Genomic DNA, 72,089 nt, shown 5'->3' with positions numbered 1-72,089 from the left:
GGTTCCTTTATATCTAATACCAAAGTTGTCTTCTTGCCCAAAATAGTGTAAATCAGAGATAAATAACAACTTGTCAGACATTTTCATACCATTCATTAGCTTACTTTGAAAACCAGAATCTGCTTCTCTGACTATTTAGACTACTTAGATTAAATGACTAAATTATAAGCAGCATTTGCTTGTTTCGGAAACCAAATACACAGACAAACATGATATTAAAAAACTATCAACATTTTCCATAATCCATCATGCTTTATCAAGATTCAAAAATCTATAAATCCATTTGCTTTAATTATTTTCTCGTCAGGATTTATTTATCGCGCACAATGCAAGATCAGAAAGTTGTCATCTAATCATGCAAATTGAAGATGCAGAGGCACTTAACCTTTCATGCATAGAGACATACCTCCTAGATCGAGTAACTCTTTGATTAGTGATAGAGATATCACCTTTTTCCTCTTTCACGCTGTTTTTTTTTATTCTGGATCGTTGAGCTCCTATAATTTGCCAGCATCATGTTAATTACAACAATACAATCAGCCAAATTCACAAAAGCTGTGTTTTAACTAACCTCTTGTCTTAACCATGGGTGATTGAACTTCAATATTCTCTTGATCTGGCTCAATCAATTCACTCAAGACACTAGAAGATGCTTCTGGCTGAGGTTTAGTTTTTGATTTACCATTTATAGACAAAGTATTTGTCTCTTTGTTACACGTATCAATTACTTCACCATCTGCTTCATCTTCAGAAAACACAAGATTATCAACAAACGTTGTTAACATAAAATTCACTAGAAGCTCATCGAAAACAAGAAACTGTCTGATAAAATAAAATTCCTCAGCATCATATTCTTTTATCAAGAGAAAGTTTTTTATCCAGTCAAATCATGTTGCTATGCTTTACATGTTTATCCTCTTTGCTAACTTAACAGTGGATTGGCATTTGCCAATATGATGGTTGGCTTTATTCCACCATTATTAAAGAATTATCATGCAGAACACAAGATTATCAACAAACGTGTTGTTAACATAAAATTCACTAGAAGCTCATCGAAAACAAGAAACTGTATGATAAAATAAAATTCCTCAGCATCATATTCTTTTATCAAGAGAAAGTTTTTTATCCAGTCAAATCATGTTGCTATGCTTTACATGTTTATCCTCTTTGCTAACTTAACAGTGGATTGGCATTTGCCAATATGATGGTTGGCTTTATTCCACCATTATTAAAGAATTATCATGCAGAACACGGCCCATTAGAATTATCATGTCGTAAAGTTTAGACACTAATGTAATTAGCTTTGCCCTAGTCATTTTCAATTAATCGGAAGTTAAGGGTCCAATTACACTGGGTTGATTAACCTTATTTCTTCATCCCTATTACCAGTTGATTCTATGTACTCTGGTCAAATGCTAACTATTTTCTAGCAACACCAATGCCATATGCTAGATGATAAAAATTTGCCAAAACACAGCAAATCTTCCCTCAAATATCTATTTCCAGTTGGAAAAATCATAAATTCATTATATTCGTGCACAACTACCGACAAAAGTAGTATCGGTAAAGGGGCAAGCCGACGAGAAAAGCTACTAACAATTGTAGAACTGAAAAGTAAAGATTTTAGACATAAAAAATACACTAATGGGCAAGAATTGCTATCACTGGCAATGAACTAATATAACAAATTTATTAGGAAGAGAGTAGAGTGTATAAAACCTAAACATTTTTAAGATTGCGAAGTTAACCTGAAGTATTAGATTTTGAGTAATCTTCGGAATTTTTATCCATGTTAAGGTTCTCCCTGCTGTCAATCTTCTGTTGATGGATTTGGGCATTTCGAGCAGTAACTTCCTGTTCCTTCTTTTCAGTGTGGAACTTAGTCAGCTTCTCCTCAAACTCCTCAATGTAAGTTTTAAGTTCCAGTTTTGCAAACTTCTTTCCCTGATTTCAATTTAAAATTTGAGTAAAACAAGAAAAGAAAAGCCCTCGTCCTTTTCATATAAAGTATGCACAAGTAATAAAAAATATCATTACCTTGTTCAATATGTTTCTAAAATTATCCATAACAGAATCCTCTGACAAGGCATGTTCATAGGTCTTAAATAAATCTATGAGTTTTTTCATTCCCTTTTCAGTAAATGATAGCTGAGATAGACAATAAGATATATGCTCCCACTGTCTGATATCTGCAGAGAAATAAACACACATTTGATCATTATGAACAGTTGTTAGGATGTATCATCTAGGGTGAACATTAGCTCAGAAAATTTTAGACATTAACTAGTGGAACTGTTTATATTAAGACTAAGAGTACTTAAGATAAGGGAAAAAGTTATACCTGCGACACCACTAAACCTATTACATAGCTTTTCCACCAGCGCTTCCATTTGTCGGTCCTGGAGTACTTAAAAAACTAAATGAGGGTGCAATCAGAATAAATATAGGAAACAATGTAAACATTGTGAGACAACATTTACCTTCTTGATGGAAGCAATTAAAAATTGCATGATGTTGCAGAAAGATTCATTGCTCAGGTTCTGCTTGGATAATTTGCTAAGTATGTCAGGAAGCAAATTATATATTGGATTGTTTCCTGTTGCAATGCCATGAGACTATATTAAATACCTTTCTACCTTGAAAAATGTAATATCGAGAATAATAGAAGACATTTTTATGCAAAAGAGATAATTATAAGGAAAAACCTTTCTTGGAAAGTTCAAGAAAAAACAACTTTGTTAGATTTGAAATTCTTTCATCTTCGTCTTCTAATCTAACTGCCATTTCATTAATGTGCCCTTTCACCTGATAGAGAAATGATTGCGTCAGTGTCTAAAGCACTGCAAAATTGAAAGGGACAAAAAGAATATTAACAACTTAAGAGACCTATACCTTCATCATATCATTTAGTATGAGATGCGAAAGCACCAGAACCGCATTCTTCCTTACAGATACACAAGGATCTTGTAGGCGGGCATACATTTTTTCTGTCCATGGTTCTAAAAGATTGGGAAACCTTACTGCTAAGTCTCCTAGTGCAATAGTGCAATTAGAACGGACAATTTCTGACTGTGCATTGTCCACAACTGTGAAGAGAAGCTGAAGATTTGCATCACTGAAAAAAACTTACTTAGAGCTTATATGGCATAGATAAAGTAGGGACAGAATTCAGGACAAGAGGTAGAGAACGGGCAAGAATAACTCACCAAAATTCTGCATCAGTGATCATCAAACGACACAAAGCAAGCATTGCAGAAGCCTGTAATTCTGGATACTGAAGAAATGGAAGCAGTTATATCTGTTAACAGTCCATAACCCACATGTCCCTAGATAGTAACCAAGCTTTGATACCATCTTGAATTTGTGATTGTGTAAAAGATGAGAGAAAAACTTGATCGATAATTATTATTTACTTGATATAAAAAGACTCAATGTTAATCCCTATTTATAGAAATAAGTAGACTCGATCATAAATCAAGAACAAATCATGATAAGAATAATTAATATCAAAGATGATACTTAGAGATACTCTAAGATACTCTGAATTAATATAAAAGATATTATAAAATAGTATATAAGAGAAGTGCTATATAGCATGACTTATTTGGCAACGAATTTCATTGAAACATTAATTTACTGCTGTAATTAAATACATGGGAGGAAGAGAATTAAAAGCTGTAAATTATATAACTATTCGTATCACTTCATGCTTGTTGCCCTTCGTAAGAACAAGCATTTTCCATTATATAATATTCTAACATCATCAAACAACAAATTAATGAATTAAAGCTGTGAAATCACATAGAGATAAAAATTAAAAAAGGTTCTTTCCTTTAACGCTTTAAAAGTGTATGTGACATTAATTATATGTAAAAAAATATATTCAATTTTCACATTTCAAAAAGTAGCTGGTGTTTTCCATATACAGTCATTCATTATGCACATGATAAAAAAATAAACCAAATCACGAACAGATCAATACAAAATGCAAGATATTCATTTTTGTGAAGGAGGATATCAAAGCAAAATCACCTTTTGTAGTAGTCCAAAATTTCTAGAAAGCTTTGACAAAAAGGTTGCACAAATACCAACCAAATTCTTTTCATTTGAAACACCAGAAACAATTTCCTTTTCTGCTTTTTCAAACATTGCATCAAGTGCCGCATCCTCAGAGGCTGCAAATCCTAACTCAGCATTTATGTCATTATCCTGCAACACATTAATTAACCAAATTCTAAAGAATTGACAGTAAAAGATCAAAATATGTTAATGAAAACTGTTAGTTGAAGCTATCAAGTATGATAGAACAGTAGTAAAAAACACTGATTGCACCTTCTGTGTACCAGCTGACGCTGTGCCATTACTGTCGGCACTCTGACTCTCAATGTTTTTCTTCTCTTTTGCAAGTTTCTGCTTCTGAATTTTACGGCCACATGATTCAATATAGACCAATTGATTCATGGAAATATGACTTATGACAAATAAACATCTACACAGCTTTGCCTCATGAACTGTGATTGGAATGCTGCTACTAGTGTCAATGTCACTACCACCATGGTCCTTAAAAACAGAACTGAGAGATTTATTTATCAAGTCAGCTGCTATTGTTTCTGGAGTAGGGTGAACAGCATATATGGCAGTTATTGCTTTGTCAGCAGCAGCATACCAAATATTTGCTGGAAACGAAAAGCCAGTAATTAAACTTTCAAGAATGCCAAATATTCGAACACTATTATTTGCCAACAACTTTGTCTTGTCGCCTTCAGAAAGCCTCTCAATAGCAAGACAAGCTGTCCTTGCCAGCAAAGGATCAACTTTAGACCAACGACCAAACCCAATATCAATGATGTCTTGTAAATGTGAGCCAAGTACACCAGTTGATGTCTTTTCGACCATGCAAAGGACAGATAAAGCACCACGGCTTAGCTCTGCAGTGGTCCCACCAACATTGAAGCAAAATAAATCCCATAATGCAGATATCTGCAATAGTGGAAGCATTTTGAAAAAATCAAATCAATGATGGGAACGAAATTCGATATGATGACAGCAAGAATGTGTTTTGATGGAGGAAATGAAAGGAAGCCGCTGTAATAATTCAAACAAGAGTTCGTAGCTTATTGCCAGCATTAACAATCTGAATCCTACTTTCCAATTTAAAACATGTTTGTCTTTTTTTATGCTTATCTAAGAGCAGTGTTTATCATCAAATGATATCTAAGTATGCAAGTATCAGCCAATCTCCTCACAAATCATATTTAAACTTGTAAACCGGGATATAAAACAAAAGAAAACATACAGCCTTGTTTACATTGAATATTTCAATCTTATCTTATAGAATAATTTATTTAACTCAGGAAAGAGCCACTGAACTCTTTTACAGCACGGGTTAACATTTGATATAACTAGGTAGGATATAGTGTTGCTAGTCATGATTGTATAAAATACAGGCCCGTGTTTGTAAATGACGACCTCAATGCATTTATCATTTCAGGCCAACAAAAAGTCAAAGTTCTAGTTCTTCCTAGGGGTATAAAATATCACAATGGAGGCAAATCTAGAGGCATTCAATTTCAAATTACATATTTATATAACATTAACATACAGCATAACAATGCATGAAAACATACTGTGCTGGAAGATATATCTCCCTTGGAGACCAGGGTGCCAACTATAAACTCAAGAGCTGCCAGATCTCCTATATTGGAACCGGTTGCAAGGCTAGAGAGATTCTGGGCAGTTTCCATTGGGTTTTTCCTTATGTATATTGTACTGAAAGCATTCTCCACTGCTTCAAAGATGGATTTATCCTGAGAAAATGCCTACAACCAATAGCAAATGCCAGAAAGTAAATTAATTTCAGAAAAACCAATATTCAACAATTCACATACATAGAGTACACAACACATTTAAGAACACAACAACAGCCAATGACAGAGTCAATTGCACGGATTATACAGAACCATTCCATTTTGTCATGAATAAAACATTGAAACAACAACTAAATAAACTTTGAATAACCTTGTTAGACAATAAAGAGAACTATGGCTTACCAGGGGCAACATCTTTCGGAGACATTCTTCTGAGCCGTCAATTTGAAATTGCTTACACCTCATCAACAAGAGAATTGTATTTTCAACATCAGTAGCAGAAGATGACGCCATCAACTGGACAAGCGTTGGCATTGTGGCCTCTATACATTTAGAGAATCTCAATCCAGCCTCAAGCGATGCCACCAAGGCCCTAGTCTGCTCCAAGTTCCCAACATCAGGCACACTACTATCACTACCATTCTGCATAGGGATTGCATCTTCTTCCTGTGACATAAACGTATCAGTAACACTCTCTTGCTGCTCCTTCTCAACAGCTTCAAAATTCAAATCATCTACATCACTATCCACATTAGAGTTTTCATTATCAGAACCTTTGGAAGGCTCAAGTTCTTTCAACTTTTTCTTATACTGATCCAATGTTGCCTCAAATGAAGCTACTCGGAGCTGTGGGCCAAAAGGATTATGCTGCAACATCATGATTAACAGATTCAAAGCAGATTTTCTGACTATTGCACTCTTGTCCTCCAATCTCCCAGCAGCAACTTCTGCAACCTCGTTCCATAAACCAATTGAAACTGAGTGTTCCTCACATAACTCCCCCCACACCTGAAGCACACGACTCCTGGTGTAAGCTGAAACATCCCTACATCTCTCAAGCAAAATTTCCAACATAGCTTGCTTAGTACGCAACCGAATGTTCTTCGTACTCACTTCACCGTCAATATCCTTAAACGCTTTTGATACTAACTTCCCCAACACGGCAACAAGAGCGTTTCTAATCTTATAAGACTCACCACCAAAGTGAGGAACAAGAATGCCAATGTTAGTTGATATCAATTTGGGAATACGGTCTGCTAACTCCACAAGAAAACGGCCCACATTTTCAGCACCAACAGTGTCTTTGACATAATCTTTTGGATTAGTCCTTCCAATTTCTCTAACAATGGAAGATGAAAGGCTTCCATCTGAATACTTGTTTTGGGCACCAGCGACCGCATCCGCCAAGTGGACGACAACAAAATCATATTTGTGAATAAGGTGGATGATGGATACACTAGACTGTGTCGTGTAATGGTACTTAGTTGAGCAGGCTCCAATTATGCGACAGAGGGCATCTTTTGAGTTGGAATCTTTTAAAAGCACCACATTTTCAAACATGGAGAATGCATTTCTACAAAAAGTGGATGGAAAAATCAGAAAGCCCTGAGTAGTGATACCGAACTGAAGAAAGGTGAAAGGATAGGATACCATTACTCACTTTGTGATGAAAGACAAGTAACCTTCGTCAGGGTCAGATGAACCAAAAAGTAATTCAAGGTTTATCTCCAATGAGCTGGCAATGAGACTGAGAATCCGAGCTCTCAGTGGCTCCCAATTCCACGAATGTCCGGGTAGTTTCTTCCTGGCACTAGCTGCCACCAACTGAAATCGTAATACAGCATGCTTCAAACTAAACAATTTTGCTACTCTATAAAATATACTTGAGTGAAAAAAATTCCCAAATTTGACTTCATACTAATTCCTATAATTCTCAAATGTTAGATCTATGTATACGTATACAACTATGGGAGATATTTCAATATAAACTTACACAATAGAATATAGTTTGAGTTCTAGGTTAACATAAACTAAACTTTGAAATTCTGACGCTACTTACCTTGGGGGCATTGTAGGAATCTTCAGCGAGAACAATGTTGAGAAGGAAGTAAGTGTAAATTTTAAAAGCGTTGCGATGGGAAGCAACACGGTCAATAACTAGAACGTGGTCGTCTTCCCCGTTGGAAACCCTTGAAAGTGAATCAACGTTGGGGAGAAGAACGGAAAGATTGGAACGGAGACTTTCAACAAGGTTGAGTTTACATGAGTTAGGTAAAGAAGCGTAACCGCGAATGAGAGAGTAAACACGGTCGAAAACATCTTGGTCTTCAACGCAGAGGATTTCTCTGTCTGAGAGGTCGAATGAAACACCTGTTGAAGAAACAGAAGAAGAGAGTATTAGGTTAGTTGAATTTTTGGATTTCGCTGAGTTTGATTGATTTTTATGTTTTACCTTTGACGAATTCTTCGAGTTGGGAAGAAGAGAGAGAAGCGATGTTGATAGGGTTTTGGACGGAGAGAGAATTATCTTCGGGTGAATCTTGTTCGAGGTCTTGAAGAGTGCGAGGAAAGACGAAGTGAGGAGCCATGAAGAAATGAAGAAGAAAGAGAGAGAGGTTTTCTCTTGTGTTCAGTTGGGTTGCGTTGGATCTCGGCTCTGTTACCGTTTGGTGAACTCCGAAATTCAAACCAAACTGGAAATGATAAAAGCGGGATCGGAAGAATCAAATCTGACCCCTCAATTATTTATTAATTATTTCTTTTCAACTCTATTTTAATTATTCCTTATCCAAAATTATTTAAAATAAGATATGGGTTTTTTTACCGAGATAACCCAGTTTTTTTTTAAAAATCCCAAAATATTCCAGGTTTCAGAAAAATTTCCAAAGTACCCCATTTTTAGGAGGAGGCGCCAATTGAATTGACGACTCCTCTTAAAAATTATATGGAGGCGCCAATTGGATTGGCTAGGGCGGGTGCCCTAGCCAATCTAATTGGCGCCTATGTGTAAGTTTTAAGAGGAGACGTTAATTCAATTGGCGACTCCCTTAAAAAAGTCTCAAATGACAAAACCTCTAACATGAAAGTTGTAGATCTTTTCACGAAAATGAATTTGGACATAAATTTTGCATCATTTGGATTTTTTATGAGAAAGTTATGGGCAGTTGAAGTTGGACTTCTGAGTTTTTCAATTGTTATCTGACCTATAATGTTTTGTATTATCGCATGTGTTTCTTTTAGAATTATGAAATTTTGTCCAACATAACAATTGAAGTAGACATATCAAATTTTGCAACGCACTTGGTCCCACCTCAAAATAATTAAAAATGAGTGATTTAGGTCCTTGCGAACTTGACCCAAAATTAGGGTTTCTGTCAAAACATGTGTATGTGAATTTTGCCAAAAGGGACCAACTTCAAGTCCTTCTGTTTGAATGATAAAAGCCTCAAATGACAAAACCTTCAACATAAAAGTTGTAGGTATTTTCAAGATAATGAATTTGGACTAAAATTTTGCATCATTTGAGTTTTTTTTTAGAAAGGTATGGGCACCTGAACTTGGACTCTTTGACATTTCAATTGTTATGTGGCCTATAATGTTTTGTATTATCACATATGTTTATTTTAGAATTATGAAATTTTGTCTAACATAACAATTTAAGTAGACATCTCAAACTTTCCAATGCACTTTGTCCCACCTCAAAATCATAAAAAATGAGTGAGTTAGGTTCTTGGGTAGTTGACCCAAAATTAGGGTTTCAGTCAAAACATGTGTATGTGAATTTTGCCAAAATGGAGTTTAGACAAAGAAACCTAATGTTTGGTGTAACACCCTTCTAAAATACCCCAAATATTTAATTAAAACAACATATAAAACTCAGAGTAATTATGCAGTTAAGGGTGTCACACACAAACACTGCACACCAATATAACGGTCATGCTCTTTATTGATTCAAAACATAAACATTTGCATAAAACGCAGCGGATAGAAATCTCATCAATCATGTAAAACATTACATGTAAAATGGTTCATAACCAACAATAAAACATTTAAAACAAGTTAAAACATCCCATCCCGATGTTACATCTATCAGAGCACGACCCACTAAGGAGATTACACTAGACTCCAAGCATTAGCTTCTACTCAACTCATTGCTCGTTACCTGAAAAATAGTGTAAGGGTGAGTTCCTCAATCGATATAATAAGCATTATAATTTATCATGTCATGTTAAGTAAATAACACATTTCATCACCCAAATCAGATTACACATTCAGCAACGGCAATATCAACTCAATCATACTCATACTCAATGTCAACACAACCACACGTATAATATTGGAATACATCCATTCATATTATACGCCATACATACATTATGCAATGAGACTCCACACATGCGGTACCGACTATTCTTGAACATATAGTTCAAGCTCACCGATCAAATCCAGATACGGCTACTAAGCTCACTAGTCCCACTCATTTGAGATCTAATGACTCACTCACTAATTCCTCACCATGGGAATTAGCTACAGCCCCGAAGGCTATGCTATGCATACTAATCATCTAGCATGCAAACATCAACAACAAATCCACAATGATTCACTCACTAATTCCTCACCATGGGAATTAGCTACAGCCCCGAAGGCTATGCTATGCACGCTAATCATCTAGCAATGCAACATCAACAACAATCCACAATGGACATATGCTCACACTCTAAGCCATACAACAGTCCATTCACAAATACATGCATAATATACATATTCACAGCATTATGCATATCATCATACATCATCAACACATCAGATCATGTCAAATAATTAAACACAGTATTAGTACACTCTACTAATACCTATACTGCTCAAAACAGCGGGAATTAATCCCTGTTACATCATAGGCCAACATAGACCAACCCTCAAATAGGCACACAACATTTAAAACACCAATTTTCCACTCTGCAATAGTGTTAACCGGTTAACGCCCTGGGTTAACCGGTTAACGCAGCACAACACGCTTCCTGTCCCAAAACTTAACAGTGTTAACCGGTTAACGCCCTGGGTTAACCGGTTAACGCAGCACAAACAGCAATTTTCACAATTCAAAACAGTGTTAACCGGTTAACACCCTGGGTTAACCGGTTAACGCAAGACAGAAGCTGTTCCTGCGCTAACTCAAGGCAGAATGCAGAATTCTCCGCATTTTCCGCCATTGGAGGACTTCCGGACCTCCGATTCCAATTCCGTAAAAAGCTACACTTTCGGAAATTTACAACTAACCCAAACACAGATTCAATTACAGTCTAGCACAACTTATTCATCAAAATTTCTCAGCATTTCAAAATCCCAATTAGGGTCAAATCACGGTTTATCACTACCCATTACATGCTAACCCATAATACCCATTAAACGACGATAAACCCCCCTTACCTGAGTTAATCGATGAATCTTTAAGCTCCAAGCTCTTCTCTTCTCCAACCTTCTTCCTCTTGCTCTGCCTCTTTGCCCTTTTTCCTCTTTCACAATCGCTTCTCTGAGTTTCACGTGAAAACCTTATTTTCCAAAATGAACTCTTTTTACTTATTCCAACTTATATATTTTCCAAATTATATTATTATTCCAATAATAATAATAATTCAATAATTCCAAAATAATAATAATAATAATAATCCAATTATCTAATTAAATTAATAAATATATTATTAACTTAATTTAAATAATTATCATATTATTATCGGGGTGTTACAACTCTCCCCCACTAAAAGAGTTTTCGTCCTCGAAAACATACCTCAAGCGAACAACTCTGGGTAAGACTCCTTCATCTTACTCTCCAGTTCCCAAGTCACATTGCCACCTGCTAGTCCTCCCCAAGCTACCTTCACCAAGGCAATCTCTTTACCCCGCAACTGCTTCAACTCTCGATCCTCGATCCTCATAGGCGATGTTTCAACAGTCAGGTTATCTCTCACCTGTACATCATCTACTTGGACTACATGCGACGGATCATGAACGTACCTCCTCAACTGAGACACATGAAAAACCTCATGCAAATTCGCAAGCGACGGCGGTAAAGCGATACGATAGGCTACCTCCCCTATCCTCTCCAAAATCTGATAAGGACCAATAAATCGAGGTGTCAACTTCTTCGACTTCAAAGCTCGACCAACTCCAGTTATCGGAGTAACACGAAGAAACACATGATCTCCCTCTTGGAACTCAAGTGACTTCCTCCTCTTATCATGATAACTCTTCTGACGACTCTGAGCAATTCTCATCTTCTCCTGAATCATCTTAATCTTTTCCGTAGTTTGTTGAACAATCTCCGGTCCAACCACAGCACTCTCACCGGACTCATACCAACATAAAGGTGTCCGACATCTCCTACCATACAAAGCTTCAAACGGTGCCATACCAATGCTCGAATGAAAACTATTGTTGTAGGTAAACTCAATCAAAGGTAAATAACAATCCCAAGCACCTCCCTTTTCCAAAACACAAGCTCTCAAAAGATCCTCTAATGACTGAATCGTCCTCTCAGTCTGACCATCAGTCTGCGGGTGATATGCAGAACTCAATCTCAGCTTAGTTCCCAAAGCCCTCTGCAAACCTTCCCAGAACTTCGATGTAAATCTAGGATCTCTGTCCGAAACAATACTAGACGGAATACCATGCAAACTTACAATCTTCTCAATGTACAACTCGGCTAATCTCTCTAACGGATAATCCATTCTGATCGGAATGAAATGAGCCGACTTTGTCAATCTGTCAACAATCACCCAAATAGCTTCACAATTCTTACTTGTCCTCGGTAAACCAGAAACAAAATCCATACTGATACTATCCCACTTCCACTCTGGAATAGCCAACGGTTGCATTAGCCCAGACGGCTTCTGATGCTCAATCTTTGACTTCTGACAAGTCAAACAGGAATAAACAAAACTCGCAATTTCTTTCTTCATTCCCGACCACCAAAATAACTTTTTCAAATCATGATACATCTTCGTAGCTCCAGGATGAATACTCAGGCCACTACGATGTCCTTCGTCCAGAATACTCTTCTTAAGTTCGGTAACATTCGGAATACACACCCGACTACCAAATTTCAAAATACCATTCTCATCAACTCGGAATTCACCACCTTGACCTTGATTCACTAGAGTCAACTTATCAACCAAAAGTACATCGGATTTCTGACCCTCTCTGATCTCATCCAGAATACCACTTGTTAACTTCAACATTCCCAATTTAACACTATTGTGAGTACTCTCACACACCAAACTCAAATCTCTAAACTGCTCAATTAAATCCAATTCTTTAACCATTAACATAGACATATGTAACGATTTCCGGCTCAGCGCATCAGCTACTACATTTGCTTTACCCGGATGGTAATTCAAACCAAAGTCATAATCCTTCAGAAACTCTAACCATCTCCTCTGTCTCATATTCAGCTCTTTCTGATCAAACAGATACTTTAAACTTTTATGGTCGCTGAAAACCTCAAATCTTGACCCATACAAGTAATGCCTCCATAATTTCAGAACAAATACCACAGCTGCCAACTCTAAATCATGTGTCGGATAGTTCCTCTCATGAACCCTCAGTTGTCTCGAAGCATAAGCTATAACCTGCTTATTCTGCATCAACACACCACCCAAACCCAACAATGAAGCATCACAATAAACCTCAAATGGTTCCGACGAACTCGGTAATATCAGAATAGGAGCAGTAGTCAACCTTCTCTTTAACTCTTGGAAACCTTCTTCACATTTTAAATCCCAAACAAACGCTTGCCCCTTTCTAGTCAACATCGTCAACGGTAACGCCAACTTAGAAAATCCCTCAACGAACTTCCTATAATAACCAGCCAAACCAAGAAAACTTCGAATCTCAGCAACAGACTTCGGAGCTTCCCACTTAGACACCGCTTCTATCTTAGAAGGATCAACAGCAACACCACCTCTTGAAATCACATGACCAAGAAAACTAACCTCCTCTAACCAAAATTCACACTTAGACAGTTTAGCAAATAACTTCTTTTCTCGGAGAACTTCTAAAACCACTCTCAAATGCTCAGCATGCTCTTCTCCAGATTTCGAATACACCAAAATGTCATCAATAAACACCACAACAAACTTATCTAGGTACGGATGGAAAATCCTATTCATATACTCCATAAATACTCCAGGCGCATTAGTCACACCAAAAGGCATTACAGAATACTCATAATGTCCATACCTTGTTCTGAAAGCAGTCTTCTGAATATCCTCAGTTTTCACACGTATCTGATGATACCCAGATCTCAAATCTATCTTGCTGAACACACTCGCACCAACCAATTGATCCATCAAATCATCAATCCTCGGCAAAGGATACCGATTCTTGATCGTCACTTTATTCAGTTGCCTGTAGTCCACACACAACCTCATAGTACCTTCTTTCTTCTTAACCAATAACACTGGTGCACCCCACGGTGACACACTCGGACGAATAAACTTCTTATCCAACAGATCTTCCAGCTGACTCTTCAATTCAGCTAACTCAACAGCAGACATACGATATGGAGCCATCGATATCGGTCTAATACCAGGTACCAAATCAATCGAGAACTCAACTTCACGCTCTGGTGGTAATTCATTCACTTCTTCTGGAAACACATCAGGAAAATCACACACCACGGCTAGATCACAAATTGCCAGTTTATCTTTAGCCTCTAAAGTCGCTAACAGCATAAACAACTCTGCCCCATCTGCTACTTCCTCATTCACCTGCCTGGCTGATAGAAACAAACTCTTTCCTTCTTCGATCTCAGGAAATATCACAGTCTTATCAAAACAGTTGATGGAAACCCGGTTAAACACCAACCAGTTCATACCCAAGATAACATCAATCTGCACTAGTGGAAGACACACAAGGTCTATCCCAAAATCTCTACCAAAAATACTCAAAGGACAATCCAAACAAACTGAAGTAGTAGTCACTGAACCCTTCGCAGGAGTATCAATTACCATACTTCCAAGCATCTCAGATATCTCTAACTTAAGTTTCACAGCACAATCCAAAGATATAAAGGAATGAGTAGCACCGGTGTCAATAATAGCTACAAGAGGAAAGCCATTAATATAACACGTACCTCAGATCAAACGATCATCTGCAGAAGTCTCAGAACCCGATAAAGCAAAGACCTTGCCTCCTGACTGATTCTCCTTCTTCGGCTTAGGACACTGTGGACTGATATGACCCACCTCTCCACAGTTGAAACAAGTTACGATCTTCAACCGGCACTCTGCAGCCAAATGACCACCTTTGCCACACTTGAAACACTTCATCTCGGCACTGGTACACTCATGGACACGATGTCCAGCCCGACCACATCTATAACACTTAGCAGGGGCACTGGAGTCTCCCCCACTAGGCCTCTTCATCCCACTCTGCTTCTGAAAACCTTTGCCAGCTGCATACGGTTTTCCACGATCATTCTGATTCTTGCCTTTCCTATCAACTCTCTGTTGATAGCTCTCTGCTCTGGCTTTGGAATCCTGTTCAAAAATCCTGCAACAGTCAACCAAGTCAGAAAACACTCTGATCCGCTGATATCCAATAGCCTGCTTGATCTCAGGACGCAATCCGTTCTCAAACTTCACACATTTCGAAAATTCTCCAGCAGCCTCATTATAGGGAGTATAATACTTTGACAGCTCTGTGAACTTCGCAGCATACTCAGTAACAGACCTGTTACCCTGCTTCAATTCCAAGAACTCTATCTCTTTCTTTCCTCTGACATCCTCTGGAAAGTACTTCCTCAGGAATCTCTCTCTGAACACAGCCCAAGTGATTTCAGCATTCCCAGCAGTTTCCAACTCAGTGCGGGTAGCAACCCACCAATCATCAGCTTCTTCTGACAGCATATGCGTACCGAACCTGACCTTCTGGTTATCGGCACACTCAGTCACTCGGAAGATCCTCTCGATCTCCTTCAACCACTTCTGAGCACCATCTGGATCGTATGCTCCCTTGAACATTGGAGGATTGTTCTTCTGGAACTCACTCAGTTGACGAGCAGCTCCCATTCCCACAACATTCGGATTTCCTCCAAGTACTCCAGCTAGCATACCCAGAGCCTCAGCAATCGCAGCATCATCTCTACCTCTTCCAGCCATCTCTATTCTGAAAACCCAAACAACTAAAACAATGAGTACTGATAGGGTTACACAACACCTATACCGTACAGGGGAAACAGAATAATTACGACTCGACTCGACCGACTATGCTCTGATACCACTAATGTAACACCCTTCTAAAATACCCCAAATATTTAATTAAAACAACATATAAAACTCAGAGTAATTATGCAGTTAAGGGTGTCACACACAAACACTGCACACCAATATAACGGTCATGCTCTTTATTGATTCAAAACATAAGCATTTGCATAAAACGCAGCGGATAGAAATCTCATCAATCATGTAAAACATTACATGTAAAATGGTTCATAACCAACAATAAAACATTTAAAACAAGTTAAAACATCCCATCCCGATGTTACATCTATCAGAGCACGACCCACTAAGGAGATTACACTAGACTCCAAGCATTAGCTTCTACTCAACTCATTGCTCGTTACCTGAAAAATAGTGTAAGGGTGAGTTCCTCAATCGATATAATAAGCATTATAATTTATCATGTCATGTTAAGTAAATAACACATTTCATCACCCAAATCAGATTACACATTCAGCAACGGCAATATCAACTCAATCATACTCATACTCAATGTCAACACAACCACACGTATAATATTGGAATACATCCATTCATATTATACGCCATACATACATTATGCAATGAGACTCCACACATGCGGTACCGACTATTCTTGAACATATAGTTCAAGCTCACCGATCAAATCCAGATACGGCTACTAAGCTCACTAGTCCCACTCATTTGAGATCTAATGACTCACTCACTAATTCCTCACCATGGGAATTAGCTACAGCCCCGAAGGCTATGCTATGCATACTAATCATCTAGCATGCAAACATCAACAACAAATCCACAATGATTCACTCACTAATTCCTCACCATGGGAATTAGCTACAGCCCCGAAGGCTATGCTATGCACGCTAATCATCTAGCAATGCAACATCAACAACAATCCACAATGGACATATGCTCACACTCTAAGCCATACAACAGTCCATTCACAAATACATGCATAATATACATATTCACAGCATTATGCATATCATCATACATCATCAACACATCAGATCATGTCAAATAATTAAACACAGTATTAGTACACTCTACTAATACCTATACTGCTCAAAACAGCGGGAATTAATCCCTGTTACATCATAGGCCAACATAGACCAACCCTCAAATAGGCACACAACATTTAAAACACCAATTTTCCACTCTGCAATAGTGTTAACCGGTTAACGCCCTGGGTTAACCGGTTAACGCAGCACAACACGCTTCCTGTCCCAAAACTTAACAGTGTTAACCGGTTAACGCCCTGGGTTAACCGGTTAACGCAACACAAACAGCAATTTTCACAATTCAAAACAGTGTTAACCGGTTAACACCCTGGGTTAACCGGTTAACGCAAGACAGAAGCTGTTCCTGCGCTAACTCAAGGCAGAATGCAGAATTCTCCGCATTTTCCGCCATTGGAGGACTTCCGGACCTCCGATTCCAATTCCGTAAAAAGCTACACTTTCGGAAATTTACAACTAACCCAAACACAGATTCAATTACAGTCTAGCACAACTTATTCATCAAAATTTCTCAGCATTTCAAAATCCCAATTAGGGTCAAATCACGGTTTATCACTACCCATTACATGCTAACCCATAATACCCATTAAACAACGATAAACCCCCCTTACCTGAGTTAATCGACGAATCTTTAAGCTCCAAGCTCTTCTCTTCTCCAACCTTCTTCCTCTTGCTCTGCCTCTTTGCCCTTTTTCCTCTTTCACAATCGCTTCTCTGAGTTTCACGTGAAAACCTTATTTTCCAAAATGAACTCTTTTTACTTATTCCAACTTATATATTTTCCAAATTATATTATTATTCCAATAATAATAATAATTCAATAATTCCAAAATAATAATAATAATAATAATCCAATTATCTAATTAAATTAATAAATATATTATTAACTTAATTTAAATAATTATCATATTATTATCGGGGTGTTACATTTGGAGTTTACACAAAGATAAATTTGATATAATACGACTTGATATTAATAAAATTTGGAGTTTACACAAAGAAACCTAATGGTGATGACCGGGATCACCTAACCGACCTCCGGTCCCACATCCCCTAGCTACCCTAACCCTTGGCCTTAACCCACGTTGACGATTCTGCACTGGTGTTTGTTCATCTGAGGGGCCAGGAGCGTCATTACCTCCTACAGGAGAAGATCCATTGAGGTATTCAGCCAAGTCAGCATAGTCTTCAGTATTCAATGATGGTGTACCGGCGTAGCTGAGCTCATGACCCATGCCAGAGAAGTTGGGATGTGGTTGACTCATGGATGGGAGACCGGGACGGTTGAAGGGAGACATGGGTGTGAATGATGCGTCTAGGAAAGGTTGGAAAGGTTGTTGGGGTGTTTGGAAGAGATAGGGTTGTAGGATGTTTTGGTTTTGTGATGTTTGGGCTTCTTGGCTACGGTAGGAGGAGGGGCGGTTAGTGTTTTGGCTAAGGCGACTTTGGTAGGGTGATGGTGTGGGTGCTAAGCGATGTTCGTTCTGAGGTTGATGGTCAATTTGTTGGTGGTGGTATGGGGTATGTTCTTGGTATTGGGGTTGGGTGAATGGCATGTTTTGGTTGTATGTTTGTGTGTTTGTGGAACGGAAAGTTTGACGGATAGGGGGTTGAGAGTAACCGGGCTGAGAATGTTGTTGGGGGTTAGATGTTGATCCTTCTTGTGTGTAACTTGTCTGGCGTGGGTAGTAGAGGTACATATCATCGGCGATGAATTGAAAACCAACCGATCTGTACCAAGCCATATAAGTACGACTTGGTTTTACCTCATTTGGCATGACTGCGTCAGTTAAGACATGGTCATGACGGTGCTTCCACGTGCGACACTCCGATCTTGCGAAGGTTTGCCAAGGGTTGAAGTTCCATTGGTCGTTCACTTTACGCATATGCCATTCTCCTAGGCTAGCTGGGGGATCTGGGATATTCTGGACCATATCGAACTGCAGCTTCACACAATCGGTGTTGTGCATCTCCACAGTTGTGAATCGTATTATCGGTGTGCATGCTGTCCATACGGCTGTGTTTTCAGCGTTGACCTCATGGTCATGATCCAGATTAAGGTATGGACGCCAAATGAACTGAAATGTTAAAGAAGATAGGATTATAATGAATGTAGAAAAAGTTAAAATAATATGACGAAATAATGAAGTTATTTTGCTTACGTTTGTCGGTCAAAGGTGATCCAACAGGTTGCGATACTGAGTAATATAGTGTCTCGGACATCTGCTGTAACTCATACCACGTGCCGACCATCTACACCAAAAAGTTAAAAAAAATTAGTTTGAGGTAATAAACTTTAAGGAAGTAAGTAAAGATATAGCAATTTAAACAACTTACTTTTTTGCATATGAAAAAGTGAAAGGGTTGTTATTGACCAGTGCTAGAGACGGTAGTCTTGACCAACCCCATGCTTGTAGCAAAACAGGACATCCAGAAAATGTAGATGTGTCTTTGTGGGAGTTTTTGCACAACGAACTATAGAGATAGGCTAGACAAGCGGATCCCCAACTGTAACTACCTATTCTATCTACATGTCTAAGTAGAGGTAAGTACATAATATGCATGCTAGAACCACTACCTTCAGGAAATAAAAAGGATCCTATTAACAGCATAATGTAACACCTAGTTTTTATTATTCGAGCATCTTCGGTAGAATGCTCATCTAAATATAAACTATTATAATATGACTTTAGGCGTGAGAGTAGTATACCTTGACCTCTAGCATTATCATCTAACAAATCAGTGTCTAAAAGCTCCATGCAAATTGAATTTGCATAGTTGGTCTTACCATTAACAGCTTTGCCTTCAATTCGTAGTCCTAAAAGCATGTAGACGTCTTCTAACGTCACGGTACACTCACCGGTTGGAAACCAAAATGTGTGTGTCTCTGGCCTCCATCTTTCGCATAAGGCTAGAATGAACTTGTTATCTATAGACTAAGACATAATCTTGCTAATATGACCAAAACCGGTGAGTTCAACATAAGGTTGAATCATCGGGTCCATTGGGACAAATTCGTGGACTCGAGTTCGAAACCTTGATACATCCTATAATAGAAATAATACAACACTTGACTAAGTTGGTATTTCAAAATAAAATGGGGTTGGTGAAGATGAAAGATAAAAAGTTAACAAAAGAAAAAACTTACATATGTTGCGATGTTTGCAACTGTTCCCCTGTGTGCTTCGCCCATTGTGAGTAAAGACATATTGTTAGGGAGTTGGTGTAGATGAAATTGGAAGATGTTGTCGAAGATGAAATTGTAATAATAATATTGTAGAGGAAGTAGTGAGAATGTTGGTGTGGAAGAAGTGTTGAAGGAGTGGATGTATTTATAGGCAAATGGATGAGAGCATAAAAATTTGTGTTTGCATGGTGTCTCCACCTCATTTGGAAACAATGTACAATCCTAAAGAGGGGTTGCCATTCAAATTGGCGCCTCCATAGGGACATGCATGCAAGGCTAGGTCTGGATGCTTGGTTTCGAGGTCTGATTGCATGGTGTCTCCACTTGAATTGGCGACCATGTACAAGCATTAAGTGGAGGCGCCAAACCATTTGGTGACACCATCTGCATGTCTGACACATGGCTGTCTTGTCTTCTGCATGCTGAATAAGTCACTTGTGGATGGCTTGCATGGTTGACACATCATCTCTGACTATCTTACATGGCCGACACGTGGCTGTCTTGTCTCCTGCATGCTGATGACTAACTTCTTAATAGCTTGCATGGTTGACACATCATCTCAGACTGTCTTACATGTCAGACACATCATCTCAGAACTATCTTACATGTCCGACACGTGGCTGTCTTGTCTCCTGCATGCTGAAGAGTCACTTCTTGATAGCTTGTATGGTTGACACATCAACTCACACTGTCTTGTATGACTGACACATCATCTCAGAACTAGCTTGCATGCTTGACACATCATCTCAGAGTAGCTTGAATGTCCGACACATCATCTCAGAACTAGCTAGCATGTGAGACACTGATACCATCTATTTAAGTGTCTTACTATCAACATCCAAGACACTTCACTCACATTCATCTGCAGTAGGAAAATAGTTTTCATCTCCACAATGTCATCTTCATCCTTATACAGTGTCAACGTTCACTGCAACGGTGAAACTTTTGAGTCTGAGCTTCATGGTTTTTGTTTTTGAAACACTGATACCATTAGAGTCACGATCAAGAGAAATGCAACCTTTTTGAATTTGAAAAAAAGAATACAATCCTTTATAGGATCAGGTATTGTGTCAAAGATCACATATCAAAATCCAATATTTTTTGAGAATGGTCAATTCAAGTTTTTCCCCCTTAAGGTACGAGACAATGAAGATGTTGAAAACATGTTTGTTAGTCATGAACATTCAGGCAACAATTGTATCGAGTTGTACATTACTTTACAACCATGTATACCATCTCAACAGTCTCAACTAATCGATTAGGATGAAGCTGGTGAAGATGATGCAGATGATGCACAATGGTCAGATGAACTCAACCCAGAAGCAAAAGTAGAAGTCGACGTTGTTGATGAAGAAGAAGAGGAGACCGAGATACAGGTTGATCACATGCTGAACAACGACGATGAAGATGATGATCAACCACCACCAATACCTCCTAGTCATGTCTACAATCCGCCTCAACATATGACAAATATGGATCTTCACGACGATGAAACATCCGATAGTGTCTTCTATAATCCGTATCCGAGACCAGTAGGCGAATTAAAGGTGGGAGACATGTTTCGTACCAAAGAAGAATGTGTTTTGGCAATCAAAAAATTCCACATGAACAACTTTGTTGACTTTATAGTGAAACGCACTGATTCTAGAAGGTATGTTATCGAATGTCGTAACATGCTTTGTAAGTTTCGTTTGGCTGCGTCTTACAAGAAGAAAAATGACTCTTGGGAGATCGCTTCAATAGACCCACCGCACAGTTGCGTTGCAACTAACGTTGAACAAGATCATCGTAAACTGAGCACAGCTTTGATATGTCAAGATATTCTGCCATTGGTAAATAAAGACCCATCAGTGAAGGTGAGTATAATTATATCCCATATCCGAACAACATATAATTATACTCCATCTTACAAGAAAGCATGGATTGCAAGGACAAAGGCTGTTGAACAGGTTTTCGGCAACTGGGAGGATTCATTCAAGGAATTGCCACGGTTTTTATGGGCACTAAAAACATATGTCCCAGGAACTGTGGCAATTATGGAGACAGTGCCAGCAATGATGCCATACGGAACTTGTGCTACAGGTAATACAACATTTCACCGTCTCTTTTGGGCATTTGACCCGTGCATCAAAGGTTTCGCTTTCTGCAAACCTATCTTGCAAATTGATGGCACTTGGTTATACGGAAAATACAAGGGTACTTTGCTCATGGCGGTTGCACAAGACGGTAACAACAATGTCTTTCCCATTGCCTTTGCTCTTGTTGAAGGTGAAATGGCTGGTGGATGGGGTTTCTTTCTTCGACATCTCAGAACGCATGTGGCTCCACAAGCCAATCTATGTTTAATTTCTGATAGACATGCTGCCATTGAGAGTGCCTACAACAACCATGACAAAGGATGGCATGATCCTCCTTCTACACATGTCTACTATATCAGACACATTGCACAAAACTTCATGCGTGCTATAAAAGATAAGAATCTTCGCAAGAAGGTGGTGAATGTTGGGTATGCTTTAACTCAACCGTCATTTCAATATTATCGTGATGAAATTAGACTGTCTAATGAAGACGCAGGGAGATGGATAAATAACATACCAGTAGAGCAGTGGACAAGAGCATTTGACGGTGGTTGTCGATGGGGCCACATGACAACAAACATTGTGGAATGCATGAACGGGGTTTTCAAAGGAATTCGAAATCTGCCGATAACCGCCTTGGTAAGATCAACCTATTATAGGTTGGCTTCTATGTTCGCAACCAGAGGTGAAAGATGGAGTGCAGTGTTAATGTCTGGACAAGTATTCAGTGAGTGTTGCATGAAGGTCATGAAAGAGGAGAGCATCAAAGCTACGACACACGCTGTAACAGTCTTTGACCATCATAGACAAAATTTCAGCGTCCAGGAAACAATGGGCAACAACGAGGGGAGACCAAATTTAGCCTACGCTATTAGACTACACAGAAGTTGGTGCGATTGTGGAAAATTTCAGGCCTTCCGCATACCTTGCTCCCATGTCATTGCAGCATGCGCTTATACTCGTCAAGACGCTTACAACCATTTATCTGATGTGTACAAGGCCAACACCATCATGAATGTATATAGTCAAAGCTTCTCAGTACTACCAATGGAGGATTACTGGCCTCCATATGAAGGAGATACTGTTTGGCACAATGAAGAGATGCGTAGAAAGAAGAAAGGAAGGCTAAATAACACATGTATCAGAACAGAGATGGATTCCACAGATAAAATGATAAGATTATGTAGTATCTGTCGTCAACCAGGACACAACAAAAACAACTGTCCCAATCAAGGAGCATCATCTAGATCTTAAGCTTTTTGTAACATTGTATTTCTATAACAATCAATCATTATATATCATTAAGTTCTTGTTACAACGAGTTTCATAACAAACATCAGTACAAAACATCTGAAAACATAAATAATTCTAACTGATTACAACAATCAAATTAATGTCGTCTCGACCGAACATCATTTCCCTAGCATCCTTATCAGTCTTCATTCGCACCCAACCAAAGATACTGTCAAGTCTCTCAATACTTATGATGTTTTCCCCTTCTGGTATTTTCCCGTCTAACCATCAAACCAACTCCCTCTTCAGTTGATCGAACATGGTGATGTTCCAAAACAGCATCAGCATTTGAGGTTTGTCTCTCGCATAAATCACTTTACCGTATCGACGACGAACACCAAACATGATAGCCAAATGATTATATGAGCTGTGGAACAATTGGTCACACAACGTATCTATTTAAAAGACAAAAAAGGCATTTTATGAGGGAGTCGCCAATTGAATTGGCGACTCCTCTAAAAACCTACACATATGCGCCAATTGGATTGGCTAGGGCGCCTGCCCTAGCCAATCCAATCGGCGCCTCCATTCAAGTTTTAATAAGAGTCGCCATATGAACAACTTTCATGTTCATCAAAAATCCATTTGAAACTTGGAAGCTCATCATTCATTTCAAAACATTATAGGTCATTTTGACAGAAACCCTAATTTTGGGTCAAGTTCGCAAGGACCTAACTCACTCATTTTTAATTATTTTGAGGTGGGATCAAGTGCATTGCAAAATTTGATATGTCTACTTCAATTGTTATGTTGGACAAAATTTCATAATTCTAAAAGAAACACATGCGATAATACAAAACATTATAGGTCAAATAACAATTGAAAAACTCAGAAGTCCAACTTCAACTGCCCATAACTTTCTCATAAAAAATCCAAATGATGCAAAACTTATGTCCAAATTCATTATCTTGAAAAGATCTACAACTTTCATGTTGGAGGTTTTGTCATTTGAAGCTTTTTTAAGGGAGTAGCCAATTGAATTGGCGCCTCCTCTTAAACCTTACACATAGGCGCCAATTGGATTGGCTAGGGCACCTGCCCTAGCCAATCCAATTGGCGCCTCCATTCAAGTTTTAAGAGGAGTCGCCAATTCAATTAGCGCCTCCTCCTAAAAGTGGGGTAGTTTGGGAATTTTTCTGAAACCTGGGGTATTTTGGGATTTTTTTTGAAAAACTGGGTTATCTCGGTAAAAAAAAACCTAAGATATGAGGTTAAAGTTAAACCAGCGAGTGCCTAAAATCCAAGTGTACATGTTTTCTTATTCTCAAGTTTTTTAGAGTTATAATAAGTTCAATCAATTAAATAATGTCAGTAGCATCAATACTTAGAAAGAATTATAATATGATGTCGTACCTCGGAAAATACGATCATTCACGAAGTGCAATTGCACGCTCGTGCAATAACTAACAGGGTCGTCACTGAACTTTATTTATTCACATAAAAGGAAAATGGGAAATATCGATAAAACCCCTAAAAGAACGACTAAGATATGATCGTCGCAACCAAATCGGGTTCGAGAGCCGATTACTAAAGGGGAGGTATTAGCATCCCTCACGTCCGTTGTACTCAATGGGAACCATTTAGTTAGTTTGTGAATAAATATTAGCTTTCGAATGTTACCTTCTCGCATTATTAAAAAGGTAAGAAGAATAAGACCAAAAGGTTTATTTTTTATTAGGGTGTCTGATGAGACTTTGAATTTCGCTCCTACGTATCTCCAGGTGTGATGGAAAACTCAAGGTTACGTAGTTCTGGGTAGAAATGTTTGTTTGTTGGTCTATTTTATCGAAAGTTATTTTGTCACAAATCGACGGAAAACATTATTTACCCAAAACAATTTAAAGGAGGGGCATTTTCATCACATTGAATGGATTTCTACATATCAACATTCACGGGAAAATTGTCACTTATCTTAACTCACACATTTAGGGACGAAGCGTTGTTTTACATCGCCTTGAGACGAAACATATTTCGTTTGTGAAAAGGGTTTGAAAGTTGATGCCAAAAGGCAGGAGTTTTGAATGAGTTGGATTGTTTTTAGGTGGATGACGAAAAGATCGAACAATATGACGTGGGCCAATCATTCAATCATTCAAGGACCAGGCAAGTGTAAACCACCCATTCACTTTTCATCCAAGTTACTTGAGAAAATTAATATTGAACTTAGGTATTTTATTTGGATGATGAAAAGATCGAGCAATGTAACATGGGCCAATCATTCGAGAAGCAGGCAAGTGTAAACCACATATTCCCTTTTCAACTTATTTTTATAAGAAAAAGGTTTTTACACACTTCGGATAAGCAGAAAAGAAAAGCTCGATGTTGATCAACTGTTTGTTCGTGTTAGTGGAAAAATGATATTATGAAATGGCTTGACTTAGTTTTGAAAATTGTTTGACTTGAGAAAATTACTCGACGTTGGATCAAACATTATTTTTTTGTTCTTTTGAAAAGTTGATTTTACACTAATCTTGAATTAACAATTAACTAACGCAATAAGAACAAAATAAAGGAAAGTAAAAAATTTATATGTCATGGGAATGGGGGTACATTTTATCGAATGGGGATATAATAAAGTGATTAAAGTACAAGCCCAATAAACAAGTAAATGTAAAAAACAAGGAGCTCAATGTAAGAAGGTCCAAGAGAAAGTCAATGGATTAGAAATAAACTGAAATCTAGAGTACTGAATTTAGTTCAAAACTAACTTAAAGTGGATTCATGTAAGAATCACTCTATAAGAATTCGAGCAAAAATGATATTACAAAGTCGAATTTGCAATGCAATCAGAGATCGAGCAACTCGATAAACTAAATACAATACTTATAACGGAAAAAATAAACTAAAACTTAAAGTATCGAATTTAACTCTAAGCTAATTTAAGGTGGATTCATGTAGAAATCACTCTATAAAAAACCGATCAACCGAATATATGCGTCCAAACGATTTTCAAAAGCTAAATTGGATTTAAACTCTGAAATCGCAACACAATAAAAGGCAGGAACAACCATACATATTATTTACAAGCAAAAAACTAAACAAAAGTGAATTAGTTTATAGCAATGTTGTCAAGATCGCGATCCAGATCATGGAATCGCACGATTTTGCGATCTTAATCACCTCCACCGATCTGGATCGCAAGCAAGATTGTTTTTATGCTGAAATCACGGTGAAATTAATTGGTTTCGAAATTTGAAGGTAGAATCCCGTAAATATGGGCTTAGTTATCCGGGTCAAGTGCGACCCGATTTACGATTCGTGTGTTATAAATACGTAAATACCTGTTTTTTTTTCAATAGCTTTGAATCCTAATGGTTAGTCTTATGTAAAATCGGCGACATAGTCTTCATCTTTCTCAAATTTTGTTGTCGAAGAAGAAGATGTAAGTTGTTATGTTTTCGTTTTCTTGTTTGTCTCTTATTTTTCTGCATTTCATCTTCCACTTGAGTTATTATCTTTATTTTAGTATTGTTTATTGTTTGGCTTAGCAATGTGTAAGGATTGATATGATTGATATGATGTGACTAAGATAGGATAAGTCAGATTTTCTTATTAGCTCTCAGGATGTACTTTAATATAATATATATAATACAATGTACTCCAATATAATATAATATAATAGTTGATGAGTTCTTAAACAATGAAACATATATAATACAATGTACATTAATAAAATATAATAGTTTCACGCCTCAATTCCGATGTAATATTCTTAGAGATGTTGCACTAACATAACTATTACAGTATATAGCCATCACTATTCACTGCATCTTTGTAATATCTTTGTACTTAATAATAATATAATACATATATTCTAATATAATATAGTATAATAGTTGTTGAATTCTTAAAATAATAATGGGGAAGGTTGTACTCGATCAAATCTTTTGTTTATTTTCTTAATAATGCAACTTTATTTCTTTAGCTCACATGTTATTTTTTAAATTGATTTTATTACAACACTTATTCATACATATAATATAATATAAAAAAATATTAAAAAAAATTTATGTTACAAGTAGTAGTTAGTGACATTACATTGCAACATTTTATTTGTTAAATTATATTACAAACACATAAATATAGGTTAGAAAAAAGTTATTTATCTTTTTAAATTTGTTTATTTATTTATTCTTTTTATAAAAATTGTTTGTCTTTTTTAATTTATTTATATATATTTGTAAGATATATTTTTACACTCCTTTTTGTTTGTTTTATACTACTATGTGTTTTAATTTTCAAAAAATATTTGTATTTTTTAATTTTTTATATAAAAGTTATTTGTCTTAGTTTTTTAATGGGACAGATGGTTGGTGGTACTGGTAGTAGTACGTGGCTTCCTCCTCCAACAAACCCAAGTGTTAGAAATGTGAGAAATAAGAAAGTTGTCAAAAATGCTCCTGGTCAAAGACAAGGTGTGGCATGGGAACATGGCACTCCCATAAATGATGGATCAAGAAAGATCAAGTGCAACTATTGTCATAATGAGTATAGCGGCGGTGCTTTTCGATTTAAGCATCATTTAGCAGGGATAAATAGTAATGTTGAACCTTGTGTGTCTGTTCCAGATGAAGTTTGCAAACAAATATGGACCATTGTTCATAGATTGCAAAGCAAACTCATCAAAAAGAGAACTCTAAGTGAAGATGTAGTAGAGGTTGATGTGGAAGATGGTAAAAGAAAAAAAGTTGAATCTTCTGGTCTTGCAAATATTTTCAAGAGGGGGATAACTTCTCAATCAACTATTAACGATGCTTTTAAAAAAAGAGAAGGAGGACACTAACTTACAAGTTGCAACTTATTTTTACAATGATGCTATCTCTTTTAACATTGTAAAAGATGAAGAATTTATAAAGATGTGTGAAATGATTGCCCAATATGGTAAAGGATATAAACCACCATCTTACCATGATATTCGAGGTAAATATTTAAAGAAAAAAAAGTTGAGTCTATAAATAGCATATTGGTGGAGCATAAAGCTGCGTGGAAAAAGTTTAGATGTACAATAATGACGGATGGATGGACTGACCAAAAGAGGAGGACTATCATAAACTTTTTAGTCAATAGTCCTATGGGTAATTTCTTTTTAAAATCAATTGATGCATCTAGCATTTCAAAGACAACTGATAAAGTTTTCAAAATGATGGATGATATTGTTAAGGAAGTGGGGGAAGAAAATGTTGTCCAAATTGTAACAGACAATGCTGCAAACTACAAGTTGGTTGGACAAATGTTGATGGATAAAAGGAATAAGCTTTATTGGACACCATGTGCAGCTCATTGCATTGATCTAATGTTAGAGGATTTTGAGAGCAAGATACATATGCATAAGGAGATTATTAATTCGGGTAAAAAGATCACAACTTACATTTATGCTAGGACTGGTCTTATAACTTTGTTGCATCATTACACTGAAGGAGGTGAGTTGATAAGGCCTGACATCACTCACTTTGCAACATCATATTTGTGTTTGGGTTGCTTGAATGATAAGAGGGGAGGATTGTATAGGATGTTCACTTCCAAGCAATGGAAGGATAGCCAATTTTCCAAGACAAAAGATGGAAAATTTGTTGAAAATATAGTCACAAACAAGGACTTTTGGAAGAATTTGATTATTTTCCTTAGGGGTGCTTCTCCATTACTTAAAGTCTTGCGTATGGTGGATTCTGATGAAAAGGCATCCATGGGCTATATCTATGAAGCAATGGATCAGGCAAAAGAGGAAATACAAACTAGCTACAATAATAATAGAAAAAGGTATAATTTTATAAAATATCGTAGCTACCAACCTTTATGGAAAATTATAGATAACAGATGGGACAAACAATTGCATAGGCCTTTGCATGCTGCAGGCTATTATCTTAATCCAATGTTGCATTACAGACCTAATTTCAAAGTAGATAATGAAGTGAAACAAGGAATGTATGCATGTTTAGAAAGAATGACGGAAGGAGACATGGATATGGTGAACAAAGTTGATGGTCAACTTGAGGATTTTAAGAGTAAAAAAGGGTTCTTTGGGAGTGAAATAGCTCAACGTGGACTAAAAAACAAGACACCAACTCAATGGTGGGAATCTTACGGTGATGCACACCCAAAGTTGCAAAACTTTGCTATTCGTGTTTTAAGTTTGACATGCAGTTCTTCTGGCTGTGAGAGAAATTGGAGTGCTTTTGAAATGGTATGTTTTTTAAATTTATCATATACATTTTTCATAGTTACTATATGTTATGCATTTTAATTTAATATTTCCCCTTTTTAGGTTCATACAAAGAAAAGAAATCGGTTGAAACAAAAGACTATGAATGATCTTGTGTATGTGATGGTAAATACAAGATTGACCAAGAATAAGGCTGAAAGGAAAAAACGAGATCTAACAATTGATGATTTCCAAGATGATGACGATTGGTGGTATGTTGTTAAGGAAGAAAATGCAGGTGGTAATCATGTAAATGTGGCTGAATAAGATGAAGATTTGATGCAAAGTACTGGTGCTAAATCAACTGGACATGTAGATGAATTTGATGTCCTTGAAACTATAAAAAGTGACAATGAAGAAGGAAATGCAAATGAAGGTGGTGAAGGAGATGATGAGGGTGATAATTATGGTGGAGGGGATGATGAGATTAATGAAGATGAAGGAGTTGACATTATAGGGAAAAATCCAAACTCTCAGCGCCTTTGTGATTTGTACTAGCCTCTATGATTTTGAGTATTTTATTTTATGGAGTTTGTTATTTTAAGTTAAGATTTGAGATTTTTAATTTTATGGTTAAGATTTTTAAATTTGATGGTTTGTTATTTAATATGCAAACTTATATACTATTTAATATAAATAATATAAAATATTTTAAGTATTTTTTTAGTAAAATCTTACGATTTTGGTTACGATCTTATATTTTACGATTTTGTTATTCCTTCTCGATCTTATAAAATTAATTGAGTAAGATCTTTTGATTTTAATTACAATTTTATATTTTACGATTTTAATGTCTCCTCCCGATCTTATGTAATATCTCGATCATGACAACATTGGTTTATAGTTTAGATCACTAATTGTTATGAATATGTAGTATAAACAAATATTTATCGTAACAAGACTCAACTCATTATTACTTTCATATGGATAACAACAATAAAGAGGTCCAATACCATCCATAGCATACAACACCGCGTAAGGATAAAACAATACAAGATAAAAAAAAGTTACTATAGTTTTTTAAATTAAAATTTAAAGTTATCAAGACATATGGAAAAATAGTTAAAGGCACTAGACTAATGTTAAAACAAACAAACAAAATAGAAACAAAAATGAATAAAGAAAAGTAGCAAAACTTTGGAGTACAAACCAATAAAGGTTAACAGAGAGTTCAAAGGATGCGTTACTTGGCATGAGCAATCATGTTTTTTCTCTGATACTCTTCATTCATTTCCTGAGAGTTAGATGTATGAGAGGAAGGTCCTTTATTTTCAAGCTCTTATGTTTCATTCTCTTGAGATATTGAGAGAGATGAAATGGGTGGCATGGTTTAATGATTTTGGTATGAGTTTATTTTCACTTCACATGGACACTAAGAGAGAGGATTTATGATGTTTGAGGCGAGTGAGATGGATGGTAATGGTGAGGTAAGGTAGATGATATGAAGGTGGTTTATGTATGAAAACATAAGGTTTTCACGATTGATGTTGTTGTATGCACTATAGCAAAAAAAACATGAATGAAGAGTAGAAGATTGTTGTTTTAATGGTGTGGTTATGTAGAAAAAATGAAAAGTTGATCAAAGTGAAAGGTATATGTATCATGGTTGTAATTATGAAAAGTGTGTTTATTGTTGCAGAAGATGGTAATTGTTTTGGTTTTATGAAGAGAGAGAGAGAGAGGAAGGTTGGAAAGAGGGTGGGAGAAAATTGGTGGTGAAGATTGTGTAGAAGGAGGTGACAAATGTGGTTTGAAAAGGAAGTACAGGGCGGCGATGTGTGGTTGGCGATGGAAAGAAGAAAAGGTCGAAGCAACTTTATTGAAGAAGAAGGTGACTAATGACTTCTCAACAAGTGTACCCATAGTGTCGCAGTAATACAAAGAGTATTGAATCCATATTGACTACTATTTAACAAAACAATAGTTGTGCAAGTATAAAAGTAACAATTGGGGGATTTCAAGTTTGTAGTTGAAAATAAAAGAAGTGTTATGAAAATTTATATAAAATGGTTAGGTTTTTACAAGAATCCCATATTTCTCTCATATTGATGTCTAATACATTACATAAATAAGCGTCGTTATATTTCCACAGTGAGTTAACATGACCACTATACCCAATCCCTTAGTGTATGTCTCACTGGTTTCTTCTAGAGGTCTCGTATCCCTATTGAACCGGCGTAAGTGAAAGCTGGAGATAATACAGTACATTAACTTTAAGGCCACTACTCGAGGTCTCATATCCAGATTCAACCGGCATAAGTACGATAATTATCGTAGATCAAACGCATAGGCTAAGGGTCAGTATTCCTTATGCGTCCATAGTCACATTAAAAGAGTATCTCAAATAAGGCTCTTTAAGTGAAAGAAGCAATTAAATAGATATAACTAAGGTAATTCAGGCAACATCAAATTAAACATTTGTCCTAACAGGTTTGAAACAGGTTCATCAGACAAAACGTAACCTAAAAGTGTCTATCTACTCATACTGATAAAATTCCAATACCAATTGATAATAATAATATTGGATAAGAATTACTTATAGATTTGGCCTCCGATGACTTCGAATGCACTCCAAAATTCACTTTCGGTGTTCTAAATCATACTCTCCAGTCGCCAATCGCATAACCCCTAAAAAAGTCTAAAGTCTGCTTTTTTATAGCCATCAAATTGTACCATAACGTGTTAGAAATTGCCTAGAAAGGGGCTCATCGCGCACACAATGTACTACATCATGCGTGCGATGCTACGTTGGCAGCTCTTCCATTTGCGCGATGGCATACGATGCCACTTTTCCTCTATTCTATCACGGGCGCAATGTAGTGCATGATTATTCAAGTAGCTTGCTCGCTTTTGCTCCTTTTTCATCCAAATTTCTTTAAGTCCCCAATTCTTCATACTTGGTCATTTTGCTTCATTCTTTGGCCGTTATTCATCAAATTTGATCATCTTTAACTTGTTATTATTTGTTTTTTTGACAGAAAACATGCAATGACATAGTTTTATCACAACCTCAAACTTGAATTGTTGCTTGTCCTCAAGCAATTTGCTTGCACTGTAAATTCCAAATAGAAAAACAAGTTATAACAATAACAAGTAAACATCATCATATGAAATTTGTTTTACTTGACCATCATTCTAGATTCCAACTGCAATCCAGCAAATTCAGAAGACATCCTTAATCTTTGAAAAGTACTCAAACAGTCTCTCATCTCACCATGACTCACTCAATTGATGGGGTACTCTCTCAATCAACATGCAAAACAACTTATACTGAGTTTGATCAAGTTCTAATAGAATCCGAGGAGCAGGCAAGTGTAAACCATCCATTCCCTTTTCAACCGATTTTTATAAGAAAAAGGGTTTTACACACTTCGGATAAGCAGAAAGATGTTGATCAAAGGTTTGTTCGCGCAAGTGGAAAAACAATTTATGAAATGGTTTGGCTTGGTTTTAAAAATTGTTTGACTAGAGAAAATTACTCGACGTTGGATCGAGTACTATTTTTTTGTTATTTTGAAAAGTTAATTTTACGCTAATCTTGAATTAATAATTAACTAATGCAATAAGGACAAAATAAAGGAAAACGGTAAAAAATTTACACGTCATGGGAATGGCGGTACATTTTTTCGAATGGGGATATAACAAAGCGATTAACATACAAGCCCATTAAACAAGTAAACGTAAAAAACAAGGATCTCATTGTAAGAAGACCCAAGAGAAACTCAAGGAATCAGAAATAAACTGAAATCTAGAGTACTGAACTTAGCTCTAAACTAACTTACAATGGATTCATGTAGGAATCACTCTATAAGAAGTCAAGCAAAAATGATATTACAATGTCGAATTTGCAACACAATGAGAGATCCAACAACTCGATAAACTAAATACAATACTTATAATAGAAAAAATAAACTGAAACTTAAAGTATCGAATTTAAATATAAGCTAATTTAAGGTGAATTCATGTAGGAATCACTCTATAAGAAACCGGGCAACCGAATCTATGCGTCCAAACGATTTTCGAAAGCTAAATTGGATTTAAACTTTGAAATCGCAACACAATAAAAGGCAGCAGAAACCACACATATTATTTACAACCAAAAAACTAAATAGAAGTTAATTAGGTTATAACTTAGATCACTAATTGTTATGAATATGTAGTATAAACAAATATTTATCGTGACAAGACCCAACTCATTACTACTTTCATATGGATAACAACAGTAATGAAACAAAAAGGTCCAATACCATCCGTAGTATACAACACCGCATAAGGATAAAACAATACAAGATAAAAAAAGTTACTAGAGTTTTCAAATTAAAATTTAAAGCTATCAAGACATATGGAAAAATAGTTAAAGGCACTAGACTATTGTTAAAACAAACAAATAAAATAGAAACAAAAACGAATAAAGAAAAGTAGCAAAATTTTGGAGTGCAAAGTAATAAAGGTTAATACAGAGTTCGAAGGATGTGTTACTTGGCATGAGCAATCATGTTTTTTCTTTGATACTCTTCATTCATTTCCCGAGAGTTAGATATATGAGAGAAAGGTCCTTAATTTTCAAGCTCTCATTGTTTCATTTTCTTGAGATGTTGAGAGAGATGAAATGGGTGGCATGTGTTGATTCTAAGTGTTGGCAGCAATTTTGGTAAAACAAAGAGTGTTCACAAAATGTCATGTGTGATGTCTTAACATGAGATATCCTATGTACCTGCTGGAGTTAAAGAGCATGTGCAAGCAGGATTGTTTCAGAATAACACATACAATGACAAGGCTTCTGATATTGGTTGTACCTGCTGGAGCTTATATGGAAGACATGTTCATGCAGGATTGTTTCAGATGACATACACAATGTCATGGTATCTGATATGGCTGTACCTGCTATAAAAGGAAATTGGATTATACAGGATTTTTCTAGGATGTCAGACCCGATGTCATGACATCCTGTACACAGAACATTCAGTATGAATGTCTGGTGTTTTGTGATTGCACAAGTATTGGCAATCATTGGTTGATTGAAGATATGGCTAGCTGGCGCATTCAATCAGGGATTTCAACCAGATTTGATTATTTTCCAAGGAGATCTATACAACTGTTATAAAAAGATTTGATTGGAAAATATATTTAGGGTTTTCAAGATATCCAAGCCCAACAGATTGCTTCTATAAAAAGGGGCTTAGAAAACCTGTTTGAACACACAACCAAGACTGAGCGAAATTTAGAGAGAGAGCTAGGGTTTGTGTGTGTAGGTTATTCAAGTCATCCATTGATGATTGAATTGGACTGATTTGTCTTCTTGATCAAAGCTGTGAAGCAAGATCAAGAGTGTGTCTTCTTGATTGAAACTGTGAAGTAAAATCAAGAGTTTTGTAATTGAAAAGTATTTTCTTTTCACAAGGATTGTTGTTTAAAATCACGGGTGTGTGATTGTAAGGGAAGTGAGTGGGTTCTCATATCTAAGAGTGCTTAGGTAGAAGTTGCACGGGTAGAGATTAGGTGAGAAATACTGTAACTTGTTGAAGTGTACGGATAGTCTTTGAACTAATTCTATTATAGTGAATTTCCTTCCTGGCTTGGTAGCCCCCAGACGTAGGTGAGTTGCACCGAACTGGGTTAACAATTGCTTGTGTGTTTTGCTTTACAATTCTGTTTATATTTCCATTGTGTATTAACAGATATTAATGTCGTAACATCACCTTCGACATCTTATATCTGATACCAGAATTTCAATTGGTATCAGAGCAGGCATCCTGCTCTGGCTCTGGGTGAGATCTAGGGAGAATACTTTCTGGTACAATGGAGAGGGATGGAGGATCTGTTCATAGGCCACCAATTTTGGATGGTTCTAACTATGACTATTGGAAACCAAGAATGGTAGCTTTTTTAAAATCCCTTGATAACAAAGCTTGGAAAGCTGTCTTGACAGGCTGGGTGCATCCTGTAGTTACTAAAGAAGGAGAAGTCTCTGCTGAGAAAAAGCCTGAAGAACAATGGTCCAAGGAGGAGGATGACCTAGCCCTTGGGAATTCTAAAGCTTTGAATGCCATCTTCAATGGAGTGGACAAGAATATTTTCAGGCTGATAAATAACTGTGAAGTAGCCAAAGAGGCTTGGGACATTCTCAAGACCACTCATGAAGGCACATCTAGGGTAAAGATGTCTAGACTTCAGCTGCTCACCTCCAAGTTTGAAAACTTAAGAATGAAAGAAGATGAAAATATTCATGAATTTTACATGAGCATTCTTGAAATTGCCAATGCCTCTGGAGCTTTGGGCGAGAAGATGTCAGATGAAAAGCTGGTAAGAAAAATACTAAGATCACTCCCCAAGAGATTTGCTATGAAAGTCACAGCCATAGAAGAATCTCAAGACATCTCAAATATGAGAGTGGATGAGCTAATTGGATCCCTCCAAACATTTGAGATGGGAATATGTGATGGAGCTGAAAAGAAGGCCAAGAGCATATCATTTATGTCAAACACCGAAGAGGAAGATGAGGAAGGTGGTCACGACATTGATGGAGACCTGGCAAATGAGATAGCAATGCTGGGAAGACAGTTCTACAAACTAATGAAAAGGGTAGATGTCTGAGCTAAGGGCAAAGTCAAAAACATCACATCTGACATCAATAAATCCAACAGCTTTGGTAAGAACACAAAGTCTGAAGAAAAGCCCAAAGAAGTTCAGTGTTATGAGTGTAATGGATATGGTCATATTAAAACTGAATGTGGGACCTACCTCAAGAAACAAAAGAGGAGCCTTGTAGCCTCTTGGTCTGATGGAAGTGAAACTGAAGAAGCTACAAATCATGTGAATGCTTTGACAGGAAGATGGGGGTCTGAGGAAGAGTCAATCGATGATGAAAGAACATTTGAAGAGCTGGATACTACCTACAAAGAGTGGTGCCACAAAAGGACAGGAGTGTGCAGACAAGTTGAAAGACAGAAGTAAGTGATAGCTCAGCTAAAAAATGAGAAGAAAGAGTATATGGAAACCATCTCAAAATTGGAAACTGAGGCTGTATTCTTGAATTCCAAACTAGATGAGATGACTAAGTATGTAAAAATGCTTAACAATGGGTCTGTCACCCTAGACAAGATTCTCCAGACTGGGCAAATAACTGGAAACAAATCTGGCATTGGATTCAAGGCTGAGTGCAAATGCAAATCAAAATCCAAACCTAAGAGCAGCCATGTTAAAAGCAAACCTGAGATGTCACATCAGATGTCACAACAGCAGAAAGGGAACCATCAAAGATGGAAATGCCAATACTGTGGAAAATTTGGCCACCTGAAGCCCTTCTGTTATAAGCTATATGGCTATCCTGGTCCTGTTCAGCCTCAACACCAATCTAGGTCCAAACATCACAAGACTGTCAGCAGAAAGCAATGGGCTCTTAAGACAAAGGGCACAAGTCTAATAGCCCACACTTCCCTCAGAGTCTCAGCCAAAGAAGATTGGTATTTTGACAGTGGTTGCTCCAGACATATGACTGGGAACAAAAACCTGTTGACTGAACTTCATCCTCATGCCATGAGTTATGTTACCTTTGGTGATGGTGCAAAAGGTGAAATCAAGGGAATGGGTAGGCTAGATTTCCCTGGGGTTCCCGACCTTGATGATGTTCTACTTGTTAAGGGATTAACAGCTAATCTTATAAGCATCAGTCAACTATGTGATCAAGGTCTGAATGTAAACTTCACAAAAACTGAATGTTTGATTACTAATAAAGAAAATAAAGTAATCATGAAGGGAGTTAGGTCCAAAGACAACTGCTACATGTGGAGCTCTCAAGAAACTGGATACTCTTCAATGTGTACCTTAGCTAAAGAAGAAGAAGTGAAGATATGGCATCAAAGATTGGGCCATCTGCACCTGAAAGGTATGAAGAGAATCATATCAGTAGAAGCAGTTAGAGGGATTCCCAACTTAAAGATTGATGAGGGAAAAATCTGTGGAGAATGTCAGATTGGAAAACAAACAAGGATGTCACACCAGAAGCTCAGACATGACACAACTACCAAAGTCCTAGAACTACTTCATATGGACTTGATGGGACCCATGCAGGTAGAAAGCCTTGGTGGGAAGAAATATGCATATGTGGTGGTGGATGATTTCTCCAGATACACCTGGATCAATTTTATAAGAGAAAAATCTGATGTGTTTGAAGTCTTTAAGGAGCTGTGTCTGAAACTTCAAAGGGAAAAAGAAAGTCATGTTATCAAAATTAGAAGTGATCATGGAAAGGAGTTTGAAAACAGCAAATTTGCTGAATTCTGTTCTTCAGAAGGAATTCATCATGAGTTCTCATCTCCCATCACTCCCCAGCAAAATGGTGTGGTGGAAAGAAAAAATAGGACTCTGCAAGAATCAGCCAGAGCTATGATTCATGCTAAGAAGCTACCCTATCATTTTTGGGCTGAGGCCATGAGCACAGCCTGCTATGTCCACAACAGAGTGACATTAAAGAAAGGGACTCCCACAACTCTGTATGAAGTCTGGAAAGGAAGAAAACCTATAGTAAAATACTTCCATGTATTTGGTAGCAAATGCTATATATTGGCTGATCGTGAGCAAAGAAGGAAGATGGATCCCAAAAGTGATGAAGGAATATTTTTGGGCTACTCAACAAACAGCAGAGCCTACAGGGTCTTCAATTCAAGAACCAATGTGTTGATGGAATCCATTAATGTAGTGGTTGATGATCAACAGATTGATGTCACGGACGATTTCGAGACATCTCTGAATGATTCTCCAGCTGACTCCTCAGACAAGAATAAGGAAGAAGAACCACCTCAAGCTGAACCTGAAGATGACAAAATCAACAAGGGACCCTCTATCAGAATTCAGAAGGATCATCCCAAAGACCTTATCATATGAGACCCAGATAAAGGAGTCACTACTAGATCAAGAGAAGTAATCTCACATGGCTGCTTTGTGTCAAAGATTGAACCTAGAAATATCAAGGAAGCCTTGACTGATGAGTTCTGGATCAATGCCATTCAAGAAGAGTTAGGTCAATTCAAAAGGAATGAAGTATGGGAATTGGTTCCTAGACCTGAAGGAGTAAATGTCATAGGTAAAAAGTGGGTATATAAGAATAAATCTGATGAACAAGGGGTTGTTACTAAAAACAAAGCTAGATTGGTAGCTCAAGGATATACTCAAGTTGAAGGAGTTGACTTTGATGAAACATTTGCTCCTGTAGCTCGCCTTAAGTCCATTAGATTACTGCTTGGAGTGGCATGTATTCTGAAATTCAAACTGTTTCAGATGTATGTAAAAAGTGCCTTTCTAAATGGCTACCTAAATGAAGAAGTATATGTTGAACAGCCTAAAGGCTTCACAGATCCAAACCTTCCAAAACATGTGTACAGATTGAAGAAATCCCTCTATGGGTTAAAACAAGCTCCCAGGGCTTGGTATGAGAGGCTCACAGTGTTCCTCACTGAAAATGGATACAGGAAAGGAGGTATTGACAAAACTCTGTTTGTGAAGAATGAAGGAGGGAAGCTCATGGTGGCACAAATATATGTAGATGACATAGTATTTGGTTGAATGTCAGAGCAGATGGTTGAACACTTTGTTAGACAAATGCAATCTGAGTTTGAGATGAGCCTTGTTGGAGAACTGACTTGCTTTCTTGGGCTACAAGTCAAACAGATGGAAGACTCTATCTTTTTATCTCAAAGCAAGTATGCCAAGAACATTATGAAGAAGTTTGGCATGGAGAATGCAAGTCATAAAATAACTCCTGTTCCTACACATGTAAAAATCTCCAAAGATGAAAATGGTGTCAGTGTAGATCAAAGTCTATACAGAAGCATGATAGGCAGTCTACTATATCTCACAGCAAGCAGACCTGACATTGCATTTGCTGTTGGTGTGTGTGCTAGATGAATGATCATGGTGCCCAAATTCTTCAATAATACGGGGAACAAATCACTAGCAAACGGTGAAAGGACCCACTGGCGACTTCAAAGGATAAAATTGCAAGCATACGACAATTATCCAAAAGAATTTGGGCACCATGATCATTCATCAGAAGTTCATATGAGTTGTGACATCACTTGGAATCAAGATTTCAAGTGGTAGAGGCTTGAAAGTCATCAAAGCATGGCTCAGTCAACCAAAACCCTAGCAAAGTCAACTGTGGTCAACTGTGCATTTAATCAGTGATTTGATGGTGGGAAATGGTTTGAGAGGTCTCATTCATGTCCATACAAGCCTCATATAACATGTCAAACATCATTATTGAGGAATTGGAGGTCAGACAAAAAGTTTCCCAAAATAGCAAGGACCTGTAATTTTCAACTGCCAAAAATGGAAAGTTCTTCTCCTCAAAATTATATCCTCAAGCAAGCTTCAAATCAAAATTTGTCCAACATGAAAGTTGAAGATCTTGCTCTTGCCTTTCCAAAAAGTCCAAGAACATCCATTTCTCATTTATGGTTGGCAAGTTATGATCAAATCATTTTCAAGAAAAGTTGAACTTCAAGGAGGCATAACTCTTGAACCATTTGGCCAAATTGGGTGATTCTTTGTTGAGCGAATCCCATTTGACATGAGCTATCATAATGCATCATTACATTTCATCAAAAATCATCACATAAAAAGGTCATTTTTCAAGTGAACCATTTAAATTTTGGTGGGAAAAATAGTGAATTTGAAAAATACACATGATTTTCACTCCAAACCACTTCCAATAGCTTCAAAACAGAAATTGGGACTTGCTTCAACTGGTTTTACACTGTTCCATTGATCACACTTACATAAGGGCATTTTGGCATTTTTACATAACATGTGCATTTTCACTAATCCAATCCATTGTTGCTAATCTTGATTAAGGAAGTGGATTAACAGGGACTATAAATCATTAATCATAACAGAATTTCGAAATCCACAATCACAATCTCAGATCCAAATCACAAATCACCAAAATTCTCTCAATTTCTCTTCAAACTTTTTTCACTCTTCCATCGAATTTCATCATTCTTTCTGCTTTCTTTGGTGCTAATCATCATTTGCAGATGTTGTTGAAGAACTGTTAAAGGCAAAAGGTGAAAGAAGCTTGAAGAATTGGAACTGTTGGAACCTTGCTCATCCATGGCATTTTTGAATTTCTTCATCATCGAGCATTGTTGAGCTGCATACTTGACTTCATTCATCTCCTGCATCATCATAGAAGATCTGTTTTCATAATCCAAGCCTCGAAACAAGCAGAATCAAGATCTGCATCCTTAAGAGGTAAGAATTCGAGTTCTCCAATTCTTGCAATTAGCATATGGCTTTGGTAGATCTTAACATGTAGAGTATTATGCAACTTGAATCGTGCGTTTTCATTGATTATTAAGGAAGAAATCTGGATTTAAAGTTTGGTTGCTAAAACTTCTTTGATTCGATTCTCTTGCCATGCGTAACATTAGAATAAATCGTTGCTGGATTGTTAATCTATGATGAGAGACGGTTGGTTTGATATGAATTTCGTGCATTTTCATGAACATTTGTTCTTGAGTGATTTCTGGATGATGAACTGGTTGAAGGCGCTCACGAACACGTTTCCAGATCGTGTTTGATTCACCTTGCCTGGCTTTTGCATGTTTTAGCTGTTTGTTCCCCATGAAACCAACCACAGCATGACACCTCACTTAGTGAAACGCGGCGTTTCACTAAGTCGCGCCTTATTTTGAAAAGCTACACAGCTCGATTCCACCTGATGACTTTTTCGCCTTGGCTTTGTTGTATTATTTTCCATATATGCCTAACATGTTAACATGCTTCTATTTCACTTTTTTATTTTTCTTCCACAATAAAAAAATGATAACTCACTCAAAAATAATCCAAATCATGTGCAATTTTTTGTGGAATGTTCATCATCATGTCCTTGATTTTTGATGATTTTTAATAATTTTGTGCACGGGTAGAAAAAATAAATGCCTGGGGTTTACTTTCATGTACCATTTCTTGCACCTTGCCTCCTATTTCTTTCATGAAATGATGATGCCTCATTAGAAATTCTTGAAATTTTACATGAATGATCTAGACTCATCCCTGGTTATTTTGGTATATGGTTTGTGATTTTTGAGATCCTGGATTGTGAGATATATTGTAATCTTTGGAGGTGTGACAATGTATGTCACACCATGTCTTGTTCATGTTCTTGATTTTATTTTCCATGCTTATGCTATGCCAATTGCTCTGGATTTTTGCATTCTAATACTTAGGGATGTCTAGTTTGCTTGTGATTTTTCCTGGAATGTTTGAATGCATTTTCTATTTGTTTGAGAATTTTCCCTCTGTTTGGTCAATTGTTGATATTTTGTGAGTCATGACATCATATGATTTGTGAAATCCTCATGCATTATTGGATGGACTTGAAATTTGGCATGTGTAATGTAGACATCTTGAAGTTTGCCATGGATTTGATTGCATTCATTTATCATGTTTGGTTGCTGTTTTATGATTGCTTGAAGTTGATGCATGATTTGTGGCCTTGTTTGAGCTTGCTTTTGCATACCATGACATTGTTGATTTTAATTGACTTACTTCCACTTGTCCAAATGACATGAAATTTGGTGTGTTGCTTATTCAATGTGTTCTGTTTAAGCATGATTTTTCCTGGAATTTATTGAGCCATTTTGGTATTGATATGCTTGTGTTCATTCTGTTTACATCATTGGGTTCTTAACTTGCCTAGTTTGACATGATTTGCTTATGAAATGCAATTGGTGAATGCTTTTGATATAGGACCAACTGGAGTTTGTTCTTATTTGATAAATCTTGGTTTTGATCAAGTTTCATGTTCTGTTTTAAATATTTTCTCCTCCTTTGACCCTAGGCTTTGGCCTAAGGGTTTACTTCTCACATTTGAGTTTGATTTTCAGGTTTAAGAAGCAATTGCTTTAAGGAGATTAATTCAAGTTGATTGAGTTTGGTTTAGTTGATTGTGATGAAATAACTTGGTTTGTTTTGTAGGATGCTAACTCATTTGGTTTGAGTTTGTGCTTTGCACATGTGATTGATTGTGTTGACTGTTGGTTCATATCTTGTCTGTTTTGACTTTGTGATTGGTATACTGATTATATTTGATTGATTTCAGGTACCATAGTTGCTTTAGTTCCTTTGTGAACTTGCTATTGCTTTGCTTTGCTTAAGCATTGAGGTAGGATCCCTTGTCTCCATGTAGTCTGGAAGACCTGGCCTGTTACTTGGCCAGGCACCTGTCTGAAGTCCTCCTTAAGAGGCAATGTTTGTGATTGTTTAACTTTGTCCCCAAGCAGGAAAAGACCTCATGTGAGGCAATTGGTAGACAAAAGAGATATGTAGCCTATTTCCTACTATTCTGTGAGTCACTCACCTTGCTCACACCACATGTGTTGATGCATAGTGAGTAAAAACCCAAGATCTATCGAGTCCTTAACTTGTGGAGAGAGTTCCTACTTTATGAACTCCTACACCTTCTGATATTCAATGCTCTCCCTGACCAGGGATAAGAGTAAGGATGCACACCCCTCATATCCTTTCATCTGCTTCACCTTGGCTCTCAATGTCAAGGTTAAGAGCACCATTTACCCCATTCCAGTTGACTTTTAAGTCTAACCCTTTGATTGAGCCTAATTGTTTGGTTATAGTGAGTGCTAAATGACTTTGTTTGATTGATTGCTTGGTTCATTTGTACATGTTTGCTTGATTGCCTTTATGCATTTATCATCATTAATTGTTCATTATTGCATGATCATCATTTCATACTCTTGTGATCCATGTTTGGTTTACCCATTGAGGACAACTGTAAGTCCACTCATTGGCCATTGTTCCTATTATTTGGAAGGGATAAAGTGTAAGACCATTTCACTTGGCCACTTATGTCCATTGCTTAAATGCTTGTTTGTTTGTTGTATGTGAGGATGCAATTATAAGTCCATGTTGTTGGCATTTGTATTCCTATGATCATCCTTTGGAGGTTGGTATAAGTCCAGATAGATTGGCATCTGACATCCATGTTTTATTTTATTTTAGGAGATTGGAATAAGTCCATTTATTGGCATCCGGTATCCGCCTTTGTTTGTGAGATTGGTATAAGTCCATTATTGGCTTCCGGTATCATTGTTTTGTTTTAGGAGATTGGTGTAAACCCATTTATTGGTATCCGGTATCCGCTTTTGTTTGTGAGATTGGTATAAGTCCATTGATGGCATCCGGTATCACCTCGCTTTTTATTTGCTTACTTGCTTTGTTGCCTCATTCCTAAGGACACACTTGAATCATCTTCTATATGATCTCAAGAGGTGAACCTTTCTAAGAAGTTTTACACTCCACCATCCATACCCTCTTTGTCCTAAACCTTTTCACATTGTTAATTCAAAAACTTTTGACTTGTTGTGCAAACATTCTTCATGTCTTTTCAAATTAGAAACCTGGACCCTAAGTCCTTGACTTTTCAAACCTCATTTCATGACACTTCTTTGAATCAATCTTAATCATACCTTGACCATATTTTGTGAATACTCATAATCAATTAACTTCACACATTCAATTATTTTGTGGCTTTGCCCATTGTTAATATGTTTTCATGCATTAGCCTTAGGTTTTAATTACCATAGTGGTTGATGTAAATCTTACCTTATCCTTAGTGAGTTGATTGTAAGTCTTCCATACTTATTCACTACGCCAAAAAAGACCTATGAGAGCGCTTTTTTTGGCCTTTAAAAGCGCTTAAAAGCGCTGCCGTAGGTGGCGCTGCTATAGGTTTTAGCAGCGCTTTTTGTTTACTAAAAAGCGCTGCTAAAGGTTGTCAATAGAGAGCGCTTTTTAGTAAAAAGCGCTGCTAAAGGTGGTATATAGACAACCTTTAAGAGCGCTTTTTACTAAAAAGTGCTCTCTATTGACAACCTTTAGCAGCGCTTTTGAGTAAAAAGCGCTCTTAAAGGTTGTCTATATACCACTTATAGCAGCGCTATTTACTAAAAAGCGCTCTCTATTGACAACCTATAGCAGCGCTTTTTAGTAAAAAGCGCTCTCTATTGACAACCTATAGCAGCGCTTTTTACTAAAAAGCGCTCTCTATTGACAACCTTTAGCAGCGCTTTTTAGTAAAAAGCGCTCTCTATTGACAACCTTTAGCAGCGCTTTTTACTAAGAAGCGCTGTCTTTTCCTCTAGTAAAATAACAAAACGCTGCCTTCAGTTTAAGCCTACCATTTCAACCTGTAATATTTTTTGGGAATAATCCCATAAACCTGTAAATCAAGCCTCTCTAATTCAAGCATTTGGAGTCATAATTCAAGCATTTGTAATTTTTTAAACCAACACAAGCAAACCAACACAAGAATGAACACATTTGGAGTCATAATTCAAGCAAACCAACACAAGGATAGATAGGCACTGAACACATTTGGAGTCATAATTCAAGCATTTGTAATTTTTTAAAGCAAACCAACACAAGAATGAACACATTAATCTATCCATGAAATTAAAGATATCACTAAAATTATAAAGAACTATACACAAGTCAAAACTAATATGTTATACGGCCTATTTGGAGTCATAACTAATCTGTTAAAAATATAAAGAACTATACACTTGCCAACCAGAAACCATTCTTCATCAAAGTATTCATGTTATTTTGAAACCATTATATACTAATTAATCTTTTCTCAATAAAATATTGACACAATTCCTCCTTGATTTGTTCCAACTGCAGTCTCGTGTAATGAGCACACTTGTATTCATCAAAGTACTACATAACAAAACATAATATGCATGATTTAGTTAAAAGTAATAAATAATATGAAATATTCGATAAATATTAAAACAAATCCTAAGTTATAAATCCATACCGTGATTGGAATCTCTATTTGATTCATATTAATGATTTCCCTCATAAACCTCATTACAAAGTATCCGCAATCGATACCGTTGCGCTGTAGAGGACACTACATAGAAAAATAAATAAGAATGTATAGTTATCTTTTCTTATCAAGTAGCATCACTATTATAAGCAAAATTGTGAAAATTAAAGTACCTGCACTTTTATCCACGTAATGTTGCTGGATTTAGTACGTGGTACTCGAGCTTGTCTTTGAGATCGGAACACTTTTATTGATCTAACAAAATAAAAACATATATTTAGAACAATCTCACATAAATATACACGAATATTTAGAACAGTCTCACTTACGTATCAACTAATTGCTTCATATCCGGATAATTTGTCCATTCACCATCTATCGAATTCAGAAAATATACCACTTCTTTTAAAGGATCAATAGCAAGCAACAACCAGTGACACCTATAAATTAAAACAAAAGTTTATATGGAAATTTTTTACATAAAAGAAACAATTAAAGATTAGAATAAACTTAGAATTAAAATCTAACCCTGAATTATACGGCCAAAGATACAAGTTGTTTGTACTGCTGGCCATGAATCTCTTGACTAAGTACTCTCTACATGAATCCGGTTCCCTACAAATTAATGCTTTGTTGACCAGGGAGGAAGACACGAAACGGAATCTGTTTGACAATTGATCATTCCCGCGCATGAAATTGTCATACAAGAACCTTCAATAAAAACATAATAAACATTAGACTATTTTTATTGAAATGTGTAAATAAATTGTTCAAGTAATTAAATAATATATAGATCGGATTACCGGATGTATGTGTGTATAACACCGACGCCTAATTCTTGATGCCGAAAAATATGTTCCAGATCTTCTTTTCCGATTGTTTCAGTGCATGAATAACCAAAGATATCTTCCTCCATATCCAGTAAGCGAATAGCACCAGCTGTTGCCATATCTGATGAGTCAACAAGTGTTTCAAGAGATATCTGGTATCGAGGCACAAAAGCACCTTTTTTTGGCAAATATTTCACTGGAAGATCCCTTTTGTTTTTCTGTCGACTACCAATTTTCTGGCTCAGTTGTTGTGACCCTTGAGCAAATACCTATAAATCATATAACATAGGTAAATTATAAAATCATGCATTTTTTGATTCGGATCATATAATTAACACTTTCAATATACCTCTTTTTGTGATGCAACAGACTCGTTGTGCCGCAAAATCCCTTTATCCTTAGATGCGGGTTTTGTAGGCGTCTAAAATTACCATGTAAAAAAAATTAACTTAACGGTTCAGAATTGACATTTGAATACTAAAAGATTCATAGTGGTTTTTGAATTCAACATACCTCATCATCAATGAAAATGAGATCCAAGGGCCATGCAACAAATGATCCTATTGCATCTCGCAGCAATGTTGTCTCTGAAACAATGTCAGGTATCGGTAGCAACGCATCCTTATCTAATACAACATCAACCGATACTTTAAGGTGTCCATCCGGGAGCGGTCTATAGTGAAGTAAATCTCCCGAAGTGTTGTGCACTTTTCCCTTGCCAACTAGGCGATAAGTCGGTGACGATAAGTATAGCTGACAAGATGAAATGCCCTAAACCAATAATAAATATGTTACTTTTAATGTGTATATATTTCACTAGTATGTTGAAGCCGTCCTCGCATGGTGGATTGTTGATTTGGGTTGAGTTTTCTCCCATTGGTAATGAAAAGCCTTAGTGCTTGTGTTTTAAAATGAACTCACTAATTTTTGGAAATCTTTTAGCCGAACTACGGCGTTTTGATCCTTACCTTTGATGGAAGGTACGTAGGCAACGGGTTCATCCGTTCAAACACAAAAATAATAAAATTGTACATTCTTTTCTCATCATCCCATTCATGTTTGCACAATATGTCAAAACAAATAAACATTTTTATACAACAAGTGTGAAAAGGGCTCCCTAGGAGTACCTAGGACGTGATGGGTGCCTAACACCTTCCCATTGCGTAATTTACCCCTTACCCAGATTCTCTGATCTTTTTCATTAGTTTTCTACGTGTAAAACTTCTTAGGTTTTTGTTCGCTTTTTAACCAGTTCTTAGGATAAATAAAAGTGCGGTGGCGACTCGATTCATTGTATACATTGCTTATGGTTTAATCAATAAATCATATAGCGACGAATACACCGCTACAGAAAAGTGGCGACTCTGCTGGGGATAACATTAGACCTTCCCTGGTGGTATTGCCTACTTTTCACCCTTGTTGTATGATATTTGTTTATGTGTTATTTGACATATTTTTGTACAATTTGGGATAACTGTATTGATTGTAATGTTTGAATTGCTTGATATACAATTGCTGTTTGCTTTGGTGATCTCTGTGAGATGAGTTCTATACCCGAACTCGGGTGCACTCTAGGATAGGAGAATGGCATAGTCTTGTTGACTGGTGTGGAGTATTCCTTAGCCAGTTGACTTGCGAGTCCATTCACTTGGTGGAGGTCATGTTGGATTAATAATGTCATACAAGTCATTTGTGGTTAGGCATTATTCGTTCAATCATGTGCCTTAGAAGCCAAGGACCTTAGTTTACCAAACCCATCTTGGTCTATTTTTAGGACGTAGTGCGGAAGTCGTTCAGGTGTAAGATCTGATGCGATTGTCACGCGATACTACACTCATAAGAGTCTCTCTTGAGAATATTTTTGGAATACGAGTATTCGTTTCTCCGATAATATCCGAGAGATGGGACGATGATTACGGGAACCTCTGGTAGAACATGTCTAGCAGGTTTAAACCCTAGTACACTCCCTTTGGGTGGTTCTTAACCAGGACTCCATGCTCGTGACTCTCAGCAAACCCGTGATTCGTGGTTGAGTCGTTCAAATATCGTTAAATCAATGGAACTTGGGCGTTGATAAGGTGTAAACCATAATCCGCCAAAATGGATGATTGATATTAAGGATGTTAGAGCCGGTTCATGTACCGTTAATATCAATGGAACTTGGGTGTCGATAAGGTGAAAACCTAAATCCACCAAAATGGATGATTGATATTAGGGATACAACGAGCTTTCCCACGACCTTTGTTTGGTGTGCTTTGCTTGATCCTTGAGTGTGATTGTTGCATTCATGCATTCATGCATTCATCTGCATTTCATGTCATCAGAAAAAGAGAACATTTTCAAGGAACTTAAAGGGTTTATTTGCAAAATTTTCAGACATGGAAAGACCGAAAAGGCATACAAAGAAGTACAGCTTTAGACAGCCCGATGTGAAAGAGTTAAGGAATCTGACATCTTATGTATTAGATCCCTTGGGTTTCAAAGCTCGCTATGGGAAGCTTCTACCTCTGTTGACCACTCAGGTTGATGAGGGATTGATGAGTACTTTGGCTCAGTTTTATGATCCTCTGTATCACTGCTTCTCCTTTCCGGACTTCCAGTTGCTGCCTACTTTGGAGGAGTATTCTCATCTTATTGGGATCCCGATTCTGGATCAGGTGCCGTTCAGTGGCCTAGAGAGTATTCCGACTGCTCGAGAGATTACGGACTTGTTGCACATAGATGAAGCTTTGATTAAAGCTAATCTGACTACCAAAGGTGGAATTCAGGGTTTTCCTTCTGATTTCCTCGTTGCTCAAGCTACCATCTATGGGAAGGCCATGAGTGAGGATGCCTTTGAGGCTTTATTTGTGCTGCTCATCTATGGATTGGTGTTGTTTCCCAACTTCGACAAATTCGTGGACATGAACGCCATTAGGATCTTCTCAGTTCTTAATCCTGTTCCTACTCTGTTGGGTGAGCCTATGTCTCTTTGCACCTGAGGAATGCAAAGGGTGGAGGAGTTATCGTCTGTTGTCTGCCTTTGCTGTACAAGTGGTTTATTTCGCACTTGCCGCAGACTCTTACCTTCAAGGAGAACAAGGGATGTCTACGGTGGTCTCAGAGACTCATGTCTCTCACTAATGACGATATCTCTTGGTATGATCGCGTGTATGATACCGTCCAGATCATTGACTATTGTGGTGAATTCCCTAATGTGCCTCTTCTTGGTACATGTGGTGGGATCAGCTACAATCCTATCTTAGCACGACGTCAGCTTGGGTTCCCCCTAAAGGATAAACCTCATAACATTCTGTTAGAAGGTGTATTCTTTCAGGAGGGTAAAGATCCCCAAGGCCTGAAAGCCAGATTTATCCGCGCTTGGCGCAAGATCTGCAAGAAGAGTAGGAATGAATTGGGTCCGAAGAATTGCATTGCTTTGGAGCCCTATACCTCTTGGGTTAGACAGAGAGCTTCTGTATACCTTATGCCATATGATCATCCGAGACCTACACCGTTGGATGTGGCTGGGCCTTCAACCCTCCCTACCCAACGTGTATAGGAGTTGAGAGAAGAAGACTTTTCACGTGCTTGGATCCGTGAAAGAGAAGAATTGCTTCAGCAGCTTAAGGAGAAGGACGCTCTGATTGAATTTCTCGAGCATCGGGTGATCGATGATCCCAACGACACGTGGACTTCCTTGCTTCCTCAGTCTTCCAAGTTCTGGAAGAGGAAGTATGATCAGCTGGCTAAGGAGAAAGCAGATATGGAAGCTGCCTATGAGAGAGAGATCAAGAAGCTGTGTGTTTCTCGTCTTCCAGCATCCCGAGCTATTAGGGATCCATAGGATGTTATTTTCCTTTTCTCCTTGTAATTGAATCAAAAAGGATGTACTTCTTTGTCTCGATTATATTGAATGAGATATTTTCCATAATGACAGTAAATGCTTTAAAATTTAAAAAAAAAATTGCAAATAATACCCTAAGGGTTCCTTGAAAATAAAACAAAGCATATGCACGAGCATTTCATGCATCATTTTGCATAAGCAGGTACCTTGTTTCTGGTCTTCTTGCCCTAACTCTGTGTTCTTCATTTATTTTGAAGACAAGCTGACTCACCGGTACTATACTCGAGCCAATTCTGCCAGAGTTATGGATCAGCTAGAACAAGAGAACAGAGAACTGAAGGAAGAGGTCGCCAGACTTGGCGCTCTGATGGAGCAACTTCTTGCTGCTCAGAATCAGCCTGCTCAACCGCCTGCTACTCCTGCCCAGAGGACGGTTATATCAGAGGTCGCTGTTCCGACTGTGCCAGCCGCCAGTGCTCATTTTGCGTCTCACGCCATGCCAGCCGGGTTCCCTTGGGGTATGCCTCCGGGTTTCATGCCTGATCTGCCTGCTCCAACTTTTGCTCACATGCCGGCATCTAGCCCGGTCCCTGTTGCTGCTCCTTCTGTCGTGCATACCATGCCGAGGGTAGACAACACCATCTATCATTCCGAGCCGTCTGAGGGCTCGGATGTCAATGAGAAGATGGAAGCAATGAACGACCAATTCCTTGAGCTGAGGAAGGAATTGAAGACCCTCAGAGGTAAAGATTTGTTCGGCAAGTCTGCTGCCGAGTTGTGCCTTGTTCCCGGAGTGAAGATACCGATTAAATTCAAAGTGCCTGACTTTGAAAAATACAAAGGGAACACCTGCCCTCTTGCTCACTTGGTCATGTACGCCAGGAAGATGTCAACCCAAACGGATAATGATCAGCTTCTGATTCATTATTTTCAAGACAGTCTGTCCGGTGCTGCACTCAGATGGTACATGAGTTTGGACAGTGCTAATATCCGATCCTTCAACGATCTTGGCGAAGCCTTCGTCAAGCAATATAAGTACAACGTTGATATGGCGCCTGACCGTGATCAGCTCAGGGCCATGTCTCAGAAGGACAAGGAAACATTCAAGGAGTACGCCCAGAGGTGGCGAGAGCTGGCTGCTCAGATTACTCCACCGCTAGAGGAGAAAGAGATGACTAAGATCTTCTTAAAGACTCTTAGCTCATTCTATTACGAGCAGATGGTAGCAAGTGCTCCCTCTGATTTCACCGAGATGGTGAACATGGGGATGCGACTTGAAGAAGGTGTCCGTGAAGGACGTTTGGCAAAAGATGAGAGCTCTTCTTCTAAACGGTATGGGGCGTTTAAGAAGAAGGATGGGGAGGCACATGCTGTGCAATCCCATGCCAAGCCCAGAAGACCCTCTGTTCAGAGGAAGCCTGCACGACGCAACAGCAATCAGCACCAGGTGGCTCATATAGCACCTGTATTCAGAGACAGTGCTCAATACCAGCAACCTCAACATCAGCAGCAACAACCTCAGTATCAGCAACAGCAGTGTCCACAGCAACAGGCTTATCAGCCTCGTGGAAGTACAACCAACCAAGCTAATTTGAATTATGATAGGAAGAAGATCAGCTTTGATCCAATTCCTATGTCATATGCAGAGCTTTATCCTTCCCTGTTGGAAAGGAAGTTGGTTAGTCCCAGGGATCCTCCTGTCGTGCCTGCAAATCCCCAATGGTGGTATAAACCAGACTACACTGTGTTTATCATTCCGGTGCTCCGGGTCATAGCATTGAGAATTGCTATCCACTCAAGACTAAGGTTCAAGACCTTATGAGATGTGGGATTCTGAGCTTTGAAGATTCAGGCCCGAATGTTACCAAGAACCCATTGCCCGCGCATGGGAAATCTGTTAATATGGTCCAGGGGTGCCCTGGGAAATATAAGGTCAAATATGTCAGCCATATTAGACAATCGTTGGTCGAATTACAGCGGTTGTTGTGTCAGTACAGCTACATGGAGCATGACCACGACAAGTTCCGCATTTGTTCAGTCAATCGTCTGGGTTGCAATCAGGTACGAAGAGAGCTTCAAGAATTGCTGGATGAAGGTACCATTGAGATCCTCCAGAATCGCAATGTTGATGAGGATGAACCAGAGGTTAATGTGATATCTCCTGTGTTCAATTTGCCCGAACCTGTTGTTATCCGCTATGATAGCAGCAAGCCGAAGGTCTCTCCGTCTTTGGTGATCAAGCCTGCAGGCCCTGTGCCTTATGCTTTTGATAGAGCTGTGCCGTTCAGGTATAATCCCGTTGCTGTGCAAGATGGGGTAGAAGTGCCTTTGCCTTCAACGTCTGTGACCAATATCGCTGATGTGAGCGGGTTGACCCGTAGTGGTCGAGTATTCTCTGCACCTCCCAAGGCTCCTGTTGCTTCTGATACCGTTGAGCGTCCTGTTGGGACAGCTGGTAATATTCAGAATCCGGCACTTGCTGTTGCCGAACAACCCTCCTCCTCTGTACAAAAGGCTCCTACTTCTTCAGTTGGCCCGAGTGGCATTATGAATGAAGAATCTGATGAGATGCTGAGGCTCATCAAAAAGAGTGAGTACAATGTTGTAGACCAGCTTCTACAAACGCCATCCAAGATTTCCGTGTTATCTCTGCTGTTGAATTCAGAACCCCATAGGGAGGCTCTGCAGAAAGTCTTGGATCTAGCATATGTTGATCACGACGTCACTGTTGATCAGTTTGATGGTATAGTTGCAAACATCACTGCTTGCAACACTTTGAGTTTCTGTGACGCTGATCTCCCTGAGGAGGGAAGAGACCACAACATGGCTTTACACATCTCTATGAACTGCAAATTAGATGCCATGTCCAACGTGCTGGTGGACACTAGATCATCCTTGAATGTATTGCCAAAATCCACACTCTCCAAGTTGTCATATCAAGGTCCTCCCATGAGGCAGAGTGGTGTTGTTGTGAAGGCATTCGATGGGTCGCGCAAACCTGTGATTGGGGAAGTTGATCTCCCAATCAAAATTGGACCTAGTGATTTCCAAGTTACCTTCCAGGTAATGGATATCCACCCATCTTATAGCTGTCTCTTAGGCAGACCATGGATTCACGAGGCCGGCACCGTGACATCCACCCTACACCAGAAGCTGAAATTTGTGAAGAACAAGAAACTGGTTGTGGTAGGGGGAGAAAAGGCTCTCCTGGTTAGCCACCTGTCTTCTTTCTCATATATTGACGCTGAGGATGAAGTTGGAACTCCGTTCCAAGCTTTAACTATTGATGAACCAATTGAGAAGAAGTCTCCTTCATTCACTTCCTACAAAGATGCGAAACTGGCCATTGAATGTGGTGCAGTTGCTGGTTTAGGGAAGGTGATTGAGCTTGAAGATAATAGATCCCGGGCTGGCATTGGTTACTGTTCTGGGGCATTTAATGAGCAAGGTTTGTTCAAGAGTGGAGGATTCATCCATGCTGATCAACCTGAAGAAGCTGCTGCTATCTTGGAAGAGGATGCAGAGGATCTGAACAATTTCGTCATTCCTGGTGGTGTCTGCCACAATTGGGTCGCTGTAGATGTTCCTACAGTCATCCATAGATCAGAGTAATTGTTCACTTTGTTTAAAACCCTTCTCCCATGCCAAAAGGAGAAGTGATGACATTGTTGGCAGCATTTAATACAATGATGTTTTCGTTCAATTAATGCATTGTTAAACATTTGTTATTCCATTTGTTTTCACTTTTTGCTTTCTACACGAAATCAGTGATCATAAAAAACCCATAAAAACAAGAATAAAAGCAAATATTTTTCATCTGCATAATGATTTGCTTGTTTAAATTCTAAAGTTTTTCATTAACCAAAGTCATTATGCAGGTTGGTTCTAAAACCCATTGAACATAATGATCCAACGCCATCTCCCAATTTTGAGTTCCCTGTATTCGAGGCAGGGGAAGATGATGTTGAAGTAATTCCTGATGAGATTACCCGTCTCCTTGAGCACGAGAAGAAGATCATTCAGCCGCACCTTGAAGATCTGGAAACAGTCAACTTGGGGTCTGAGGATTGTGTTCGTATGGTAAAGATTGGGGCACTTCTTGAAGAGTCTGTCAAGAAGGAGTTGATCAGCTTGCTACGAGAATATTCAGATATCTTCGCTTGGTCATATGAAGACATGCCGGGTCTAGATACAGATATTGTGCAACATTTCCTACCTTTGAAGCCTGAGTGTGTGCCTGTGAAGCAGAAGCTCAGAAGAACTCATCCAGATATGGCAGTGAAGATCAAAGAGGAAGTTCAGAAGCAAATTGATGCGGGGTTTCTGGTGACTTCTACATATCCTCAATGGGTGGCCAACATTGTGCCTGTGCCTAAGAAGGACGGAAAAGTCCGTATGTGTGTTGATTACAGAGATTTGAATAAAGCTAGTCCCAAAGATGATTTTCCTCTACCACACATTGATATGTTGGTAGACAATACAGCTAAATTCAAAGTCTTTTCCTTTATGGACGGATTTTCCGGATATAATCAAATCAAAATGGCACCCGAAGATATGGAGAAGACAACATTCATCACACCTTGGGGAACATTCTGTTATCGAGTGATGCCCTTCGGTTTGAAGAACGCCGGAGCCACGTATCAACGAGCTATGACTACCTTGTTTCATGATATGATGCACAAGGAGATAGAGGTCTATGTTGATGATATGATTGCTAAGTCCCGAACGGAAGTTGAACATGTTGAGCATTTGTTGAAGCTTTTTCAGCGTCTGAGGAAGTTCAGACTTCGCCTGAATCCGAACAAATGTACATTTGGAGTCCGTTCCGGCAAGTTGTTGGGTTTCGTTGTCAGCGAAAGAGGTATTGAAGTTGATCCTGCCAAGGTCAAAGCAATACAAGAGATGCCTGCACCCAAAACTGAGAAGCAAGTCCGAGGTTTTCTTGGCCGCTTGAACTACATTTCCAGATTTATATCCCACATGACTGCCACATGTGCGCCGATATTCAAGCTCCTCCGGAAAGATCAGTCTCATGATTGGATCGAGGATTGCCAGAAAGCTTTCGACAGTATAAAAGAGTATCTGTCTGAGCCTCCGATCTTGTCTCCGCCTGTGGCAGGAAGACCTCTGATTATGTATTTGACTGTGCTTGAAGACTCGATGGGTTGTGTCCTGGGTCAGCAAGATGAATCAGGGAAGAAAGAATCTGCTATATACTACCTCAGTAAGAAGTTTACTGATTGCGAGTCTCGGTACTCTATGCTTGAGAAGACGTGCTGTGCTTTGGCTTGGGCAGCTAAGCGTTTGCGCCAGTACATGATAAATCATACAACTTGGTTGATATCCAGAATGGATCCAATTAAGTATATCTTCGAGAATCCTGCTTTAACTGGGAGGATTGCCCGTTGGCAGATGTTGTTGTCTGAGTATGATATCGAGTATCGAGCTCAGAAAGCTATCAAAGGTAGTATCTTGGCTGACCATTTAGCGCACCAGCCGATTGAAGATCATCAGTCTGTTTAGTACGACTTCCCAGATGAGGAAATTCTGTATTTGAAAATGAAAGATTGTGATGAGCCAACGCTTGATGAAGGTCCGGAACCTGGTTCCAGATGGACGATGGTGTTTGACGGCGCTGTAAATCAGTACGGAAATGGAATTGGGGCAGTAATCGTTACTCCTCATGGCACGCATATTCCGCTTACAACAAGGCTAACTTTTAAATGCACGAATAATATGGCTGAGTATGAGGCCTGTATTATGGGACTTGAAGAATGTATTGATTTGAGAATCAAGCATCTTGATGTGTATGGTGATTCGGCCCTGGTTGTCAATCAGATCAAGGGTGAATGGGAGACGAATCAACCAAGTCTTATTCCATACAGAGATTATGCGAGAAGGATTTCAACATTCTTTACAGAAGTTGACTTTCATCATATCCCTCGAGAGGATAATCGGATGGCAGATGCTCTTGCTACGCTTGCTTCCATGATTGTGGTCAAATATTGGAATGAAGTTCCCAATATTGCCGTGATGCGCTTGGACAGACCAGCTCACGTATTTGCAGTAGAAGAAGTGAATGATGACAAGCCTTGGTATTTTGATATCAAGAATTTTCTCCAGAACCAGGTCTACCCGCCTGGGGCATCTGTGAAAGATAGGAAAACTTTGAGAAGGTTGTCAGACAGTTTCTACCTCAGTGGTAAAGTGCTGTATAAGAGAAATTTTGACATGGTTTTGCTCAGATGCGTGGATAGACACGAAGCAAACTTGTTGATGACTGAGGTCCATGAGGGTTCATTTGGTACTCATTCCAATGGACATGCCATGGCTAGAAAGATGCTGAGAGCAGGCTACTATTGGCTGACAATGGAGTCTGACTGCTGTAAATATGTGAAGAAATGCCACAAGTGTCAGATTTATGCGGATAAGATTCATATTCCTCCGACACTTCTGAATGTGATTTCATCACCATGGCCTTTCTCCATGTGGGGAATTGACATGATTGGCATGATTGAACCGAAAGCGTCCAACGGACACAGGTTTATTCTCGTAGCAATTGACTACTTCACCAAATGGGTTGAGGCCGCTTCGTACGCGAACGTGACCAGACAGGTGGTTGTGAAGTTTATCAAGAACCAGCTGATTTGCCGTTATGGTGTGCCAGATAAGATCATTACCGATAATGGATCTAATCTGAATAACAAGATGATGGATGAGTTGTACACTGAATTCAAGATTGCACACCATAATTCTTCTCCCTACAGACCCAAGATGAATGGGGCTGTTGAAGCTGCTAATAAGAATATCAAGAAGATCATCCAGAAGATGACAGTTACGTACAAAGATTGGCATGAGATGCTGCCATTTGCTTTGCATGGGTATCGTACGTCGGTACGCACTTCGACAGGGGCAACCCCTTTTTCTCTTGTTTACGGCATGGAAGCTGTTCTCCCAGTAGAGGTGGAGATCCCATCAATGCGAGTCTTGATGGAAGTCAAGTGGACTGATGCTGAATGGATTCAGAGTCGTTACGACCAGCTGAATTTGATTGAAGAGAAGCGATTGACTGCCATGTGCCATGGTCAGTTATATCAGCAGAGAATGAAGAAAGCGTTCGATAAGAAGGTCAAGCCTCGTGTGTTCCGAGAAGGTGACCTCGTGCTCAAGAAAGTCTTGTCTTTCGTGCCCGATTCCAGGGGCAAGTGGACTCCAAACTATGAGGGTCCATATGTTGTTAAGAGAGCCTTTTCAGGCGGTGCTTTGATACTTACAACAATGGATGGGGAGGATTTCACTCGTCCTGTGAATTCAGATGCAGTCAAGAAATACTTTGCCTAAAAAAAAAGTAGTATATGCAAATCAAAAACAAAATGGCTCGCTAAGTTGAAAACCCGAAAGGGCGGCTTAGGCAAGAATGAGTGTCTCGGTGGAGAACCCGAAAGGGTAATCCAGGCAAAAATTAGAGACATAAAAAAAAGAGGTATATTTGCATCCCGCTAGATTGAGTACCTCACCATGGGGCAATCTAGGCAAAAATTAGGGATTCGGCAAGTAACTGCATCCTGACAAGACTTTCTGGCCACCAGCTGCCTGTTTGTCAGAGGATTCTCGATTCGTCGTCAACTGAAGCTTCGAATACATCGAGATTCAAATTGGTAGAGAAAGGATCATTATGTTCAATGTAGCCCTCTTCCAATATATATCACTGATTTCAAATTTGTACAGATCTATGGAGTCTTGCCATTTGCGGGCTACCATTCCATCAAATAAATTTGAGCTTTTATCCAATTATTTGCACTCTTATTTGTTTCCGTTCAACAAATGTTTTGCATGTTTTAATTGATAAAATATCATTATTTTAAACAAAGAATTTTTCAAATCATTGCTTTAAACAAAGTGAATATTCATAATGATGAAAGGATACTCGGGAATGTCTCAGTGCTCTCCCGAGGGTGGTATGATTCCCAACAGGTAAGACATTGGTTCATATTCCTGGCATTTGGTTGTATCCTCTTTCTCCCGCTTTGCTGTTGGGGTTGTTCCATAAGCAGAGTTGTTGTTGGGGTTGTTCCCCAAGCAGAGGTGGTTGTTGAAGACTCAGTTTCTTCTCCAGCAGTAATCTCCCCAGAATGGGTGTTCTCCTTGTGGTAGATTCAGTGGTTGGTGGATTGATATCCCGGTACTTTACCGCTTTCCCCAGCATTGTCGCAAGCAGAGTTGTTGGTGGGGTTGTTCCCCAGTATAATCGTAAGCTGAGTGTTGTTGAAGACCCAGTTTTCCTCCAGCAGCAGTTTCTCTCCAGCATGGATGATGTGTTTGGAAGATTCAGTCAGTGGGTTGACATCTCCGTACTTTATCTATCTTCTCGGCACAGTCGCTAGCGGAATTGTTATTCTCCCCCTTCAGCATGGTTGCGTTCTTTTTTTTTTTTTTTGAGGATTCGGTGGTTGAATGAGTGGATATCTCAGTAGTTCATCCATTTTCTCCAGCGTAGTCTGCAGAATGGTTGTTGCGGCAGTTTCTGCCTGTTGAAAACTCTCTCAATCCCCAGTAGGGTCGGTTGGTGGCTCTAGCATCCCAAAGTTTGGAGTGATTTCCTGATTTGCTTGTGATCCCAGTAGAATAGCTTATTCTACTTGCGCGATCCGTCGGATGTATGTTCTCCCAGAGTAGAGTGGCGTGTCGCAGAATCTACTTGTGTGGTGCTATCTCCTTCAGTGGTTTGTTCCCTAGAAGGATAGCTGACAGTTTTCCCCAGTAGAGTTGCTTGTGCAGTTAGATTCTACTCGGATGATTCTCCTGCCGTGGGTTGTTCCCCGGTGGAATTATGTGGAGTCGCTGTCATAGCAGTGAGCTCTTGTTCCCCTGCAGATATTTTGGGACTTCTCCCGCTTCCCCAACAGATTTGTATTTGCGGCCGTTGTTGCATGTTGTGACTTTCTGCTCCAGTTGGGTGATTGTTGATCCATTACTCAGAGATTCTGTGATATCTTTTGTTTTGCCTCCCGCAGATCTTTGCTTTTTAGCACGTGGATCTCCGCAGATTGGCGTTTCCAGTTGGTTTTTTCCCCTGGAAGTATAGTACCGGGCGTGTGATTCCTGGACCTGTTGTGTTAGATATGTCTGTTTTGTCAGCATTCATCAAACATAAATTACGCATATTCATGCATATTCATAAAACATTCAGATATTCATGTTGCATTTTTGCCATATGTCTCTTGATTGTTGTTCTCCTACTATGGGTGATATAGATCTCTTTATAGATCTCCCTAAGCAGATGTCAGGTGTTTAAATCTCTCCATATAGAGTCAGCCCCGTAAGCAGAAAGTGTCTGTCTTTTCCTTCTGCAGTTCCCCACTGAGATGATCCTCGTGGATGACGGTTTCTTCTGTTTCCTCCCAACACATATATTGGGATGAATTGTTCCTTTTGAGTTATATCCTCATAGGACGAGTCTTGATCCAGTCTGTCTTTTCAGATTAATCCCGAATTGGCATTTGTCAACCTGTTCTTGTACTTCCCTGTGGAATAAATGAATGAACTGCCCAGTAACCGACAATAATTCTTTTATCCCCCAGCGGAATTTTTTAGGCCTCTACCCAATAACCGGTAGTTGTAAGTCCTATGTTCCCTCTTCTTGGTGGAATTTGTGGTTATATACCTTTTATTACTCAAGCAAGAATTGTTGGTATTCTACCCAGTAGTCGGTAGTCGTAAATCCTGTTTGCCGGCTCTCCAGCAGAGTTTGTGGTTTGTTATAAACCCTATTTGTTGTTTCCCGTGCGGAGTTGTGATTCGTTCCATCCCCACGTGGAGTTGTTGGTTTTCTACCCAGTGTTCGGTAGATGTAAACCCTAATTTGTGTGTATCCCCACCAGAGTATGGCTACTACCCCGTATTCGGTAGTTTGTAAGTCCTATCTCTTTTCCCCTAGCAGAGGCAATCTTTGTGGTTCGTTCTGGTTGTTGGCGGAATTTTTGTGCTGTTGTGGTTTTATCCCCAACAGAGTTGGTGTCTCCCTGTGGTATAAGTTGAATAAGTGCTCAATATTTGGCCTTCATTCACCCTGTCCCAGTGGAGTCTGCGGTCTCCTACCCCGTATTCGGTAGTTGTAAATCCCATGTTTTGTGTTTCTCCCCCATCGGAGTTTTGTACCTTGTGGTACTGTCGGATAATTGCCGGATGCTTGCAATTTTATCCCAGCTGAGTCTTTGGTTGTCTACCCAGTAGTTGGTAGCAGTAAAACCTTTTGTTTCCTCAGCCAGATTTTTGGTATTCTACCCCGTATTTGGTAGTTGTAAACCCTAATTTCTCTCCTTTGCAGAGTTAACCTTGTTGTTCATCCTAACCGATGATGGTTACTCTTTGTGGTTATCTTCATTCAATATTTGATGTTGATATTCCTCCCTTTGCTTGTGGATGATTGCCGGTTGCTAGCAATTGTATCCCCAGCAAGTTGTCTTCTGGATAATTGCCGTATGCTTGCAATTTTATCCTTTGAAGTCGCCAGTGGGTCCTTTCACCGTTTGCTAGTGATTTGTTCCCCGTATTATTGATTGACTATCAATATACCCCCAGCTGGTCTTTGTGGATAATTGCTGTTCATGCGATTCATCCCCGGATCATTGATTTTTGTACCAATGCATCCTCAGCAGACTGCCTTTCATTTACCCGTTTGCTTGGTAATGATTGTTGCTCCCTTTTGATTGGTCGTCATTATATACCTAGTTTTGGTATCCCGATGCCTTTCTTTTCGGTCGATTTATCCTTTGTTAACCCAGTAACCGGTTGTGGATAATCTTCCATGCGAGTATGTTATCCACGTTCTGACGGTAATGGATAATATGTCTCATGCACTCTTCAGTCGAAGCCTTTTGTGTTTCCCTAGTCGAGTAAGATTCGTTATTTCCCTTTTTTGCGGAATCGAATGTTTTGTTGTGTTTTGGATAATTGCCGGATGCTTGCAATTTATCCCCTTTGAGTTGTCTTTCGTTTACCCGGATGCTTGGTATCGATTGTCTCTCTTTTTGGTTGATCACCTATTATATGCCCTAACCGGTATCTCTGGTGTCTTTTCCTGTCGAGTATATTATTCACGGTCTGCCGGTAATGAATAATATATCTCTTTCACTCTTTGGTTGGAATCCTTTGTTGATCTTCCCCAATAGAGTAAGGTTCGTATTCTTTGGAGAATCGAATATCCATCCTTTAACCAGTTTGTGTTTTGGATGATGAGTGTTTTGGCATATATACCAATCCACGTTTTCGGTAGATCACCTATTATATACCCCGGTATCCTTGGTGTTTCTTACCATGCGAGTGCATTATCTACGGTCTGCCGGTAATAGATAATGTATCTCATGCGAGTATTCTATCCACGTTCTGACGGTAATGGATATTATATCTCATGCACTCTTTGGGTTTGTGTCCCCAGGTGAGTAAGATTCGTCTTCCCGTTGTGGATTCGAATGTCCATCCTGTAAGTTGATTTGCTTTTTCAAGCCCTTCTTTCGGATGATGAGTGTTTTGGCATATATACCAATTCACGTTTCGGTCGGTCACCTATTATATACCTCGGTATCCCTGGTGTTCCTTCCTTTCTGCTCCTTATTATGACCTTGGTCCCCTGTGGAGTCAGATTTGCCTGAGTTGATGTACCTTTTTTCAGGTCTTTCTCAGATGTTTGGATTGATTGATATCTCTCACCCTTATACCGGTCTTAGATATTCATTCTTCCTGAGTTTGTTGCCCTTATACCGGTAACATCTCATCCTTGGCTTCCCCTGGAGAGTCTTTTTCTAGATTTCCCCAGCGGAGTTGTATTGCTATTTGTGTTGCTGTATTGGCGTTCTCCCCAGTACGTGCATTGTGTGAGTCAGCTTGTGTCTTTCCAATGGATGTGTTTCCTTTGGAAATCCTCTGATCTCTAGTGTGAGTCCTTTACTTCCCCGGTAAAGTCTCCAGTCTGTTTTCTGTGGTCCCCAAATCAGAGTCGTGTCCTGCGCACGCATTCTTTTTCTTTTATTATCCCCAATAACAATTCCCATGAGAGTCTTGTTAATGTCTCTGTGCCTGGTGAGTGTATTACTCCGATGGATCGTCTTTTCTTCTGTGTGAACTATATCCCCACAGAGTTTGTGTCTTTTGCATGCATACATTTGCATCATGAGGTCTCTTAGGGACCAAAATTTGTCTCATTACTGTTATTTAAGCCCATTCTACCGCGTCGGTATGAAGATTTCTAAACTTCACTTCTCCGGCTAGAATGACCTTAAATAGGGGCATCTGTAAGACCCCAATTTTTGCCCTAAGATCCCTCATGGCATCATCTCATATCATATCATTGCCTCAAGGATCATGGTGCACCTCGCTTCCCTCCTAGTGGGTGGGTTACCTTGTGAGTGTGGTTCTTGATCACCAAGCATGTTTAGCATTTGTATATCATTGCTTTTCATTTGTTTATTAACCCAAAAGTACAAAAATATTGTCATCTAACCTTGTTACTTGCAGCTGAAGCAAATTAGGTCAAATCAGTCAAAATCAGTCATTGAGCAAGGGATGGTGGCCATTCTTGAAGAATTTTGGCACCATGATCATTCATCAGAAGTTCATATGAGTTGTGACATCACTTGGAATCAAGATTTCAAGTGGTAGAGGCTTGAAAGTCATCAAAGCATGGCTCAGTCAACCAAAACCCTAGCAAAGTCAACTGTGGTCAACTGTGCATTTAATCAGTGATTTGATGGTGGGAAATGGTTTGAGAGGTCTCATTCATGTCCATACAAGCCTCATATAACATGTCAAACATCATTATTGAGGAATTGGAGGTCAGACAAAAAGTTTCCCAAAATAGCAAGGACCTGTAATTTTCAACTGCCAAAAATGGAAAGTTCTTCTCCTCAAAATTATATCCTCAAGCAAGCTTCAAATCAAAATTTGTCCAACATGAAAGTTGAAGATCTTGCTCTTGCCTTTCCAAAAAGTCCAAGAACATCCATTTCTCATTTATGGTTGGCAAGTTATGATCAAATCATTTTCAAGAAAAGTTGAACTTCAAGGAGGCATAACTCTTGAACCATTTGGCCAAATTGGGTGATTCTTTTTTGAGCAAATCCCATTTGACATGAGCTATCATAATGCATCATTACATTTCATCAAAAATCATCACATAAAAAGGTCATTTTTCAAGTGAACCATTTAAATTTTGGTGGGAAAAATAGTGAATTTGAAAAATACACATGATTTTCACTCCAAACCACTTCCAATAGCTTCAAAACAGAAATTGGGACTTGCTTCAGCTGGTTTTACACTGTTCCATTTATCACACTTACATAAGGGCATTTTGGCATTTTTACATAACATGTGCATTTTCACTAATCCAATCCATTGTTGCTAATCTTGATTAAGGAAGTGGATTAACAGGGAATATAAATCATTAATCATAACAGAATTTCGAAATCCACAATCACAATCTCAGATCCAAATCACAAATCACCAAAATTCTCTCAATTTCTCTTCAAACTTTTTTCACTCTTCCATCGAATTTCATCATTCTTTCTGCTTTCTTTGGTGCTAATCATCATTTGCAGATGTTGTTGAAGAACTGTTAAAGGCAAAAGGTGAAAGAAGCTTGAAGAATTGGAACTGTTGGAACCTTGCTCATCCATGGCATTTTTGAATTTCTTCATCATCGAGCATTGTTGAGCTGCATACTTGACTTCATTCATCTCCTGCATCATCATAGAAGATCTGTTTTCATAATCCAAGCCTCGAAACAAGCAGAATCAAGATCTGCATCCTTAAGAGGTAAGAATTCGAGTTCTCCAATTCTTGAAATTAGCATACGGCTTTGGTAGATCTTAACATGTAGAGTATTATGCAACTTGAATCGTGCGTTTTCATTGATTATTAAGGAAGAAATCTGGATTTAAAGTTTGGTTGCTAAAACTTCTTTGATTCGATTCTCTTGCCATGCGTAACATTAGAATAAATCGTTGTTGGATTGTTAATCTATGATGAGAGACGGTTCGTTTGATATGAATTTCGTGCATTTTCATGAACATTTGTTCTAGAGTGATTTCTGGATGATGAACTGGTTGAAGGCGCTCACGAACACGTTTCCAGATCGTGTTTGATTCACCTTGCCTGGCTTTTGCATGTTTTAGCTGTTTGTTCCCCATGAAACCAACCACAGCATGACACCTCACTTAGTGAAACGCGGCGTTTCACTAAGTGGCGCCTTATTTTAAAAAGCTACACAGCTCGATTTCGCCTGATGACTTTTTCGCCTTGGCTTTGTTGTATTATTTTCCATATATGCCTAACATGTTAACATGCTTCTATTTCACTGTTTTATTTTTCTTCCACAATAAAAAAATGATAACTCACTCAAAAATAATCCAAATCATGTGAAATTTTTTGTGGAATGTTCATCATCATGTCCTTGATTTTTTGATGATTTTTAATAATTTTGTGCACGGGTAGAAAAAATAAATGCCTAGGGTTTACTTTCATGTACCATTTCTTGCACCTTGCCTCCTATTTCTTTCATGAAATGATGATGCCTCATTAGAAATTCTTGAAATTTTACATGCATGATCTAGACTCATCCTTGGTTATTTTGGTATATGGTTTATGATTTTTGAGTTCCTGGATTGTGAGATATGTTGTAATCTTTGGAGGTGTGACAATGTATGTCACACCATGTCTTGTTCATGTTCTTGATTTTATTTTCCATGCTTATTCTATGCCAATTGCTCTGGATTTTTGCATGCTAATTGTTAGGGATGTCTAGTTTGCTTGTGATTTTTCCTGGAATGTTTGAATGCATTTTCTATTTGTTTGAGAATTTTCCCTCTGTTTGGTCAATTGTTGATATTTTGTGAGTCATGACATCATATGATTTGTGAAATCTTCATGCATTATTGTATGGACTTGAAATTTGGCATGTGTATTATAGACATCTTGAAGTTTGCCATGGCTTTGATTGCATTCATTTATCATGTTTGGTTGCTGTTTTATGATTGCTTGAAGTTGATGCATGATTTGTGGCCTTGTTTGAGCTTGCTTTTGCATACCATGACATTGTTGATTTTAATTGACTTACTTCCACTTGTCCAAATGACATGAAATTTGGTGTGTTGCTTATTCAATGTGTTCTGTTTAAGCATGATTTTTCCTGGAATTTATTGAACCATTTTGGTATTGATATGCTTGTGTTCATTCTGTTTACATCATTGGGTTCTTAACTTGCCTAGTTTGACATGATTTGCTTATGAAATGCAATTGGTGAATGCTTTTGATATGGGACCAACTGGAGTTTGTTCTTATTTGATAAATCTTGGTTTTGATCAAGTTTCATGTTCTGTTTTAAATATTTTCTCCTCCTTTGACCCTAGGCTTTGGCCTAAGGGTTTACTTCTCACATTTGAGTTTGATTTTCAGGTTTAAGAAGTAATTGCTTTAAGGAGATTAACTCAAGTTGATTGAGTTTGGTTTAGTTGATTGTGATGAACTAACTTGGTTTGTTTTGTAGGATGCTAACTCATTTGGTTTGAGTTTGTGCTTTGCACATGTGATTGATTGTGTTGACTGTTGGTTCATATCTTGTCTGTTTTGATTTTGTGATTGGTATACTGATTATATTTGATTGATTTCAGATACCATAGTTGCTTTAGTTCCTTTGTGAACTTGCTATTGATTTGCTTTGCTTAAGCATTGAGGTAGGATCTCTTGTCTCCATGTAGTCTGGAAGACCTGGCCAGTTACTTGGCCAGGCACCTGTTTGAAGTCCTCCTTAAGAGGCAATGTTTGTGATTGTTTAACTTTGTCCCCAAGCAGGAAAAGACCTCATGTGAGGCAATTGGTAGACAAAAGAGATATGTAGCCTATCTCCTACTATTCTGTGAGTCACTCATCTTGCTCACACCATATGTGTTGATGCATAGTGAGTAAAAACCCAAGATCTATCGAGTCCTTAACTTGTGGAGAGAGTTCCTACTTTCTGAACTCCCACACCTTCTGATATTCAATGCTCTCCCTGACCAGGGATAAGAGTAAGGAGGCACACCCCTCATATCCTTTCACCTGCTTCACCTTGGCTTTCAATGTCAAGGTTAAGAGCACAATTTACCCCATTCCAGTTGACTTTTAAGTCTAACCCTTTGATTGAGCCTAATTGTTTGGTTATAGTGAGTGCTAAATGACTTTGTTTGATTGATTGCTTGGTTCATTTGTACATGTTTGCTTGATTGCCTTTGTGCATTTATCATCATTAATTGTTCATTATTGCATGATCATCATTTCATACTCTTGTGATCCATTTTTGGTTTACCCATTGAGGACAACTGTAAGTCCACTCATTGGCCATTGTTCCTATGATTTGGAAGGGATAAAGTGTAAGACCATTTCACTTGGCCACTTATGTCCATTGCTTAAATGCTTGTTTGTTTGTTGTATGTGAGGATGCAATTATAAGTCCATGTTGTTGGCATTTGTATTCCTATGATCATCCTTTGGAGGTTGGTATAAGTCCAGATAGATTGGCATCTGACATCCATGTTTTATTTTATTTTAAGAGATTGGAATAAGTCCATTTATTGGCATTCGGTATCCGCCTTTGTTTGTGAGATTGGTATAAGTCCATTATTGGCTTCCGGTATCATTGTTTTGTTTTAGGAGATTGGTGTAAACCCATTTATTGGTATCCGGTATCCGCTTTTGTTTGTGAGATTGGTATAAGTCCATTGATGGCATCCGGTATCACCTCGCTTTTTATTTGCTTACTTGCTTTGTTGCCTCATTCCTAAGGACACACTTGAATCATCTTCTATATGATCTCAAGAGGTGAACCTTTCTAAGAAGTTTTACACTCCACCATCCATACCCTCTTTGTCCTAAACCTTTTCACATTGTTAATTCAAAAACTTTTGACTTGTTGTGCAAACATTCTTCATGTCTTTTCAAATTAGAAACCTGGACCCTAAGTCCTTGACTTTTCAAACCTCATTTCATGACACTTCTTTGAATCAATCTTAATCATACCTTGACCATATTTTGTGAATACTCATAATCAATTAACTTCACACATTCAATTGTTTTGTGGCTTTGCCCATTGTTAATATGTTTTCATGCATTAGCCTTAGGTTTTAATTACCATAGTGGTTGATGTAAATCTTACCTTATCCTTAGTGAGTTGATTGTAAGTCTTCCATACTTATTATAGGGTTAACCCCTCACTAGTATGTTGAAGCCGTCCTCGCATGGTGGATTGTTGATTCGGGTTGAGTTTTCTCCCATTGGTAATGAAAAGCCTTAGTGCTTGTGTTTTAAAATGAACTCACTAATTTTTGGAAATCTTTTAGCCGAACTACGGCGTTTTGATCCTTACCTTTGATGGAAGGTACGTAGGCAACGGGTTCATCCGTTCAAACACAAAAATAATAAAATTGTACATTCTTTTCTCATCATCCCATTCATGTTTGCACAATATGTCAAAACAAATAAACATTTTTATACAACAAGTGTGAAAAGGGCTCCCTAGGAGTACCTAGGACGTGATGGGTGCCTAACACCTTCCCATTGCGTAATTTACCCCTTACCCAGATTCTCTGATCTTTTTCATTAGTTTTCTACGTGTAAAAATTCTTAGGTTTTTGTTCGCTTTTTAACCAATCCTTAGGATAAATAAAAGTGCGGTGGCGACTCGATTCATTGTATACATTGCTTATGGTTTAATCAATAAATCATATAGCGACGAATACACCGCTACAGACTGGAAGTGCTGATGATAGGAAGAGCACATCAGGAGGATGTTTCTTCTTAGGGAACAATCTGATTTCATGGTTCAGCAAGAAACAGAACTGTGTATCTCTATCCACTGCTGAAGCTGAGTACATAGCAGCGGGAAGTAGTTGTTCTCAACTAGTCTGGATGAAACAAATATTGTCTGAATACAATGTCACACAAGAAGTCATGACATTATACTGTGATAACCTGAGTGCTATAAATATATCCAAGAATCCTATTCAGCACAGCAGGACAAAGCACATTGATATCAGGCATCACTTCATCAGAGAACTTGTGGAAGAAAAGATCATAGCACTGGAGCATATTCCTACAGAGAGGCAATTAGCTGACATATTCACAAAAGCCTTGGATGCCAATCAATTTGAATGTTTAAGAGGAAAATTGGGGATCTGTGTGTATGAGAATCTATAGCAATCAAAGGAGTCTGGGGATAGTTCTCACAAAAAGAGTATGGAGTTTTGTGAGGTATGGTATAGCGAAAGATGTGATGGGTGTAAAGATTCTATGAGATTTATTTACCTTTGGTCAATTTTGACTAAAAAGGGGGAGAAGTATGTGGAGCTGGTGGAGTTGGTTGGAGCTGGGTACTGGCTAAGATGTATATGGCTAGTCAGAAGGACAGACTATTATTGAAAGAGGCGCACAAGTGCTGATGTTGAAGCAGATGTCAGTATGACATTCTGGCTGGTACATGTGTTGGAGTTACAATAGCTGTTATATTTGATGCATGCACAAATTTAGGGGGAGAAGAAGTACCCTGGTGCATTGTGCATTTGTGTGTCTTACTAGTTGCATCCATAACTAGTAATTCTGATTGTTGCACAGATTTAGGGGGAGGAGACGTACCCGTGTGCATGTGTGTATAACTAGTTGCCATAGCTAGTAATTGTTTTGCTTCTGCTGCTGATTAAACTTCTGTTATGTTGTTTAACTACTGATAGTTTGCCTTGTGAACAAAAAGGACAAATATATGTTTTAGCCAAAATTTGCCAAAGGGGGAGTTTGTTGATTCTAAGTGTTGGCAGCAATTTTGGTAAAACAAAGAGTGTTCACAAGATGTCATGTGTGATGTCTTAACATGAGATATCCTATGTACCTGTTGGAGTTAAAGAACATGTGCAAGCAGGATTGTTTCAGAATGCCACATACAATGACAAGGCTTCTGATATTGGTTGTACCTGCTGGAGCTTATATGGAAGACATGTTCATGCAGGAATGTTTCAGATGACATACACAATGTCATGGTATCTGATATGGCTGTACCTGCTATAAAAGGAAATTGGATTATGCAGGATTTTTCTAGGATGTCAGACCCGATGTCATGACATCCTGTACACAGAACATTCAGTATGAATGTCTGGTGTTTTGTGATTGCACAAGTATTGGCAATCATTGGTTGATTGAAGATATGGCTAGCTGGCGCATTCAATCAGGGATTTCAACCAGATTTGATTATTTTCCAAGGAGATCTATACTGCTGTTATAAAAAGATTTGGTTGGAAAATATATTTAGGGTTTTCAAGATATCCAAGCCCAGCAGATTGCTTCTATAAAAAGGGGCTTAGAAAACTTGTTTGAACACACAACCAAGACTGAGCGAAATTTAGAGAGAGAGCTAGGGTTTGTGTCTGTAGGTCATTCAAGTCATCCATTGATGATTGAATTGGACTGATTTGTCTTCTTGATCAAAGCTGTGAAGCAAGATCAAGAGTGTGTCTTCTTGATTGAAACTGTGAAGTAAAATCAAGAGTTTTGTAATTGAAAAGTATTTTCTTTTCACAAGGATTGTTGTTTAAAATCACGGGTGTGTGATTGTAAGGGAAGTGAGTGGGTTCTCATATCTAAGAGTGCTTAGGTAGAAGTTGCACGAGTAGAGATTAGGTGAGAAAGACTGTAACTTGTTGAAGTGTACGGATAGTCTTTGAACTAATTCTATTATAGTGAATTTCCTTCCTGGCTTGGTAGCCCCCAGACGTAGGTGAGTTGCACCGAACTGGGTTAACAATTGCTTGTGTGATTTGCTTTACAATTCTGTTTATATTTCCATTGTGTATTAACAGATATTAGTGTCGTAACATCACCTTCGACATCTTATATCTGATACCAGAATTTCAGCATGGCTTAATGCTTTTGGTATGGGTTTATTTTCACTTCACATGGACACTAAGAGAGAGGATTTATGATGTTTGAGGTGAGTGAGATGGATGGTAATGGTAAGGTGAAGGAGATCATGTGAAGGTGGTTTATGTATGAAAGCAAAAGCTTTTCACAGTTGATGTTTTTGTATGCACTGTAGCAAAAAAAACATGAATGAAGGCTATAAGATTGTTGTTTTATATGGTGTGGTTATGTAGAAAAAATAAAAAGTTGATGAAAGTGAATGGTATATGTTTTGGTTTTATGAAAAGAGAGAGAGAGAGAGAGAGAGAGAGAGAGAGAGAGAGAGAGAGAGAGAGAGAGAGAGAGAGAGAGAGAGAGAGAGAGAGGAAGGTTGGAAAGAGGGTGGAAGAAAACTGGTGGTGGAGATTATGTAGAAGGAGGTGAAAATGTGGTCTGAAAAGGAAGTACAGGGTGGCGATGTGTGGTCGGTGATGGAAAGAAGAAAAGGTCGAAGCAACTTTATTGAAGAAGAAGGTGATCGATTACTTCTTAGCAAGTGTACCGATAGTGTCATAGTAATAAAAAGAGTTTTAAATACACACGGACTATTATTTAATAAAACAATAGTTATGCAAGTATAAAAGTAACAATTGGGCGAATTTCAAGTTTTTAGTTGAAAATAAAAGAAATATTCTGACAATTTATAGAAAATGTTCAGGTTTTTCCTAGAATCCCCTATTTTTCCCATGTTGATATCTTATATATAATACATTACATAAATAAGCATCGTTATATTTCCACGACAAGTTAACAGAACCACTATACCTAATCCCTTAGTGTATATCTCACTGGTTTCTACTAGAGGTCTCATATCCCTGATAACATGAAATAGTATCACATTCTAGGACTCAATTTAATTAAATTATATTATTATTTACTTCAATTTATTTCATTTTATTAGATATTACGCGGTATTTTCTTTCTATTTGTCTCAGGTGGTTTATTTGAAGCACAAGTAAAAAAGGAAGAAAAGGAGGTGCAAAAAGGAATGAAAATAAGCGAATATCAAAAGCCAAAGCCCAACCCAACAAGCACAGGCGATGTGTCTGTGACGAGCGTCACAAAGTCTGTGACGAGCGTCACGCTTTACACACTTGTGTGACGAGCGTCACACATGGTGTGACGGACGTCACACCATTCCCCTATATTTTTGGCACCAGGAACGTAACAAACCACGTTGAAGCTACTTTCACGCTTGACCCTTGGAACGTGAAGACCATGTACAGGGAAAACCCTTGGAAGCAGTTACAAAAAGTAGCAGTATAAATAGTAGCTTTTTGGAAAGCTCTCGGGGCCAGACTTCTTCGCCGTTTTCTCTTTTTCGCAATTTTTCTCTTCCAACAGTACAAGCACATTTTTACAGCATTACTTTTACAACTTTTATATTGTTTCCTTCGCAGTTTCTATTTTCTTTTTCAGCACTTAGTTAATTCTTTTTCACACAATAGTTTCTACACCGGAAACTATTGTGTACCTTTCACCGGATCTAACCTTACGTTAGAATCTAGTTTTTTTTATTCCTTCGCTTTTATTTTTCTGTTTGATTGAAGAATTCAAGAATAAATCCAACCGGCCTGTGGTGGAGTGTTCAAGACTGCTATTTAATTTCTCAGGTTCTTTAATTATTGTTTGAATTTATATATGCCCTGCTTTACTGTTTATTTATATTACTTGCCTGAGATGAATCTGTTTATGCATGATAATTATTTAAGTCTGTTTAGCATGTTTGGCTAATTTATTTAGGTATCGGTATGTAGAGTAAGCGGAATGAAGGAATCAAAACTAAGTTGGTTTAATTACATTTAAAAATAAAATCAATCTTTTTACGGTCCCAATTTACAGGTTTAATAACAAGGTTTTTGTACGAAAGTAAAAGACATAAAGAAGTTAAAAGCAATAGAACGAGAGTTTGAGTTTTTGACTGGACAGTGT

At 38.3% G+C, this 72,089-nt stretch overlaps 2 protein-coding genes and 1 pseudogene across 2 annotated transcripts in view; 1 reads left to right on the top strand and 2 right to left on the bottom strand.

Annotated features, from left to right (window-relative positions):
- Positions 1-8,364, bottom strand: part of LOC127092095 (condensin-1 complex subunit CAP-D2) — an 8,936-nt gene extending 572 nt beyond the window's left edge. Inside the window, exons 1-16 of the mRNA XM_051030897.1 lie at positions 8,101-8,364; positions 7,708-8,018; positions 7,309-7,472; positions 6,051-7,221; positions 5,628-5,819; positions 4,333-4,980; positions 4,033-4,209; positions 3,207-3,274; positions 2,893-3,115; positions 2,706-2,805; positions 2,481-2,596; positions 2,342-2,399; positions 2,038-2,189; positions 1,749-1,944; positions 572-745; positions 407-497 (exon numbers count right to left, since the gene is read on the bottom strand). Of these exons, the coding sequence (XP_050886854.1) occupies positions 407-497; positions 572-745; positions 1,749-1,944; positions 2,038-2,189; positions 2,342-2,399; positions 2,481-2,596; positions 2,706-2,805; positions 2,893-3,115; positions 3,207-3,274; positions 4,033-4,209; positions 4,333-4,980; positions 5,628-5,819; positions 6,051-7,221; positions 7,309-7,472; positions 7,708-8,018; positions 8,101-8,236 (3,977 nt within the window). The 5' untranslated portion in view covers positions 8,237-8,364. The remainder of the gene's footprint in view (positions 1-406; positions 498-571; positions 746-1,748; positions 1,945-2,037; positions 2,190-2,341; positions 2,400-2,480; positions 2,597-2,705; positions 2,806-2,892; positions 3,116-3,206; positions 3,275-4,032; positions 4,210-4,332; positions 4,981-5,627; positions 5,820-6,050; positions 7,222-7,308; positions 7,473-7,707; positions 8,019-8,100) is intronic.
- Positions 8,365-27,778: 19,414 nt separating this feature from the next.
- Positions 27,779-29,947, top strand: LOC127094756 (uncharacterized; annotated as a pseudogene).
- Positions 29,948-32,714: 2,767 nt separating this feature from the next.
- Positions 32,715-58,598, bottom strand: LOC127094755 (uncharacterized). The gene is made up of 9 exons (XM_051033546.1): positions 58,542-58,598; positions 46,874-47,131; positions 46,710-46,781; positions 46,334-46,629; positions 46,059-46,241; positions 45,860-45,970; positions 45,704-45,785; positions 45,519-45,614; positions 32,715-32,732 (listed from the first exon to the last, which is right to left on the bottom strand). Exons 1-9 carry the CDS (start codon positions 58,596-58,598, stop codon positions 32,715-32,717), a joined length of 1,173 nt encoding a protein of 390 aa, XP_050889503.1.
- Positions 58,599-72,089: the final 13,491 nt, after the last annotated feature.

The sequence above is a fragment of the Lathyrus oleraceus genome, chromosome 6 (genome assembly GCF_024323335.1).
Source record: "Lathyrus oleraceus cultivar Zhongwan6 chromosome 6, CAAS_Psat_ZW6_1.0, whole genome shotgun sequence".
Taxonomy (NCBI): Eukaryota; Viridiplantae; Streptophyta; class Magnoliopsida; order Fabales; family Fabaceae; genus Lathyrus; species Lathyrus oleraceus.
The sequence above is the reverse complement of the archived record's forward strand: the minus strand, read 5'-3'. Positions and strand labels throughout refer to the sequence as shown.

Excerpts from the sequence above, each read along its gene's own strand:
- LOC127094755 (XM_051033546.1), bottom strand. The coding sequence starts at position 58,598 with ATGCTGAAGGGGGAGAATAACAATTCCGCTAGCGACTGTGCCGAGAAG. Across the intron at positions 46,242-46,333 it reads GTTATACACACATACATCCG|GTTCTTGTATGACAATTTCA; the intron begins GTAATCCGATCT and ends TTTTTATTGAAG. Across the intron at positions 45,615-45,703 it reads TTACGTGGATAAAAGTGCAG|TGTCCTCTACAGCGCAACGG; the intron begins GTACTTTAATTT and ends TTTTCTATGTAG.